Source organism: Acipenser ruthenus, unplaced genomic scaffold, assembly GCF_902713425.1.
Source record: "Acipenser ruthenus unplaced genomic scaffold, fAciRut3.2 maternal haplotype, whole genome shotgun sequence".
Classification (NCBI taxonomy): domain Eukaryota; kingdom Metazoa; phylum Chordata; class Actinopteri; order Acipenseriformes; family Acipenseridae; genus Acipenser; species Acipenser ruthenus.
The window spans coordinates 13885-78953 of NW_026708285.1; the positions used below are offsets into that span (position 1 = coordinate 13885).

The 65069-nt window shown below is 39.9% G+C and overlaps 3 protein-coding genes and 2 long non-coding RNA genes across 6 annotated transcripts in view; all 5 read right to left on the reverse strand.

The window, feature by feature from the left end:
- The window catches only part of LOC131730527 (type 1 phosphatidylinositol 4,5-bisphosphate 4-phosphatase-like), a gene marked incomplete at its 3' end in the record, with an annotated part of 16020 nt that extends 13878 nt beyond the window's left edge, over positions 1-2142 (reverse strand). The window contains exon 1 of the mRNA XM_059020605.1: positions 1826-2142. Within this exon, the coding sequence (XP_058876588.1) occupies positions 1826-1949 (124 nt within the window). The remainder of the gene's footprint in view (positions 1-1825) is intronic.
- A 22165-nt stretch (positions 2143-24307) lies between these two features.
- On the reverse strand, positions 24308-26984 carry LOC131730529 (uncharacterized). Its single transcript, XR_009324090.1, has 2 exons — positions 26328-26984; positions 24308-25983 (listed from the first exon to the last, which is right to left on the reverse strand). It is a non-coding gene; the product is annotated as an uncharacterized LOC131730529 (long non-coding RNA).
- Positions 26985-29055: 2071 nt separating this feature from the next.
- LOC131730530 (uncharacterized) lies at positions 29056-31676 on the reverse strand. Of its 2 annotated transcripts, XM_059020608.1 has the most exons (3): positions 31077-31676; positions 30232-30732; positions 29056-29691 (listed from the first exon to the last, which is right to left on the reverse strand). In XM_059020608.1, the coding sequence occupies exons 2-3, from the start codon at positions 30709-30711 to the stop codon at positions 29428-29430; spliced, it is 744 nt and encodes a 247-aa protein (XP_058876591.1). In that variant the 5' UTR covers positions 30712-30732; positions 31077-31676; the 3' UTR covers positions 29056-29427. The 2 variants fall into 2 exon arrangements, with proteins under 2 accessions (XP_058876591.1, XP_058876590.1); XM_059020607.1 differs by having other exon boundaries at positions 30232-31676.
- A 1690-nt stretch (positions 31677-33366) lies between these two features.
- On the reverse strand, positions 33367-40898 carry LOC131730528 (uncharacterized). The gene is made up of 4 exons (XM_059020606.1): positions 40842-40898; positions 39442-39489; positions 34981-35481; positions 33367-34440 (listed from the first exon to the last, which is right to left on the reverse strand). The coding sequence occupies exons 3-4, from the start codon at positions 35458-35460 to the stop codon at positions 34177-34179; spliced, it is 744 nt and encodes a 247-aa protein (XP_058876589.1). The 5' UTR covers positions 35461-35481; positions 39442-39489; positions 40842-40898; the 3' UTR covers positions 33367-34176.
- Positions 40899-51647: 10749 nt separating this feature from the next.
- On the reverse strand, positions 51648-54144 carry LOC131730531 (uncharacterized). Its single transcript, XR_009324091.1, has 2 exons — positions 53489-54144; positions 51648-52834 (listed from the first exon to the last, which is right to left on the reverse strand). It is a non-coding gene; the product is annotated as an uncharacterized LOC131730531 (long non-coding RNA).
- Between the last annotated feature and the right edge of the window lie 10925 nt (positions 54145-65069).

Here is a 65069-nt window from a genome sequence, read left to right on the forward strand (position 1 = left end):
TAAAACAGAGGTCAGAGAGCCATTGGCAAACTCAGACCACAACATGGTCTCATTTGAAGTGTTTTTTAAAACCCCAAAAGTAATGACTAAAGATAAGGTTTACAATTTTAGAAAAGCAAACTATGAAGGCATGAAACAGAGACTAACAGAAGTAGATTGGAGTAAAATAGAGAAAACATCCACAGAAAAAGGGTGGCTGTTTTTTTAAAAATGTAGTACTACAGGTGCAAAACAATTACATCCCAAAAGTAGACAAATCTAAATCTAAAACAAAACGGCCAAAAATGTGCACTATAAATATCATATGGGAGTTTATGTTGACTCAGAAATGTCTTCATCTAGACAATGTGGGGAAGCTATAAAAAAAAGGTCAACAAGATGCTTGGATATGTTGCGAGAAGTGTTGAATTTAAATCAAGGGAAGTAATGTTAAAACTTTACAATGCATTAGTAAGACCTCATCTAGAATATTATGTTCAGCTCTGGTCACCTCATTACAAAAAGGATATTGCTGCACTAGAAAGAGTGCAAAGAAGAGCAACCAGAATTATCCTGGGTTTAAAAGGAATGTCGTATGCAGACAGGCTAAAAGAATTGAATCTATTCAGTCTTGAACAAAGAAGACTACACGGTGATCTGATTCAAGCATTCAAAATCCTAAAAGGTACTGACAATGTCAACCCAGGGGGCTTTTTTTTTACCTAAAAAACGACCTAATTTGCATCTGCGCTGTACAGAGTGGTAGAAAAAAAGTAGCAATACAAGGCTCTCTTTTCCCTTTGTAGGTATTAGTTTATATTTAAAAAAAAAAAAAAAAAAAAACGTTTATTCATAACATGCAAGGTTATGGGTGCATCAGACAAACCAGAGGAAATACAAAAACAAAGCAGTTATGAATAACACTTTGAATTATAAATGGATCGATGTTTTGGAATTATTTTTTTCTTCACAACGTATATATACATTTTTACAAGTATTTGCAATTACAGCATCTGAGAAGGAAAATACGTATTTGATGTAGGACAGTTTTTAAGCAGCAAGTAAAATTAACATTTTAAAAACAAGATTCATACACACTCATAAGAATTTTATATAAATTAATGCTAGACTCGCATCAAGCTTGGGTTGAGTTTCTGTGTAACTATGCACTTTAATTCTAATAAAATGAAAGCCGTGTGTGTGTAGTTTGCGAGGCACAGCTACAGTAGCTGCTTTAAAACAGCGTTTTTTACGAGGCTTTGGCAATTAGGGCGCATACTCGAGTTCTGTGGAAACGAGGTATTGTTTTACTCAGAAGGAATTACTGTTCAGATATTTATGAATGGGGAAAATAAGAAACGTTTCCTTCTTTTTTTTGTTTGATGACGATGAAAATAGCTGCATTTCTAATGATGTTTAGTTGGACAGGTTCCTAATGTAACAACATAATAATAATAATCTAAAAATAAAGGTTTGGTTTTGGAATTCATTTTATTACTAAAACAAAAAAAAAAAAAAAAAAAAAAAAAAATCCCACTACATATTCATTGTTATTTTCTAAGTATTTAGAAAATGTGAAATATTTTCAAATAAAATAAGAATTTACATTACGTTTATTGACAGTATTGACAGCTATTGATGTGCCGCAGTACCTAATACAACTGATCAGGTGGGCCTGGCCCCAGTGAAAAAGTTTGGGAACCCCTGCTGTAAGCTGCTGTGCTGTAACCATTACCCTAGTTTTATCGTGGTTAGTTAACAACCCAGCATCAGCTACACGGTACCAATATAATATTTAGGCGCTATATAAATGCATGACACAACAACTATTATTATTATCACTCACTCTGCGGCTGGCAGGGCAGCCCGTACGCCGCCGCCGCTGGCCCGGGCAACACTGCGCCGCTTCCGCCGATAGCTAAGTCGCTTGGTTCGTAGGAGAGGAGCGGGGATTTCTCGCCGTCCGCCATGCCTGACACCGGGACCCGCCGCCGCGGCAATAATAATAAAATAAACAATAAAAATGATAGTGTTACAAGCGGCGGATCAGGAGACCGCAGGAGCAACCAGGAAACAACAAGCTAGCCTTGTCATGTGATTGTATGTGTCTGTCTGGGAGAGCTGGAGGCGTTCACGGCGATCATTCTGCGCAGATCCTGAACTTTGGGTGCGTTCTTATAGCGCAGATTTCCTCAGTTCTGCACTGATATGCGCAGTTCACATAATAGTCCACAATGTGTACAATTGGGCAGATCTGTGCAGAACGCACTCATTCTTACAAGAATATTGGCTAAACAAGGCAGAATCCGCGCAGAATGATCTCTGAACACAGGGAACGCCAACAGTGTACTTGCAAGACGGACGACACACGCCTCACACCCCAAGCCGCACAGGGGAGAAGTTTGCCCCGAACTTAGACTGGCAGGCAGGCAGCACTATTTTGCCCACGAAAGGGCTTTTGTGCACAAAATACATTACAACATGTATTTCGTCCCACAAAACGAAAAAACAAATGTATATAATATTGTCCACAAAAGGCAAAAGAGAGTTTTCATTTTGTGGACAAAATGAAATAAAATGTTTTCATTTTGTGCACAAAATACATTTTTTCTTAGATCATTTTGTGGACATAATGAACAGTCAAGTATACATTCTGTCTACGAAAAGCAAAATAAGTTTTCAGTTTTGTCCACAAAATAATTTAACATACAATTATCATTTTGTGGGACAAAATGTATATTTTGTGGGGCTAAAACTAATTTTGTGGGACGAAATACACATTGTGTAGCACAAAATGCAAATTCTGTGCACAAAACAACATTTTATGGGACGAAATACACATTCTGTGGGACAAAATGCTAATTCTGTGCATAAAATAGACATTCTGTGGAATGAAATACACATTTTGTAGCACACAGTGCTAATTATGTCCACAAAATACAATTTTGTGGGACGAAATGATAATTATGTGCACAAAATACTCATTATGTCGGATAAAATTCTGTGCCACAAATACAACGCGCAGTTTTCAGTTTGAATGTGGCAGCTTTTGCCCTTAGAAGGCATGTTTCCTTTGTGATGTAACTGAGGAGGCGGGTTTTCGCGGAGAGGTGTTTTATTATCTGCCTAATAGGCAGACCTGCCTGCCAGTCAAAGTTCAGGGCAAACTTCTCCCCTGTGCCCCCAAGCCCGGTACGCTTATAACTCCGCCTCTACACGGACGCAATTTCCAAGTCCTCACATTGATGCACTGATCCCGACCATGTGAAGTCGTTTTTTTTTGTTTACAGAATCTAGTTTTCTCTGTATTGTCAATGTCGTAACATGTAATACGCCCATTTTATTTATGTTTTTCAAATAATGAATACATCGACATTGCCGACATTGCGTTCTAAATAAACCATTTAATCATCATTACATTTATAAAGGCAGTATTAATGAATGCGCTTACGTTTCCATATAATATATACAAAAGCGGTAATCGTTAACTATTTGCGGTATGTAATGTATGTAAAAAAAAAAAAAAAAGACAATCTGCAAGCATTGTTGGGAATGGTCTTGATGTCAACGTATTTTAAAAATATTGCTTGATACTCTCTGATTAATATACTGCCCTCCGCTTCTTTGGAAACTGTTCAATTATCCGTTTGTTTCTATTGCAACAATACTGTTAGAACGGAACCCTATAAAAATGTACCACTGGATTTTGGAACAAGGTACGATGGTATCTGTGAAAGTCCAGTTGTATTGTATAATAAATGTATCCTACACCATCAATGTACAATTCCCTGTGTTACAATAATGCAGTACAACCATAATAATAATAGTATAGCTACACTATAGAACCGTGGTACATTTTTATAGGGGTGTAGCGTCACACAATCTACATTTACTTAATCGTATTAAAGTAAGAATTATGTGTGTCATTCTCATCTTATTTACAATGTAAAATTGACATGCTTACATGTCTGTATAGGTTAGCCTAGGTATATGCAATAAAATATAGGAAGCTGAAGTTCAGGTTGTCACTCATATTATTTGCATCCCAGTTTTTGTTCTGTCCTTTAAGCTCATATGCCAATTGATTTATCAAAGTTGAATGATGATCCCTTTGTTTAAGTCCCTTTGGTCATATCATGTTGACCTGCTTTGAAATACAAACTGAAATTAGAATTTCAATGTAGATGTAAAATAAAAATACAGGCCTGCGTAAACCATTGTGCAATCAGTTTATATATATATATATATATATATATATATATATATATATATATATATATATATATATATATATATATATATATATATATATTCTATAACTGTTAATTTGCAGTCTGTGTGGAGTTTGCATGTTCTCCCCCTGTTCGCCGGGTCTCCGGTTTCCTCCCACAGTCCAAAGACATGCTGCCCAGGTTGAAGGTCACTCTGAATTGCGTAGAGAGGGAGACACAAGAACAGCAAAGGATTAGATATAAACACTTTCCGCCGGGTCAGGCAGCATCCTCCGACTGCTGGGTGACATAAAAGTGAGAGAGAAAGAGCAAAGTTTAGACACATAACATACAACAAATCTGACTCTCGCTCCCGACGGGTCAGGCAGCATCCTCTGGCTGCTGGGTGTTTAATGGAGCAAGAGACAGGAAGGGGACGAACAGGACAAAAGGACAGATCCTTCGCAACTCAGTGCAGCATCCTCAGGCAGCAAAGCTGGCAGCTGGGCGGCGTGGAGAGCTTAGGAAAAGTGTCTCGGGTCCGTTTAGGAGAGACGAAAACAGAGAACCCCCCCCCCTTGGCCGGGGCCCGCTCGGCAGGTGGAGGCACGGCCTACTGTATAAGGGGGCTGAAATGGTTCTGGACCTGAAACGGAAGAGAGGAGATGGGACAGCAAGGTTGAGGCTTAGGCTTAGCGCATAAGCAGCAGAAGAATAGGATGTGGCCGGGGGTCCCCTCAGGCCGGCGAGGAACAGCCAGGCTGCAGTGGTTGAGACGAGAGGCCGACCCGGACAGCCGGGGGAGTGAGACTCACTTCCCCCCCTGAGGAAGCACTGTGCGGACAGTGCGATATAGAAAGGAGCAGAGGAGGGCAGGAGGAGGAACAAAAAACAAACAAGGAAGCGAAAATAGTGCTGGGTTAAAATAGAATGAGAGCGAGAGATAGACAGGAGGGGCAGCCAATAACATACATGGAGCAGCGCTGGCCATGCCCTAATAATCGACGTGGCGAGTGCTGCATTGTGATTGGCTGAAAAAGCTAAATGAGGCTGAACTGGGATCAGCTTCCGCCCGGGAAGAGAACTGCTGATGCTTACGGGGCAGAACGCTACGGAGGGAAGGTAAGACTAGCTAAAGAAAAGGACTTAGGATGAGAAAAAAGCAGCGCGAAGCGGGAGAGAGCCCTCTACGGCATCCCCTGAATTACGCCTTAAGGCTAACATTAAAAGCACCAGCTAAAAAATTATCAACAGCAATTTATGTCCATTTGTGAAACACACACACACACACACACACACACACACAAAATACAGCAATTTATCATGTAGTCACATAGAGGTGGTGATTAAAAGGGTCTCTTAGCAAGGTGCAGTTGTATTGAAGTGAAAGTGGTTGTCTATAGGTACAGTTAGTGGCTAAAAGTGGAACTGAAGACAAACCAACCCTAGCCCCAAACCCTAAATAGTGGGGCAGCAGTGTGGAGTATTGGTTAGGGCTCTGGACTCTTGACCGGAGGGTCGTGGGTTCAGTGCTGCTGTACCCTTGAGCAAGGTACTTTACCTCGATTGCTCCAGTAAAAACCCAACTGTATAAATGGGTAATTGTATGTAAACAATAATGTGATACCATGGATAAGGGCGTCTACTAATAAATAAATAATAACAATAATAAATAACAAGCTGTGATGCAAATAAAAATCCAACTACAGCCTCGTAATAAAGATTATAATCATTGAACACATCTGTGATGTTTGTTGGTATAGAAATGAATTAGTAGAAAGGGAGTGGATTTTATCTGTTCCTATTAAAATTGGACGATTTTTTTGATTACATACACAACATACACATAGGGGGTAGCAGTGGAGAGTAGAGGTTAGGGCTCTGGATTCTTGACCGGAGGGTTGTGGATTCAATCCCAGGTGGGGGACACTGCTGTTGTACCCTTGAGCAAGGTACTTTGCCTACATTGCTCCAGTAAAACCCCAACTGTATAACTGGGTAATTGTATGTAAAAAATAATGTGATATCTTGTAACAAGTGTAAGTCACCCTGGCTTAGGGCATCTGCTAAGAAAGAAATAATAATAATAATAACGAAGAACTTGATTACAATCTTTGCTCTTATGATTTATCATGTATATTAGGTTATAGTTTGTGGCATGGTGGTGTGGTGGTTAGCGCTGCTGCCTCACAGCTCCAGGGTCCCAGGTTTGATTCCCGTTTTAGGGGAGTTTGCATGTTCTCCCCGTGTTCGTGTTGGTTTTCACCAGGCACACTGGTTTCCCCACCTCAACCAAAAACATACTGGTCAGGTTGATTGGTCACTCTAAATTGCCCTCTGTGTGCATGCTTGTGTGAGTGTGAGAGTTGGACTGGTGTCCAATCCTGGGTGTAGTCCTGCCTTGCACCGTGTCTGCCGGGTTAAGCTCCAGCTCACCGTGACCCTGTATTGGATGAAGTGGTTATTGATGATGGATGGATGGTTAATATTTGTAATAATGCATTTACTGACATCCACATGTTCTCCGATTAATAAACATTTGGACTGAACGTGTTTAATTTTCCCACAGATAAATTGTCAAAATCCCACAACAAGTATAATATATACATTTAGTGGTCCACAATTCTGCTCCTCTAGAGTCGCAGTCAGTCCAGCAGGTTTTTGTAGCTGTCTGTAAATCTCCAACTGCTTAAGAGCAAATAAAAGGGTAAACTTGTCCAATTAAGCAAATTAATTCAAATCAGGTAATGAAGGCCTCAGGGGGATCAAAAAATGAAAACCTTCTTGGCCCAGAGTTCTGCACCCCTGACAAAGGAGATGTTAACACAGTCATTCATTCACAGTTGTCTGAAGAGTTTTTTTTTATTATTATTTAAAGCACTTATTTATCTGTTTTGATTGAAGTCCTGCTTTCCTGTCAAAAGTACTATGAAAACAAACAAGGGGATCAAAATTGCAAACAAAGAACTTTATTACAAATATATAATGCAGTTTGGATATTAAAAATTAAAATGCAGTTATTTTTGACAGATATGTTTTTTATGATATAGCAATAAATAATGAATGTAAACTAATTCCCCCATTTCATTTACACTGAATAAAGGGTATGAATAATTATGTAGCCTACTGTATTTGCAAGTGAGTATTCCTGAGCATTCTCTATAAACATTTAAATAAACATATGTAAACAATAAGTATTAATGACTTTATGCACAATATTTTACTTGAAATGCATATCGTTCACTAAATATATTAAACAACCTTCAACAATGTTACATGTAAAAACCATTAAATAACAAACCATCACACTGCACTGCACCCTTTAGATGGACATCCAAGTGCTTTTTTAAATGGTGGCGTTTATTGGGTTTATATTTGCTTGGCTGGCAAAATGGACAGTGGTACAAAGTGCAGCATTGGGTACACCGTTTCACCTCAGGCAACACTCCTCCTTTCACTGCTGTTATATGTAACTGAAATACAAAGAGCAAATTACAACATGATTAATAACTTACAATTAATATACATCAGTGTATCTACATTGAGATTGGATGAAAATAATGTGTAAAAAAAAAAGTTTTTATTGTATGTAAAAATAATGTGATATCTTGTAACAATTGTAAGTCGCCCTGGATAGGGCGTCTGCTAAGAAATAAATAATAATAAATGATCTGTAGCTAATGTGAAATTCAGAAAACATTGATGTATGTTGGTACAGTGAGGTATATTCAATGGCCTCTTACTCAAAGCATTTTTTGCACATTCTATTATCATCATTTTTTTTTTTTAGAGCTGTAAATGTTGACATAAAATGCAAGTTATGAAGTATGATTTCCTCATACACAACATCTATACGTATTAAGAATATGTGCTTTGACTTTATTTTATTCCTTTTAGAGTAAGTGTCAATAATAGCAAATTTGTGTAAAATGCTTTGAGTAGAGAGACCAGTGTTTCTGTAATTGATGCATTGTTAGGGTGTTTTACATTATATATATATATATATATATATATATATATATATATATATATATATATATTACAATGCAAAATGTAAGTTTTAACTTTTGTTTTCTGGGTACACAAGCCTGGTGTAACCTGAGCTGTTGCAGTCAGATAGATCAAGGCAGTACAAACTAGTTTATGCAGGGAATGCTGAGTGCTTGGCTAGATGAAAAACTGGTCCTGCAGCTTTTGGATTCTCCATTTCAGGCTACTAAGTTGTCACAATTATCTTTTCAAACACACTTAAAGTCTGAGCCTTGTTTACTCCTGATCATTTATAGTAGGAAAGTCAAGAGAAAATACAGATTTTTAGATACAGAAGTTTTATTTCCAGATATCAGAGTCCAGAGTCAGTTTGATTTTTTTTTTGGATTAATTTCAATCTATATTTTCTCTTGACTTCTCTACTGTCAACATAGATATACACATAAAATTATAACATAATGTAACCTCAATGATAAAAGGCCACTGTCTGCTGTAAGTCCAGAGTAATTTATAGGGGGAGAAATATATATATCTTCTTTACGCTGAAGATAGTTCTTAATGACTTTCGCTGTATGTTTGGGGTCGTTGTCATGCTGCAGAATAAATTTGGGGCCAATTAGATGCCTCCCTGATGGTATTGCATGATGGATAAGTATCTGCCTGTACTTCTCAGCATTGAGGAGACCATTAATTCTGACCAAATCCCCAACGCCATTTGCAGAAATGCAGCCCCAAACTTGCAAGGAACCTCCAGCATGCTTCACTGTTGCCTGCAGGCACTCATTCGTGTACCGCTCTCCAGCCCTTCGGCGAACAAACTGCCTTCTGCTACAGCCAAATATTTCAAATTTTGACTCATCAGTCCAGACCTGCTGCCATTTTTTCTGGACCCCAGTTCCTGTGTTTTCGTGCATAGTTGAGTCGCTTGGCCTTGTTTCCACGTCGGAGGTATGGCTTTTTGGCCGCAAGTCTTCCATGAAGGCCACTTCTGACCAGACTTCTCTGGACAGTAGATGGGTGTACCAGGATCCCACTGTTTTCTGCCAATTCTGAGCTGATGGCACTGCTGGACATCTTCCGATTGTGAAGGGAAGTAAGCATGATGTGTCTTTCATCTGCTGCAGTAAGTTTCCTTGGCCGACCACTGCGTCTACGGTCCTCAACGTTGCCCGTTTCTTTGTGCTTCTTCAAAAGAGCTTGGACAGCACATCTGGAAACCCCTGTCTGCCTTGAAATTTCTGCCTGGAAAAGACCTTGCTGATGCAGTATAACTACCTTGTGTCTTGTTGCTGTGCTCAGTCTTGCCATGGTGTATGACTTTTGACAGTGAACTGTCTTCAGCAAACCTCACCTTGTTAGCTGAGTTTGGCTGTTCCTCACCCAGTTTTATTCCTCCTACACAGCTGTTTCTGTTTCAGTTAATGATTGTGTTTCAACCTACATATTGAATTGATGATCATTAGCACCTGTTTGGTATAATTGTTTAATCATACACCTGACTATATGCCTACAAAATCCCTGACTTTGTGCAAGTGTACCTAGAAGAATTGATGCTGTTTTGAAGGCAAAGGGTGGTCACACCAAATATGGATTTGATTTAGATTTTTCTTCTGTTCACTCACTTTGCATTTAGTTAATTGATAAATATAATCTATTAACATGTCTATTTTTGAAAGCATTCTTACTTTACAGCATTTTTTCACACCTGCCTAAAACTTTTGCACAGTACTGTATATATATATACATATACATATATATATATATTAACCACAGATGACAAATGAATACACATATTAATTATAACTTTTATAAGTATTTGAAAATAAATCACATTAAAAAATATATGCGATTTAAGTAATTTCAGCGGACACTAACAAATGTTTCTAATGTATATAGATATCTATAACAAAAACATTGTCAATGTAAAAAAACAAAGTTAGAAAAACGCAACAGCTGTTTAAAGGGGTGACATCAGACACAAAAGCCCAAGTTAGGAGAAGCAATTAAGCCAATCTTGTCAAGCATCAAGCAAATAGGCACAATTGGAAAGGTGCTGGGGCCCAAGATTCACACAATTCTTGCTTCTAACTTGGCGCCTTTTTTTGATCGCTTCGCTCCACTTTATCGCTCCACTTGAAATGCACAGTGGCGCAGCGGGCTAAGGTCATGTGCTCTTCAAGAACATCATGTTGCAAGTTCAAACCACTTGAAATTCTCTTTGTATGACTTGAAGTGACTGAAACACACACTCACACACACTGAGACTGTGTGTGTTATAGTGTGTGTGTTTCTCAGTGTATGTGTGTGCCCCAGCACCTTTCCAATTGTGCCTATTTGCTTGATGCTTGACAAGACTGGCCTAACTGCTTCTCCTAACTTGGGCTTTTGTGTATGATATCACCCCTTTAAACGGCTGTTGTGTTTTTCTAACTTGTTTTTTTTTTTTACATTTTTGTTATAGATATCACTTCCTTTTTTACTTCATCAAATAATGAACAAAGCGAGGGAAAGATATTCGAGAATGTGTATGGTAAATAGACAGACAGACATTACAAGAGAATAATAAGTAGAGTAATATAAGAGAAATGAGAAAATATTTGAAAGTAAAATAATGGTAGAAGGGACTTTTGGACAGTATTGAAAGTGTAAACATTATATTCTTATAGTTGCATGAGAGGTGAAAACAATATGTCTATTTTGGTAGGTATTGATATATTGATATTTACGTAGGTACAATACTACAATGTTATAAATGGTTCAAAAGGTACATGTGCATGTCCGTGCTAAAGGGTAGTATACTAACACATTTTAATGCTGGAAAAAAAAACATTATTCTCCTTGATATAGTGGTCTTATGAACTTAGGCTAAGGCATTTGTAAAGCATTAGATTTCTTCATAAAAGGACATATTCATTTTGTTTGCATTTCTTGACCATGGTTTGACTTCAATAAGTGCATCATTTGCATGCACCATTTTCCAGTAGCTCCCACAGCAAGAACAGACACATAGTGTCCTAAAGTAGCATCCTGTCCTTGGTGTATGATAATGGAATCTAATTGGTAATTCCTGTTGTCCACAGTAATTGTGCTCTTCTGCACAGCAGTAAACTTAGCATTGTGTCATTTTGTAACGGTCCCGTCTGGTTTGGTTTCCCAAAGCATAAGTTGGACTGCAATCAGTCTCCCTGCTGATTGAATAAGTTCACGTTTCATGATTGGAGAAATGTTGCATTGCCTACATTTGCTACCAGGAATCATTGCCCATTTGTCATTTCTATAAATGAGTTCTTCCAAACACATGGAATCTGTACCAGCAGGTACATGTAGAGGATAAATATACAACACCTCTCGGTTTGATGAGCAGTAGTTATATGTAGTACATAGAATGCCATGACTTATTGTGACTGAAACCATGCAAGATACTTCAGGACAAATTTCAGACAATTTGGTGAGAAACTCTGCAACATGTTGCTGCTCACCTCTATTGAAAGGTTCTCCTAAGAAGTGACAAATATCCACAGTAGTTAGAGACGCAGTGGATGGCAAGTGATCCTATTTGTGAACAGAGCTCCTGATAGCCTCTTGTTGACTGTGTTTTAATGAATCCTTCAGAGGTTGAAAGTGAAGGCGGCACTGCAATGCTGCATTTGCATAGCATGAGGTGAAATTGGGGTTGCTCAAGCCTCTGAATGGATGTGTAAGTGCAATGTTCTCTTAGAAGACTGAGACTTTTGCTGTTCCTGAACATTAATGATGGCTCGGTGAATGGAATGCACACAATCTTTTCCCTTGTGCGTGTTAGTCTCCTTCAAGCTTGTCAACTTTGGACAATAAATCCCTCTGAGCCGATGGTACTCTTCAACTGCAGTTTGACATGCGTAGATGCAGGTGGGGTCAAAGTTGATAAGGTGGATACTGCTTAAGTAACTGTGGAAAGTGCAACAAAACTTTGTCCATAGGAGAAAATTGAGTTACCATGATCCATCCTAACTGTTTTTAGAGTCATCCCCTGGCATTTGTGAATGGTGATTGTATGAGCACCAATGACTGGGAACTGCTCTTGAACAATGTCGACTTTATACATGATTTCAAACTTTGAGCATACATGTTGAAAGGTATGGGTGACTCCATTGTTAAATGTGATGGTTATGGTTTTGAGCATACTTGTGTTTTCCAGATAGTAGGAAATTGATGAGACCAGTGGCAATGTCAATGTTCTTGCGAATTTGCTTAATACAAATGCAAATGTGATACATTTACTACCAAACTAAATACAAATATTATTATTATTATTATTTATTTCTTAGCAGACGCCCTTATCCAGGGCGACTTACAATCATAAGCAAATACATTTCAAGTGTTACAGTACAAGTAATAATACAATAAGAGCAAGATAAATACAAGACAAATACAATGACTTTGGTTCAAGCAAATACAAGTGTGACAAAATACAATTCAATAATACAGCAGATAACAGTGACAGTGATAGTTACATCAGGATATGATTAACTACAAAATACTACAGATTAAACACTAGGCAGATTACAGTACTCTGAAGTACAGGATTAAATGCAGTAAAATAGGGGGCAGATAAGAGCAAATAAAGCTCATTTAAGGAAAGGTGATAGTGTCCCAGGGGAAAAACAGAGGAGTTCTACAGGTGCTGTCTGAAGAGGTGAGTCTTAAGGAGGCACCGGAATGTGGTCAGGGACTGGGCGGTCCTGACATCTGTAGGAAGGTCATTCCACCACTGCGGAGCGAGGGTGGAGAAGGAGCGGGCTCTTGAGGCAGGGGAGCGTAGAGGAGGTAGAGCCAGCGGAGAGGTCGAGTGGGTGTGTAGGGAGAGATGAGGGTCTGGAGGTAGCTGGGTGCAGTCTGGTCAAGGCATCTGTAGGCTTGTACAAGAGTCTTGAACTGGATGCGAGCGGTGATTGGGAGCTAGTGGAGTGAGCGGAGTAGTGGAGTTGCGTGGGAGAAGCGAGGCAGAGAGAACACCAGGCGGGCAGCAGAGTTCTGGATGAGCTGGAGCGGACGGGTGGCGGACGCAGGGAGGCCAGCCAGGAGGGAGTTGCAGTAGTCTAGGCGGGAGAGTACCAAGGCCTGGACCAGGAGCTGGGTGGCGTAGTTGGTGAGGAAGGGTCGGATTCTTCGGATGTTGCTCAGGAAGAATCGACAAGTGCGTGCCAGAGTGGAGATGTGCTGGGAATAAGAGAGGCAGGGGTCCAGGGTGACTCCCGAGGTTCTTAGCAGAGGAAGAGGGAGAGAGTGTAGTAGATTCCAGAGGAACAGAGATAGAGAGAGATCAGAGGAGGGGGAGGAGGAGGGAAAGAAAAGGAGGTCAGATTTAGAGAGGTTGAGTTTAAGGTGATGCGAGTGCATCCAGGAGGAAATAGCAGACAGACAGGTAGAGATACGGGAGGAGATGGTGGAGTCAGAGGTGGGGAAGGAGAGGAAAATCTGAGCATCATCAGCATATAAATGGTATGAGAAACCATAGGATGCGATGAGGGGGCCCAGGGAGCGGGTGTAGAGAGAGAACAGGAGAGGACCCAAGACTGACCCTTGGGGGACTCCTGTTAAGAGAGGGTGAGGTGTGGAGGTTGCTCCATGCCAGGTTACCTGGTAAGTGCGGTTGGAGAGGTAAGAGGAGAACCAGGCCAGAGCAGTGCCAGAGATCCCCAGGTCAGCGAGAGATGATAGTAGAATGGAGTGATCAACAGTGTCAAAGGCAGCAGAGAGGTCGAGGAGAATTAGGACAGAGGAGAGACTTAAGTGAGTTGGGGCAGACTTAAGTGAGTTGGTGACAGACAGGAGGGCAGTTTCAGTGGAGTGAGCAGAGCGGAAGCCAGATTGGAGAGGGTCGAGCAGAGAGTGGTTGGACAGGAAAGCAGAGAGCTGGCGGCGTACAGTCCGCTCGAGGGTTTTGGAGAGGAAGGGTAGGAGGGAGACAGGACGGTAGCTCTGGAGGGAGGTGGGGTCGAGGGTAGGTTTTTGAGGAGGGGAGTGATAGAGGCTTTTTTGAAGGCAGAGGGAAAGAGACCAGAAAGTAGAGAGGTGTTGAGAAGGGAGGAGATGAAGGGAAGTAGAGCAGGAGCAGCTGTTTGAAAGAGGTGAGTGGGGAGGGGGTCCAGGGCACACGTGGTGGGTTTGTGACCCTGGAGCAGGGAGGAGAGGTCAGAGTCTGAGAGGGGCGAGAAGGTGGAGAAGGAGGGTGAGTTAGTAGGGGATGCAGTGGGTGTAGGGGTTGGAGCAGGAGGGGGTGAGGGGGAGGGAGAGGTGTTAAAGAGTTTGCGGATATCTGAGATTTTAGAAGAGAAGAAGGAGGCAAAGTCATCAGGGGAGATAGAGGAGGGAGGAGGAGGGGGGAGGGTTTAGGAGGGAGGAGAAGGTAGAGAATAGTTTACGTGGGTTGTTAGTGGAGGCTTGGATTACAGATTCGAAATAAGTACATTTAGCAGAGGAGAGAGGAGAGGAGAAGGAGGAGAGGAGAGTGCAGACTTCAAATACTTTCCCATACAACAAATGTTAATTTAAGGTGACATACAAGGAAAGCAGTTTATATAATAACAACATAAACACAGTAATCACATAGTTCATAATAATTAACAGGTGTGTACCAACTGAGCTTTAAATTACGAATTGAACCCTCAATTGAATGAATAAAATGTCTAATCAGAGCATTTGAATTATTTGTAGAAATGGCTGGCTGCACAGGCCTCAATTAATACTAATCTAGGACTACCTAATGTTAACTCAGGTAAAGTAGTTCAAGATTAGTGCTGATCAGGGTTTGTGAAAGCAGCCAAAAGAGTTAGATATTTCAAGTTATTTCTAACATTGCATTAAGTCACTAATTGTTAGTTTAACTGGGGGATCAATTTAATAATTGAGAACTCAGTTGGAACACAAACAGCAGACACAGTGGGCCAGCAGGACCAGGTTTGTGAAAAACTGACAAATGATGAGATATATGTATATGTTTATATATGTGTGCATTGCACAATTATTATTTTTACTTGTTTTGTTTGTTATGTTTAATAAACATGAAGTTCACAAAAGTCCTCTTTAGTTTGCATCTTTCAGGTTAATCAACTTTACCAGCAATACTGAAAAGTCTCTACTTTATTATGAGCATTATTATTGAAAAGTGTTTAAAATTGAAATATTTTTGAAGCTTTCCCATGATTTGAAATTCAAATGCAAATTCTTATATTTCAGAATATACAAATACCAAGTCAAATGCAAATAGTTCAGCAGATTGCATTTAAATTACTATTATTTATTTTATAGCAGACACCCTTATCCAGGGCAACTTACAATTGTCACAATTATATCACATTATGTTTACATGCAATTACCAATTTATCCAGTTGTTTATACTGAATCTAGGTAAATTACCTTGCTCAAGGGTACAACAGCAGTGTCCCTCACCCAGGATTGAACCCACAACCCTCCGGTCAAGAGTCCAGGTATAATGAGGTATAAACACTGCTGTTTAGGAATAGAGCACTTTTTTTTTTACTATACACACATTCCATTTACATACAAACGTTTCACATGTCTGTGGTTTTAGAGACAAGGCTGAAGTTGGCTTCTTATTCGCCAGCTTCTCATTCGCTCAGCTTCTTATTCGCTGGCTTTTAGTGCATAAATGTATTTGTCTATGTTGAAGAAGTAGCCTTGAATTTAACTGGTTAAATCACTTTTGGCCACCGATTTCTCTGCCGGTACCTGACAAGGGGCAACCCCTCTGCAAGCCCCACTTCTATTTAGCCCGGCCCAACGTGGTATATTGGGGCAGAACAGAGGGCAATCATGCCACATATGCCAATTGCACAGCTTCTTATTTGCTTTATGTATCTATGTTGAATAGTGTCTTGGGAAAATTACTCTTTACTGTCTGTACACTTTGATGGCTTTGCTAGGTCCGTAGGTCAAACAGAACTTTAGTTATAGAATAATGCGTGTTTTGCTTTTATAAGTATATTAAATAAAATATAGAAATAAAGTATAAAGATGTGTTTGTGGTTTCAGCTGACTAGACTTGTGGGAGCTTGCATATTCAGCTGATGTCACATCAGCTATGTAAGGACCAATCAGTATGTTTGTAAAGGACCAACGTCCCATAGCAACTGACTCAACAAACCAGTAACCAATAGAAGCAGTTGGTAAACAAAACTCAAGATAAACCACAAGTCTAGTCTGGCTGCCTACAGGTGTTGAAGCAGGATGCTTGCATGCGTTTAACTAGCAGATATGTGGCAAAAGTCACGTATGCTCAGAACAACTGTCTATATAAGGAGAAGATAGGAATAGATCTGGGAGCTTCTTTGCGATTGCTTGCGGAGCCTGCGTTGCTCTGTTGAAACTCCAGTCTGCAGACTTAATAAAAGCTTTTGTTTTACTCCACTTTGTCTGCAAGGCCTGAGTCTCTGTTATAGGGTCTGGAAACGAAACTTCCACCACAATTTGGCGACGAGGATGGGATACTGAACTCCGCCCGCTGATTGTCCTGGGAAACAGAGTCAACTGTCGACGGGACCTTAACAAATACTAAGGTCAGGACTACCGCGTTCCGGAAATGGACAGAGGCCGCTCTGGATCTGTCTGAGGGCACCGGCGAGGCGGATAAAGTATCCCGAACAAACTGAGAGACACAGAGACGGTAGGTTAGACTTATTGGATTAATACAATCAGATCTGTCGAGTGTTGGTTGAAAGCCTGTAAGCACTGATTAAACGCGTGGCCTAGCCATATTGTTGGCTATAGGCGAAGTATATAGTGTAGACCCTGGGACGCGTAAACCACTGATTAAAATAGTGTAGGCCAGGAGTCGTAAAGCACTGATTAAAGAAGACAGCTGTAAATACTGTTGGTAATAGGTGCAGTATATAGTGTAGGTTGAGAGCCGTAAAGCACTGATTAAAATAGGCGGACGCATGTTGATGTTGTCGCAACGCCTAAGATAAGACGTCACAAAAGAACTATTAATTGAGTAGAGGTAAATTGACTGATATCATTTATTTTATTTATTATTTTTTAAAAAAAGGCATTTGTCTGTACATTAGATTACATTACAATTCAACTCAGTGTATCAACATTTAGATTGCAATGCAATTCAACTTCTTTTTTTCCTCTCTGTTTGTCTGTCCATGTGCACATTTTGTTCATATTGAATGTGAATGTCAGAATTGTATTTTGAATGCATTTGCTGACTTCCTTTGCGCCGCGTATTAAGGCTTATAAGATCAGTAGAACAGACTGTCTTATGTCGAGTCTTTTCAAAATATCCCACTACAGTTTTGACGTCACGAACAGTTTGCAATTAGTTGTCACGCTGACTTGTCTGTTCTCGACTGTCCAAGGAGGGTGAGTATGTTTTAATTACCATCCCCAATATTTAGTGGATCCAGTCGCTAACAGTTGAGTTTGTACCTTGACAGAGCATTTAAAGAATCTTTGTGGGTGTTTGTTGGACCGGGACTTGAGGCATGACAGAGGGCAGGTTAAGTCCCAGTAGACAAATAGGTAAGGGAAAGTGTTTGCCGTCGTGGCAGTGTTGTACCGTATTTAGTGCGGATTGCGAGGTGTGATTGGGTGACCCGGGTCATGTTGTGTTAGTTATTTGTGTGTTGTTGTGTTGTATTGTTCTAATTCAAAAGTGTGTTCAGGAGAGTAACTTGAAGTCAATATAAACATATTGAGTTGTATAAGGAAGACATAATGTCATCTGAGATAGTGGATTATGTGTTAATCAAACATAGTAGATGGCAGAAGGGAATAATCTGCACAGTCTGTGCAGTTTACCCAGATACATGGGCGTCACATAAACAAGATTGTGGTTTAATGCAGCAGGAACCGATTGAAATTATCCAGTAGAAAAAGAAAAAATATAATAAAAAAGAAAGTTGCAACACCAGTAAGAGTGCGTGAGAAGCACAATGGGAAAAGGAAATGACAGTTTATGCATTAACGGTGTTAGAAAAGCAGTCATTAGGAGGATGTCTGCCAAAGATTAAATGCAAATATGCAACTAAAGATTATTGGACTAAGGTAGAGCAACAGGCTTTGTCACACGGATTAACTGAAACTGAACTCCTGACATTGACCATGGGAGCATGCGAAGCAGAATTCTAGCCAAATTACGGGGAGAGATCAGGGACAGTACCTACTCAAAAGACGATACAGTACGAGACCAAAGACAATACTTGAAAGCAACAATTAAACAAACTACTGAGGGGGCACGTATTGACTGGTCCGTAATAATGGGAGTCAAGCAGAAAGAGAATGAGTCAGTGCAGGATTATGGAGTACGCAAGTGGGAAGCATATCCTGATTATTAAGGAAGTGTTGACCCAAAAGAGTCAGATCAAGTGTTTGTATAGGTATTAATTAGTGGACTGGGTCCACATTTGCAGAAGGCAATTGAGCTGGGGGTAAACTAAACCCAGGGAACGCATTCGAAAGAGTAATGAATTGGGCAGTAGGAGTTGTAAACAGACAAAAGGAATATAAAAATGAAAATATGTGCTGTATGATTTGATGGAGCATGTCAGAACTGTGGTAAAATGGGACAAAAAAGGTCAGATTGCAAACAGGGGCAGAAGCCTAAATGTGACAATTATGGTAATCTCGGGCATAGGCGCAGTGATTGTTTCGTTATACGACCAAGTAAAAGAACTGGACAAACCACACAGTCAGCTAAAGTGAAAGCACACAGTCAAGGAACAGATCCTCTGTCTCTAGGCAACGAAAAGGCTGACAAGCTAGCTGAGGAAGCAGTGCGGTTTCCTGTTAACCACAAAACAGCAGCTGTGTCAGTAGATATATTTTGTCATACTTGCACAGATAGAAACAGAATGCATTGATGTAAAAAAAAAAAGGGGGGGGGGGGACAGGTTGGGTGCCGACGGTTCTATTAAGGATCCGGGCAAGAAACAGCAGTCTATTATAAACACACAAAATGGACACAAGGAGGGTAAAGAGATGTCAATGGCATGGTCCATACATAGTGCTGATGGTGACACTGAATACCCCGAAACTAATGGCATATCTCTTTCCACAGACGGCGGGAGCAGCAACGGACAGTAACATGATTTGTGTTTCAAGTATCATGTCATTCCAGAGTCGGAGAGGATTCCACACCTCTGGGCATGGAACGAGGAGTGTGCAGAGAGACAAGCTTTGGGGGCCCCCTGGAAGAACTGCACTTGAATCCTTAGACAACAACAGGGTAATGGATGGAAACAAAGACCACTTCCCTTCGAGAGTGACATAGAGGGAACGTGGCAACCTGTGCGTTTGATAAGCCAGAATAATACAATGACTCCAGCACAGTTTGAACAATGTTCTACTTGTGATATAACAGTGGGAGGGGTCCAGTATGAGTCAATATGCAACCGAACTGTAAGCAGTAACGCGTCATTGGAGGTGGACTGTCTCTGGACGACAAAAAACTATACCAAACAGTGACAACAGGAGCAAGCTAATGCAACAAGTCGAGAGCAAAAACAGCAGAATGTGGGGTTGCACCCATGATACTTATAATTGGACATGTGTTAATGTGACAGGGCAAAGGATAGCGCACAGTGTGTGTAACGGTACTTGGGAAAATACAGGGTATATGGGAGGTATGAAGCTACAGTTCCACTCCACTCAATGTCCCCCGTTGATGCCATTTCCCCCCAGACAGGTTGGTAGCTGTGGGGAGGGCAAAACCATTTGTGATGGGAGTAATCTGGTTGCAAACATTGGTAAGAATAAACATTGAAGATATCAAACGATGCTATTCAGAGATTGGCCATGGCTGAACAAATGACTGGTGAAACACTGGATATTACAACAAATGTCATGAGAGAGACGGTTGACGCAATAATTGAAGATATAAATTTGACAGATTGGAGAGAACAGATGTTACGTGGGTTAGCTAAGAACAGATACCCAGCGTATCCAGAGTTTCAGGATAATATGGTGATATGTACTGAACGATGTGATGAAGATATTTGTTTTATTTTAATAGTGCCACATACCACCAGTCGGGTCCACCACAGTACCGGGATAACAGTCAGTAGCCTAGGGGTAGTAATTGGAACACGGGTTATCGTCCCACAAATAACATGGGTTGATCAGCATGCCCAAAATGCCACCCTGTACTTCAAGGCCACTGAGTGTTTGAATTTGGTGATGCTATTCTGTGTGACCATGCTGGCAGCACTAACCTGTCAATGCAAATGATGGAAGCAACGGTACACCCAAAGTTAGGGTACAAAAGATGAACTCAGATGAGGAATGGAACATGGTGCGTAATCACCTCAAGCATGGGGGTGGGAAGTGTTTTCACCCACAGGGTGTTGTGACTGTGGGACACCTGAGCATGCACCCCACTCCACCTATTAACATCACAGGCATTATCGAAGACGCTGAAGAATGGATGAAGACAATTAATCATACAGGTATGCTGATGGCATTGGCACACATTAACAAGCAGTTTATGGACGTTCACTCAAGAGTAGTGATAGCTAGAGTGCAGGCGTCACTGGTGGGCAACAGTGGGCAACTGATATTAGCAGACGCCCGATCATGCGGGTGGGGTATCCTATGTGGATTAGCTGGAGAAAGTGCTGGAGTGGACTGGGCTGACTGGTGGAATGTAGGGGGACATGCTTCCTCGCTTATTTCATTATTGGTATTGCTTATTGCTATGTTATTATTCTGTTATTTGAAATATGTGCTTAAGAAACAAAAGAGATTACTTACAGGGCTAGCCAATGAAGTATTGTGTTCCCGCATACTGGGCTATCAACCACTGAAACAGGATGATACAACTCAAGTTTAGTGGTGTTAATAGCATTAATGCTTCTGATTACTTGTATTAAAAAGCTCTGTACCAAAGTCGTGGATAACGCCTTAACTATGCCTCTGCTCACCACTGAAGGTCAGTGTAATGATGGTGATGACACTGATCCTTTTAGTGAAATGGCTGATGATGTAATGTAATTTCCTGCTTTATGGTTGTAATTTAATTACAAAAGGAGGGAATGTCTTGGGAAAATGACTCTTTACTGTCTGTACACTTTGATGGCTTTGCTAGGTCCGTAGGACAAACAGAACTTTAGTTATAGAATAATGCGTGTTTTGCTTTTATAAGTATATTAAATAAAATATAGAAATAAAGTATAAAGATGTGTTTGTGGTTTCAGCTGACTAGACTTGTGGGAGCTTGTATATTCAGCTGATGTCGCATCAGCTATATAAGGACCAATCAGTATGTTTGTAAAGGACCAACGTCCCATAGCAACTGACTCAACAAACCAGTAACCAATAGAAGCAGTTGGTAAACAAAACTCAAGATAAACCACAAGTCTAGTCTGGCTGCCTACAGGTGTTGAAGCAGGATGCTTGCATGCGTTTAACTAGCAGATATGTGACAAAAGTCACGTACGCTCAGAACAACTGTCTATATAAGGAGAAGACAGAAATAGATCTGGGAGCTTCTTTGCGATTGCTTGCGGAGCCTGCGTTGCTCTGTTGAAACTCCAGACTGCAGACTTAATAAAAGTAAAATATACGCCTAAATAAAACACCCTGGTGAAATTGGTTTGATATTCGATATTCAAAAGTTACTTTGCGGTAAACACAGCCCCACTGTTGTTATTCATAACTCCTTCAGTATAGCTACGAAAATGACGATATTTGGCTCAGTGACAACGTACACCCTATTGAGTATATAACTATTACCCAAATGAGTACTAAATAACTATTTAACCCAAACTTGCAAACTCCTGATATTGGGCTCACTCACTTTGATTGAGCCAAATATCATGAGTTTGCGAGTTCAGGTATAATAGTTATGAATATTAATGAGAGGTGCAGTAGAATTCCCTGTAGGGAAACAATGGTCGACATTTTGATTCATAACTATTGGAAATATGCTACACCTTGACCTTTGTTTGAGCCAAATATCAGGAGTTTGCGAGTGCAGGTGTAATAGTTATGAATATTAATAACCGGTACAGTAGAATTCCCTGTAGGGAAAGAATTGACGGTCGTTTTGATTAACTGGGGGAGTCGTTTGTTGAGCGACACGCTGCGGCTTCCAAAATGACATACCTCAGCGACTTGCCTGTAGTATTCTTAATAAAGTTAAAACGCTGATGGAAGAACTTAATGTAACCCTGGTTCCCTGAAAGAGAAGACGACCACCAATGAACATTATGTATGAGATATGCCTGCCCATTGGGTAGGTATCACTGAACTCTCTATACCAGAGTTGCACTTGGTCCCACCCACCGAGGGAATAAAACAGAAGAACATAAGAAAGTTTATAAACGAGAGGAGGCCATTTGGCCCATCTTGCTCATATAGTTGTTAGTAGCTTATTGATCCCAGAATCTCATCAAGCAGGTTCTTGAAGGATCTCATGGTGTCAGCTTCAACAACATTACTGGGGAGTTGGTTCCAGACCCTCACAATTCTCTGTGTAAAAAAGTGCCTCTTATTTTCTGTTCTGAATGCCCCTTTTATCTAATCTCCATTTGTGACCCCTGGCCCTTGTTTCTTTTTTCATGTCGAAAAAGTCCCTTGGGTCGACATTGTGAATCAGATCACCGCATAGTCTTCTTTGTCCAAGACTGAATAGATTCAATTCTTTTAGCCTGTCTGCATACGACATCCCTTTTAAACCTGGGATAATTCTGGTTGCTCTTCTTTGCACTCTTTATAGAGCAGCAATATCCTTTTTGTAACGAGGTGACCAGAACTGAACACAATATTCAAGGTGAGGTCTTACTAATGCATTGTAAAGTTTTAACATTACTTCCCTTGATTTAAATTCAACACTTCTCACAATATATCTGAGCATCTTGTTGGCCTTTTTTATAGCTTCCCCACATTGTCTAGATGAAGACATTTCTGAGTCCACATAAACTCCTAGGTCTTTTTCATAGTTCCCTTCTTCAATTTCAGTATCTCCCATATGATATTTATAATTTTTTTTTGCCTGCATGCAATACTTTACGCTTTTCTCTATTAAATGTCATTTGCCATGTGTCTGCCCAGTTCTGAATACTGTCTAGATCATTTTGAATGACCTTTGCTGCTGCAACAGTGTTTGCCACTCCTCCTATTTTTATGTTGTCTACAAATTTAACAAGTTTGCTTACTATATCAGAATCTAAATCATTAATGTAGATTAGGAATAGCAGAGGACCTAATACTGATCCCTGTGGTACACCACTGGTTACCTCGCTCCATTTTGAGGTTTCTCCGCTAATCAGTACTTTCTGTTTTCTACATGTTAATCACTCCCTAATCCATGTGCATGCATTTCCTTGAATCCCTACTGCGTTCAGTTTGAGAATTAATCTTTTATGCGGGACTTTATCAAAAGCTTTCTGGAAATCTAAATAAACCATGTCATATGCTTTGCAATTATCCATTGTCAATGTTGCATCCTCCTGTATGTCTGTCTGTGTGTGTGTGTGTGTGTGTGTGTGTGTGTGTGTGTGTGGGTGGGTGGGTGTGTGTGGGTGGGTGGGTGGGGGGGTGGGTGGGTGTGTGTGTTGGTGTGTGTGTGTGTGTGGGTGGGTGGGTGGTATATGTGGGGGTGTGTGTGTGGGTTTTCATCCTTGCAGGTAATGAAGAATACAAGACTGATTCCTGAACAAAAAATAAAACACCTCAGAACTAGGTGAGTGTAAAAGCAATGACTATATCTTTATTTTTTGGCATTTTGTACGTGCTCATCAGACCTAATCACTTCTGATGTATGTTGTTTGCCTCCTTAAAGGCCTAATTTCAACATATTCTAGAGTGAACACATTTCAACACATTCAACTCTTCTCATTATTTTCTCAGTTACATGGCCATACCCACTTGGTACATTCTGTGGCCATGTTTTTTGCACCTAAGAATGACCTTGACTGACTGCCACATGATAGTGATAGATATGTCAAAATAATTAATATATTTGAGATTAAAAATAGCAACTAAACATGAATGTGATGCTCTATTAGTAGGCTATAACTTAAAACATTTTCATTCTAGTATATGTTGTAATTAGGCCTTAAGGGCAAAAGCAAATGGACATACCAACATTGTTGCTATTTATATATAGCCTTGACATCATATGTTTGTTCTTTTTTTAATGAGAAGCCACTTAATAATATGAGTCACATATATCACAACAACATTTATACTTGTGAAGAATAAAAATGGTAAAATGAAAAATACACACAATTATATTGCTTTTTTAATCTTGTCGTGTTTAGTTGAAGCTCAAGCATTGTATTTCTATTAACAATTGTGTTTTAATCATTCACGTCTATGTTAATAAACAGTTATACCAGAAAACAAAAACTGCGTTTTGAATATTTTAACTTTCCAGAGTTTATTATTAGCTGTTTTAATCGTGAATATGAGAAAAATGCAAGCTTTTGGAGCAGTGTGTGCCTGTCTCTTTTGATCCTATACATTATCAAAAGTCAAGACATATTTTTTGTTTACCACAAAGGTAAGGCCTTAGCATCATCCAGCTGAGTTTTAAGAGAGTCAATGTCTGCCTGTGTCAATGGAAAGGTTTTAAGCTCTTTAATCTGTTGAACATGTGTGGAGACAAACTGAATCAAATTACTGAAGGCTTGGAGAAATGCATCGGCAGCTGCAAGGAACTGCTGGATGTCTTCTGCTGTTGGGATGTTGATCTGGGTTTTCCCGTCAATCTTTTTCGTGAGTGAGTTTGCAACTTTGAAGGCTTGCTCAACGGCTAAAACATCAAATTGTGAAATATCAAACATCAAATCAGCACAGAAGAGGTATTTAATACCCTACCTTTCAGTTTCTAATGATGTAGTAGGCAGGCCACGAAAGTATATACACATGGTAAATGCTGCTTATTAACAATCACTTGGTAGCCATCAAAAAGTTGCCATTATCCAGAGGTTGCTAATAAGAGAAAAGCTATAGTATTAGATAGGATTGGTTCCTGAAAAACATTGTTAATAACTCCCTAATAACTGCTTAAAATACAGTGTTACCCTGTTGCTGCTGTATGTTCTAAAATCTGAATTGGTATTAAATATTACACAAACGGAATTCTTACAACTGATACTAGGTTACTACTACATTTAATAATAAATGAAGTGGATGCCTCAATTCTCTCTCTGCTGGCAGGAACTCAATTTTGGGGTTTTAGAGAAACTCCTAGAAATTATTCATTTCCATTGTATGTATGTAAACTTTTGACGATAACTGCTGTATATATTGTTAATAGAACATAAATAAAAAGTAGCAAAACATTACGTACATCAGATACTGGTCCAATGTATTTCTGAATAATTGATTCCATTGGTACTTCAAATCCTTCCAGTTGAATCATATCATCTTTGTGGTCTGTCATCCACTTTAGGAGCTTTTCACTGAGGCCTGTTTCATTTTTAATGATTGCGGTTAATGCCTTAATCACAGCACGCTTTCTCTGTACATCCTTGGATTGTTGTTTATCGGGAAGCAATTTGTTAAGAACAACATTTACACCCCACAAGATAGCACCGATAGCTAAATTTTTCACAACAAATCCTACTATTTTTGGTATACTTGTTGTGACGTATTGAAGCAAGGTTTTTAAGGTCTCGCTAACTTTGGAAAGCTCTGCAACTTCTGCTCGTGCTTCAGCTACTTCTGCTTTTATTTCCTCTTGTGCTTCTTCTGATAGGTCTTCAATGTCATCGTCAGCTCCATCAATGGCTTCTTCAACTCCCTCAAATATGTCTTCTATCTCCGCCATTTTGGACTGGTATGTCTTGATCTATAAATAAATGTTAGAACAATTATCCTTTACTGTAGACGTGTAATCAAGGGACGAACAAAGCCAACCATCTATAAACCAGAAATGTACATTTTTATATTTTGGTTGAAATTCAAGATATTCCTATGTGTAACAAGGGTGTACTTAGGCCTACATTTTCTTACACAATGTTAAGTGTTTTGGAATTTAATTTAACTGCATGTTTAGTTTATCTCTTTGATTTGCTTTGATTAGTGGATATTTTTGTTGGTGCACTGATGGTTCCCATGTACCCGCATGGACCTCGCATGAAACTACATTTCCCATCATCCTCCTGCTCACATATGTAACTGAGATGGATTTACCAGTGCCAGAGCTAGATGGTGCCCAAGAGCAGTCTTCCAAAGAAACTCCCTTTACATCCACAGCAGCCTCTCTTTGCCTCATCTCCGTCCTCTGAAGGCAGGGTCAACTCTCACTGAAAATGCATATTACTCCACCCACTGTACCGGCATTTCAAACTATAGTGCCTCTTTTTTTACAGTAAAGTTTAAGTTTAAGCTGTTAACGTTGGTGCCTGCAGTAGTAGTTAAACTACTAATAGTAGGCTAACAAACAATGACAATAAAATGAATAAATAAGTCTGGGGAAAACCCAAACCAGCTGGCCATTATTATTATGGGAGGCTGTGTGGTCCAGTGATTAAAGAAAAGGGCTTGTAACCAGGAGGTCCCCAGTTCAAATCCCACCTGAGCCACTGACTCATTGTTTGACCCTGAGCAAGTCACTTAACCTCCTTGTGCTCCGTCTTTCGGGTGGGATGTAATTGTAAGTGACTCTGCAGTTGATGCATAGTTCACACACCCTAGTCGCTGTAAGTCGCCTTGGATAAAGGCATCTACTAAATAAACAAATAATAATAATAATAACACCGTGTAACAATTTTTTTTTTTTTTTTGGTTCCTGGGTAGTAAGTGTTATTTCCGAATTGCTTATGCCTCAAAAGTATAGAACATGGTTATTATTCCCCACAAACTTTGCTTTTGTGACCAGGACAGTGATATTTTGAAATTTACCTATTTTCCAGAACATTCCAGATAGATTCAGTGCTGAGTAAACTTGGAGTAACTTCTAGAACTTTCTAGAACTTTCCAGTAACATAAATAGTAGTATAAATACAGGGGCCTTAAGCCCACCAGTTCAGTTTAGTTCCAGCTGCCTAAGTGGATACATATCTGCATTTTTCTGAGATGGCATCAAGGTCATAGGAGACTTCAAAATGGTGGCATTCCTGATGGGTCTTGTGGCAAAGTGCCCCGCCCCTGTGTGCATTTGTGTGATCTGTGTTTGTATGTATGCGTGCGTATGTTAATGTTGGTGTATAGATTGGTACACGGGATATAAACGGGTCTGTGTTTCACGTGTATTTAAAGTGTATAATTATATTTAGGCACGAGGATGGCACATCACTTCACGTGCAGATAAAATGTGTATAATGTGTGGCACGGGGTTGCACGTAATGAATTCACGTGCTGGGATTCAAGTGAGTAATTAATTAGTAATTGAATCCCAGCACAACAGTATATATAGATGCACGTTTTAGTCACTCGTGTTTGGGTGTTCGGAAGAGGAGAACGGGTGAGAGAGAGAGGAGTAAAAGTAGAGTTAAATACGATCGTAAATATAAGTGTTTGTTCTCACCGTGTCTGTTTGTCTGTCCGTGCACCGTTTGTTTAGTGTTAGTCCGTTTTGTATGTCTGTTTATTTTGGCGCAAGTGCCGTGTCCTGTTTTTTGTACTGTTGACAACCCTTTTATTTGTTAATAAACGCTGAGTGCAGCCATTGCACTCAGCTCATCACCAGCACCGTCTGTCTGTGTTTGAATTCCTTCCTGCTTCCGGTCTGACGCCACCCACTCTGGCCGTCTTTGTGACAGTCTCCAAGGCAGTTTTACCACGTTTCCCTGCTATCTTTGTCTTTGGGACAGCAGGGACACCAAGGCGCACTACCACAGGCGGGACTGGCCACAGCGGACCGAGTTCTCTGTGGGGAGGAACAACGTCAAGTGGGAGCCACTGGTGGACCCCCGGAAGGTGCTGATGCCACCACTGCACATCAAATTGGGCCTTATGAAACAATTTCTCAGATCTCTAGATAAGGAGTCGGCAGCCTTCGAGTACCTTCAAGACTTCTTACCTAAGCTGTCTGAGGCAAAGGTCAAAGCCGGTGTCTTCGTCGGACCACAGATAAAGAAGATCCTGGAGTGCAATGAATGTTTTCTACATGTTAATCACTCCCTAATCCATGTGCATGCATTTCCTTGAATCCCTACTGCGTTCAGTTTGAGAATTAATCTTTTATGCGGGACTTTATCAAAAGCTTTCTAGAAATCTAAATAAACCATATCATATGCTTTGCAATTATCCATTGTCAATGTTGCATCCTCCTGTGTGTCTGTCTGTGTGGGTGGGTGTGTGTGTGTGGGTGGGTGTGTGTGTGTTGGGTGGGTGGGTGGGTGGGTGTGTGTGTTGGTGTGTGTGTGTGTGTGGGTGGGTGGGTGGTGTATGTGGGTGTGTGTGTGGGTTTTCATCCTTGCAGGTAATGAAGAATACAAGACTGATTCCTGAACAAAAAATAAAACACCTCGGAACTAGGTGAGTGTAAAAGCAATGACTATATCTTTATTTTTTGGCATTTTGTACGTGCTCATCAGACCCAATCACTTCTGATGTATGTTGTTTGCCTCCTTAAAGGCCTAATTTCAACATATTCTAGAGTGAACACATTTCAACACATTCAACTCTTCTCATTATTTTCTCAGTTACATGGCCATACCCACTTGGTACATTCTGTGGCCATGTTTTTTGCACCTAAGAATGACCTTGACTGACTGCCACATGATAGTGATAGATATGTCAAAATAATTAATATATTTGAGATTAAAAATAGCAACTAAACATGAATGTGATGCTCTATTAGTAGGCTGTAACTTAAAACATTTTCATTCTAGTATATGTTGTAATTAGGCCTTAAGGGCAAAAGCAAATGGACATACCAACATTGTTGCTATTTATATATAGCCTTGACACCATATGTTTGTTCTTTTTTTAATGAGAAGCCACTTAATAATATGAGTCACATATATCACAACAACATTTATACTTGTGAAGAATAAAAATGGTAAAATTAAAAATACACACAATTATATTGCTTTTTTAATCTTGTCGTGTTTAGTTGAAGCTCAAGCATTGTATTTCTATTAACAATTGTGTTTTAATCATTCACGTCTATGTTAATAAACAGTTATACCAGAAAACAAAAACTGCGTTTTGAATATTTTAACTTTCCAGAGTTTATTATTAGCTGTTTTAATCGTGAATATGAGAAAAATGCAAGCTTTTGGAGCAGTGTGTGCCTGTCTCTTTTGATCCTATACATTATCAAAAGTCAAGACATATTTTTTGTTTACCACAAAGGTAAGGCCTTAGCATCATCCAGCTGAGTTTTAAGAGAGTCAATGTCTGCCTGTGTCAATGGAAAGGTTTTAAGCTCTTTAATCTGTTGAACATGTGTGGAGACAAACTGAATCAAATTACTGAAGGCTTGGAGAAATGCATCGGCAGCTGCAAGGAACTGCTGGATGTCTTCTGCTGTTGGGATGTTGATCTGGGTTTTCCCGTCAATCTTTTTCGTGAGTGAGTTTGCAACTTTGAAGGCTTGCTCAACGGCCTAAAACATCAAATTGTGAAATATCAAACATCAAATCAGCACAGAAGAGGTATTTAATACCCTACCTTTCAGTTTCTAATGATGTAGTAGGCAGGCCACGAAAGTATATACACATGGTAAATGCTGCTTATTAACAATCACTTGGTAGCCATCAAAAAGTTGCCATTATCCAGAGGTTGCTAATAAGAGAAAAGCTATAGTATTAGATAGGATTGGTTCCTGAAAAACATTGTTAATAACTCCCTAATAACTGCTTAAAATACAGTGTTACCCTGTTGCTGCTGTATGTTCTAAAATCTGAATTGGTATTAAATATTACACAAACGGAATTCTTACAACTGATACTAGGTTACTACTACATTTAATAATAAATGAAGTGGATGCCTCAATTCTCTCTCTGCTGGCAGGAACTCAATTTTGGGGTTTTAGAGAAACTCCTAGAAATTATTCATTTCCATTGTATGTATGTAAACTTTTGACGATAACTGCTGTATATATTGTTAATAGAACATAAATAAAAAGTAGCAAAACATTACGTACATCAGATACTGGTCCAATGTATTTCTGAATAATTGATTCCATTGGTACTTCAAATCCTTCCAGTTGAATCATATCATCTTTGTGGTCTGTCATCCACTTTAGGAGCTTTTCACTGAGGCCTGTTTCATTTTTAATGATTGCGGTTAATGCCTTAATCACAGCACGCTTACTCTGTACATCCAAGGATTGTTGTTTATCGGGAAGCAATTTGTTAAGAACAACATTTACACCCCACAAGATAGCACCGATAGCTAAATTTTTCACAACAAATCCTACTATTTTTGGTATACTTGTTGTGACGTATTGAAGCAAGGTTTTTAAGGTCTCGCTAACTTTGGAAAGCTCTGCAACTTCTGCTCGTGCTTCAGCTACTTCTGCTTTTATTTCCTCTTGTGCTTCTTCTGATAGGTCTTCAATGTCATCGTCAGCTCCATCAATGGCTTCTTCAACTCCCTCAAATATGTCTTCTATCTCCGCCATTTTGGACTGGTATGTCTTGATCTATAAATAAATGTTAGAACAATTATCCTTTACTGTAGACGTGTAATCAAGGGACGAACAAAGCCAACCATCTATAAACCAGAAATGTACATTTTTATATTTTGGTTGAAATTCAAGATATTCCTATGTGTAACAAGGGTGTACTTAGGCCTACATTTTCTTACACAATGTTAAGTGTTTTGGAATTTAATTTAACTGCATGTTTAGTTTATCTCTTTGATTTGCTTTGATTAGTGGATATTTTTGTTGGTGCACTGATGGTTCCCATGTACCCGCATGGACCTCGCATGAAACTACATTTCCCATCATCCTCCTGCTCACATATGTAACTGAGATGGATTTACCAGTGCCAGAGCTAGATGGTGCCCAAGAGCAGTCTTCCAAAGAAACTCCCTTTACATCCACAGCAGCCTCTCTTTGCCTCATCTCCGTCCTCTGAAGGCAGGGTCAACTCTCACTGAAAATGCATATTACTCCACCCACTGTACCGGCATTTCAAACTATAGTGCCTCTTTTTTTACAGTAAAGTTTAAGTTTAAGCTGTTAACGTTGGTGCCTGCAGTAGTAGTTAAACTACTAATAGTAGGCTAACAAACAATGACAATAAAATGAATAAATAAGTCTGGGGAAAACCCAAACCAGCTGGCCATTATTATTATGGGAGGCTGTGTGGTCCAGTGATTAAAGAAAAGGGCTTGTAACCAGGAGGTCCCCAGTTCAAATCCCACCTGAGCCACTGACTCATTGTTTGACCCTGAGCAAGTCACTTAACCTCCTTGTGCTCCGTCTTTCGGGTGGGATGTAATTGTAAGTGACTCTGCAGTTGATGCATAGTTCACACACCCTAGTCGCTGTAAGTCGCCTTGGATAAAGGCATCTACTAAATAAACAAATAATAATAATAATAACACCGTGTAACAATTTTTTTTTTTTTTTTGGTTCCTGGGTAGTAAGTGTTATTTCCGAATTGCTTATGCCTCAAAAGTATAGAACATGGTTATTATTCCCCACAAACTTTGCTTTTGTGACCAGGACAGTGATATTTTGAAATTTACCTATTTTCCAGAACATTCCAGATAGATTCAGTGCTGAGTAAACTTGGAGTAACTTCTAGAACTTTCTAGAACTTTCCAGTAACATAAATAGTAGTATAAATACAGGGGCCTTAAGCCCACCAGTTCAGTTTAGTTCCAGCTGCCTAAGTGGATACATATCTGCATTTTTCTGAGATGGCATCAAGGTCATAGGAGACTTCAAAATGGTGGCATTCCTGATGGGTCTTGTGGCAAAGTGCCCCCGCCCCTGTGTGCATTTGTGTGATCTGTGTTTGTATGTATGCGTGCGTATGTTAATGTTGGTGTATAGATTGGTACACGGGATATAAACGGGTCTGTGTTTCACGTGTATTTAAAGTGTATAATTATATTTAGGCACGAGGATGGCACATCACTTCACGTGCAGATAAAATGTGTATAATGTGTGGCACGGGGTTGCACGTAATGAATTCACGTGCTGGGATTCAAGTGAGTAATTAATTAGTAATTGAATCCCAGCACAACAGTATATATAGATGCACGTTTTAGTCACTCGTGTTTGGGTGTTCGGAAGAGGAGAACGGGTGAGAGAGAGAGGAGTAAAAGTAGAGTTAAATACGATCGTAAATATAAGTGTTTGTTCTCACCGTGTCTGTTTGTCTGTCCGTGCACCGTTTGTTTAGTGTTAGTCCGTTTTGTATGTCTGTTTATTTTGGCGCAAGTGCCGTGTCCTGTTTTTTGTACTGTTGACAACCCTTTTATTTGTTAATAAACGCTGAGTGCAGCCATTGCACTCAGCTCATCACCAGCACCGTCTGTCTGTGTTTGAATTCCTTCCTGCTTCCGGTCTGACGCCACCCCACTCTGGCCGTCTTTGTGACAGTCTCCAAGGCAGTTTTACCACGTTTCCCTGCTATCTTTGTCTTTGGGACAGCAGGGACACCAAGGCGCACTACCACAGCGGGACTGGCCACAGCGGACCGAGTTCTCTGTGGGGAGGAACAACGTCAAGTGGGAGCCACTGGTGGACCCCCGGAAGGTGCTGATGCCACCACTGCACATCAAATTGGGCCTTATGAAACAATTTCTCAGATCTCTAGATAAGGAGTCGGCAGCCTTCGAGTACCTTCAAGACTTCTTACCTAAGCTGTCTGAGGCAAAGGTCAAAGCCGGTGTCTTCGTCGGACCACAGATAAAGAAGATCCTGGAGTGCAATGAATGTTTTCTACATGTTAATCACTCCCTAATCCATGTGCATGCATTTCCTTGAATCCCTACTGCGTTCAGTTTGAGAATTAATCTTTTATGCGGGACTTTATCAAAAGCTTTCTAGAAATCTAAATAAACCATATCATATGCTTTGCAATTATCCATTGTCAATGTTGCATCCTCCTGTGTGTCTGTCTGTGTGGGTGGGTGTGTGTGTGTGGGTGGGTGTGTGTGTGTGGGTGGGTGGGTGGGTGGGTGTGTGTGTTGGTGTGTGTGTGTGTGTGGGTGGGTGGGTGGTGTATGTGGGTGTGTGTGTGGGTTTTCATCCTTGCAGGTAATGAAGAATACAAGACTGATTCCTGAACAAAAAATAAAACACCTCGGAACTAGGTGAGTGTAAAAGCAATGACTATATCTTTATTTTTTGGCATTTTGTACGTGCTCATCAGACCCAATCACTTCTGATGTATGTTGTTTGCCTCCTTAAAGGCCTAATTTCAACATATTCTAGAGTGAACACATTTCAACACATTCAACTCTTCTCATTATTTTCTCAGTTACATGGCCATACCCACTTGGTACATTCTGTGGCCATGTTTTTTGCACCTAAGAATGACCTTGACTGACTGCCACATGATAGTGATAGATATGTCAAAATAATTAATATATTTGAGATTAAAAATAGCAACTAAACATGAATGTGATGCTCTATTAGTAGGCTATAACTTAAAACATTTTCATTCTAGTATATGTTGTAATTAGGCCTTAAGGGCAAAAGCAAATGGACATACCAACATTGTTGCTATTTATATATAGCCTTGACACCATATGTTTGTTCTTTTTTTAATGAGAAGCCACTTAATAATATGAGTCACATATATCACAACAACATTTATACTTGTGAAGAATAAAAATGGTAAAATTAAAAATACACACAATTATATTGCTTTTTTAATCTTGTCGTGTTTAGTTGAAGCTCAAGCATTGTATTTCTATTAACAATTGTGTTTTAATCATTCACGTCTATGTTAATAAACAGTTATACCAGAAAACAAAAACTGCGTTTTGAATATTTTAACTTTCCAGAGTTTATTATTAGCTGTTTTAATCGTGAATATGAGAAAAATGCAAGCTTTTGGAGCAGTGTGTGCCTGTCTCTTTTGATCCTATACATTATCAAAAGTCAAAACATATTTTTTGTTTACCACAAAGGTAAGGCCTTAGCATCATCCAGCTGAGTTTTAAGAGAGTCAATGTCTGCCTGTGTCAATGGAAAGGTTTTAAGCTCTTTAATCTGTTGAACATGTGTGGAGACAAACTGAATCAAATTACTGAAGGCTTGGAGAAATGCATCGGCAGCTGCAAGGAACTGCTGGATGTCTTCTGCTGTTGGGATGTTGATCTGGGTTTTCCCGTCAATCTTTTTCGTGAGCGAGGTTGCAACTTTGAAGGCTTGCTCAACGGCCTAAAACATCAAATTGTGAAATATCAAACATCAAATCAGCACAGAAGAGGTATTTAATACCCTACCTTTCAGTTTCTAATGATGTAGTAGGCAGGCCACGAAAGTATATACACATGGTAAATGCTGCTTATTAACAATCACTTGGTAGCCATCAAAAAGTTGCCATTATCCAGAGGTTGCTAATAAGAGAAAAGCTATAGTATTAGATAGGATTGGTTCCTGAAAAACATTGTTAATAACTCCCTAATAACTGCTTAAAATACAGTGTTACCCTGTTGCTGCTGTATGTTCTAAAATCTGAATTGGTATTAAATATTACACAAACGGAATTCTTACAACTGATACTAGGTTACTACTACATTTAATAATAAATGAAGTGGATGCCTCAATTCTCTCTCTGCTGGCAGGAACTCAATTTTGGGGTTTTAGAGAAACTCCTAGAAATTATTCATTTCCATTGTATGTATGTAAACTTTTGACGATAACTGCTGTATATATTGTTAATAGAACATAAATAAAAAGTAGCAAAACATTACGTACATCAGATACTGGTCCAATGTATTTCTGAATAATTGATTCCATTGGTACTTCAAATCCTTCCAGTTGAATCATATCATCTTTGTGGTCTGTCATCCACTTTAGGAGCTTTTCACTGAGGCCTGTTTCATTTTTAATGATTGCGGTTAATGCCTTAATCACAGCACGCTTACTCTGTACATCCAAGGATTGTTGTTTATCGGGAAGCAATTTGTTAAGAACAACATTTACACCCCACAAGATAGCACCGATAGCTAAATTTTTCACAACAAATCCTACTATTTTTGGTATACTTGTTGTGACGTATTGAAGCAAGGTTTTTAAGGTCTCGCTAACTTTGGAAAGCTCTGCAACTTCTGCTCGTGCTTCAGCTACTTCTGCTTTTATTTCCTCTTGTGCTTCTTCTGATAGGTCTTCAATGTCATCGTCAGCTCCATCAATGGCTTCTTCAACTCCCTCAAATATGTCTTCTATCTCCGCCATTTTGGACTGGTATGTCTTGATCTATAAATAAATGTTAGAACAATTATCCTTTACTGTAGACGTGTAATCAAGGGACGAACAAAGCCAACCATCTATAAACCAGAAATGTACATTTTTATATTTTGGTTGAAATTCAAGATATTCCTATGTGTAACAAGGGTGTACTTAGGCCTACATTTTCTTACACAATGTTAAGTGTTTTGGAATTTAATTTAACTGCATGTTTAGTTTATCTCTTTGATTTGCTTTGATTAGTGGATATTTTTGTTGGTGCACTGATGGTTCCCATGTACCCGCATGGACCTCGCATGAAACTACATTTCCCATCATCCTCCTGCTCACATATGTAACTGAGATGGATTTACCAGTGCCAGAGCTAGATGGTGCCCAAGAGCAGTCTTCCAAAGAAACTCCCTTTACATCCACAGCAGCCTCTCTTTGCCTCATCTCCGTCCTCTGAAGGCAGGGTCAACTCTCACTGAAAATGCATATTACTCCACCCACTGTACCGGCATTTCAAACTATAGTGCCTCTTTTTTTACAGTAAAGTTTAAGTTTAAGCTGTTAACGTTGGTGCCTGCAGTAGTAGTTAAACTACTAATAGTAGGCTAACAAACAATGACAATAAAATGAATAAATAAGTCTGGGGAAAACCCAAACCAGCTGGCCATTATTATTATGGGAGGCTGTGTGGTCCAGTGATTAAAGAAAAGGGCTTGTAACCAGGAGGTCCCCAGTTCAAATCCCACCTGAGCCACTGACTCATTGTTTGACCCTGAGCAAGTCACTTAACCTCCTTGTGCTCCGTCTTTCGGGTGGGATGTAATTGTAAGTGACTCTGCAGTTGATGCATAGTTCACACACCCTAGTCGCTGTAAGTCGCCTTGGATAAAGGCATCTACTAAATAAACAAATAATAATAATAATAACACCGTGTAACAATTTTTTTTTTTTTTTTTGGTTCCTGGGTAGTAAGTGTTATTTCCGAATTGCTTATGCCTCAAAAGTATAGAACATGGTTATTATTCCCCACAAACTTTGCTTTTGTGACCAGGACAGTGATATTTTGAAATTTACCTATTTTCCAGAACATTCCAGATAGATTCAGTGCTGAGTAAACTTGGAGTAACTTCTAGAACTTTCTAGAACTTTCCAGTAACATAAATAGTAGTATAAATACAGGGGCCTTAAGCCCACCAGTTCAGTTTAGTTCCAGCTGCCTAAGTGGATACATATCTGCATTTTTCTGAGATGGCATCAAGGTCATAGGAGACTTCAAAATGGTGGCATTCCTGATGGGTCTTGTGGCAAAGTGCCCCGCCCCTGTGTGCATTTGTGTGATCTGTGTTTGTATGTATGCGTGCGTATGTTAATGTTGGTGTATAGATTGGTACACGGGATATAAACGGGTCTGTGTTTCACGTGTATTTAAAGTGTATAATTATATTTAGGCACGAGGATGGCACATCACTTCACGTGCAGATAAAATGTGTATAATGTGTGGCACGGGGTTGCACGTAATGAATTCACGTGCTGGGATTCAAGTGAGTAATTAATTAGTAATTGAATCCCAGCACAACAGTATATATAGATGCACGTTTTAGTCACTCGTGTTTGGGTGTTCGGAAGAGGAGAACGGGTGAGAGAGAGAGGAGTAAAAGTAGAGTTAAATACGATCGTAAATATAAGTGTTTGTTCTCACCGTGTCTGTTTGTCTGTCCGTGCACCGTTTGTTTAGTGTTAGTCCGTTTTGTATGTCTGTTTATTTTGGCGCAAGTGCCGTGTCCTGTTTTTTGTACTGTTGACAACCCTTTTATTTGTTAATAAACGCTGAGTGCAGCCATTGCACTCAGCTCATCACCAGCACCGTCTGTCTGTGTTTGAATTCCTTCCTGCTTCCGGTCTGACGCCACCCACTCTGGCCGTCTTTGTGACAGTCTCCAAGGCAGTTTTACCACGTTTCCCTGCTATCTTTGTCTTTGGGACAGCAGGGACACCAAGGCGCACTACCACAGGCGGGACTGGCCACAGCGGACCGAGTTCTCTGTGGGGAGGAACAACATCAAGTGGGAGCCACTGGTGGACCCCCGGAAGGTGCTGATGCCACCACTGCACATCAAATTGGGCCTTATGAAACAATTTGTCAGAGCTCTAGATAAGGAGTCGGCAGCCTTCGAGTACCTTCAAGACTTCATACCTAAGCTGTCTGAGGCAAAGGTCAAAGCCGGTGTCTTCGTCGGACCACAGATAAAGAAGATCCTGGAGTGCAATGAATTCCCCAAGAAGCTCACTAGTAAGGAGAAAGCGGCTTGGAACAGCTTTGTCGCAGTGGTTCGGGGCTTCCTGGGCAATCACAAGGCCGAAAACTATGTGGAGCTGGTTGAGACTCTGGTGAAGAACTACGGCACAATGGGCTGTAGGATGTCCCTCAAAGTCCATATCCTTGATGCTCATCTTGATAAATTCAAGGAGAACATGGGAGCGTACTCGGAGGAGCAAGGCGAACACTTCCAACAGGATATATTGGACTTTGAAAGCCACTACCAAAGACAGTATAACGAGAACATGATGGGAGACTACATTTGGGGTCTGATTCGTGAACGTGATTTACAGTATAATTGTAAATCTCGAAAAACTACTCACTTCTAAATCTTTTGTAGTCATTTTTGTTTACTTTAGTATAAATACATGTTAATTTGGATTCATATGTTGTTTTTTTCTGACTTTATGTGAACGAAAAGACACAAATTTGCCCGTTTTCTCATTGGTAATAGGTAAATTTCAAAATATCACTGTCCTGGTCACAAAAGCAAAGTTTGTGGGGAATAATAGCCATTTTCTATACTTTTGAGGCATAAGCAATATGGTGATATCTTGTAACAATTGTAAGTCGCCCTGGATAAGGGCGTCTGCTAAGAAATAAATAATAATAATAATAATAATAATAATAATAAATAATAATAACGTACACAGGGTGGGGGTCAGGGCTGTAGCTGACGTGATTACCTCCAATACCCTGCTATCAAAACAGTTGCAGGGTGTTTTTGTGCAGCGATATTGGTGCTGAAGTTGAAGTTTGTGAAATACCAGGTTCAACCCCAGCAATTATCATTATTATTGTAGGCTGTTCAGTGACTTTTGTGTGTGTTTGTCTTGTTCAGTTTCATTGCATGTATTGTACGGCCAGGGTGTGTTACTCTTGGGGTTGGGGTTTGTAAATAGTTGGGTTGGGGGAGTGAGAGAGTGAGGGGAGACCAGGCGGCAGAGTGTGTGGAAGTGCTTGGGATTCGCTGCATGAGAGAGAAACTACAGAACTGAACCTACATGTAGTTGGGTTATTTGTTGTTATTATTATTATTATTATTATTATTATTATTATTATTATCATTATTATTATTATTATTATTATTATTATTATTATTATTATTATTATTATTATCATCAATAGGACTTTAATAATAATCTCAAAGAACTCCTAACTGAGCTCTTGGTATATTTTTTGTCTTCAACAAACCTCCCGTTACTTCATAATTTCTGGTTGAATCATCATTCCCCACTAAAATGAATAAATGATGAATTCAAGTAAATAACAGTCCATGCATAATACTGCTATTGCTATTACGGTAAATATATGACAATGTTCTTTTATATTGATAGAAATCACATCTGTGGGAGATGTTTGTATTCTGCTGATGTTTGACGTAACATTTTAGGCTATTTACCTCATTTTCAGTGGGTCATTTTGATTGTTATTGCTAATGTGGTATTGTGACAAGGTACTTATTATAAGAACAGAGCAAACTCGCACAATCTAAAATCTGACCGACTTTCCGGCAAACAGATTCATTTAGTTAACATTCTCTACTGTATCTTTCCAATAATACAGCAGCTCCTGTTTAAATACTGTTTAAATCAAATCCATTTCACAAAGAATTCTCAATAAAAGCTATCTGTTTATTTAATGGTTATAAAAAAAAACACCTGTAGGTCTTCTTCGTTGAACTGGCTTTCCCTTACAAAAACTGCAGCCTATAAAGATAAAGTAAAAAAAAAAAAAGGTTTGACGACGTGTGCTACTTCTGTGTAATACGGTAGCTATTTTAAAATGACGTGGAAAGGAGGGGTACCAGACACCAGGAGCTGCGAAGCATGACTAAAGGAGGAGCCTGGCACTGAGTGAGTTAAAGAGAGCCCATGATGTGGCCATACCTCGCATGGAGTGCGCAGGCACCCTACCACTGAGACGAGGCACAGGCACACTGAGGTAGGAACATGCATGCACTGGAGCAAACGCACAAGAGCACAGTCACCAAACACTGGATGTGCAGCGCAAGGTAAAGTACACACCAAGGCTTAGGTGGGTTGCTCCAGCACTGAGTTTTGAGAGGAAGTGAGCTGATGCAAGGGCACTGAGGCACCAAGCATGGTAGCATGGAGCACCAACGCACATCCTTCATTTTGTTGCTATTATCATTAAATTAATTTAGATGGGATCCAAGGGCCAGGTTAACTATCACTGGGAACTTAAAAAGCGTGGGCATAACAACATGTCTTTGCATTTATTTACTTTTCTATGTGTGTTTTGTTACTGGCTTTGTGCTGGGGTGTAACGTGAGAGTATGCCAGTTACACAGGAACTACATTTCCCATCATCCTCCTGCACACTTATGTATTGGTGGAGATGATGAAAAATGTAGTTCTGAACATCTTCTAAAAATGACATGTGAAGCCATCTTGGAAAGAGCACAGTGGACTGTAGTTTAAAAGTGGTCAGGATGGTGTATACTTCTCACAATCTACAATTCGAAAGGTGATATAGACTAGAAGGAGACAGATATGATTGTCATGGCTGTAAAAACTCACGGTTCTTATTTGATCATTGTAGTTTATGTTGAAAACATTAATGTTATTGATTTCATTTTTTTCTTTCAAATCCCCTATTTATACAGGTGACGTTTTATCACTTTAAGATGCCACAAATCTGCTAAAAAGAAACACTCCAAGTAGGGAGTCTCTTCCTGAGACTGCAGCTTGACATCATTACATGACTGTGACGATGTAGGTTAGTTATATATGATTTTAAAATGCCAAATCAAATATGCAGTTGAATTCTTTTATTTGAAAATAACTACAAAAACTAAAACCAGAAGTTGACCTGGGAACTTTTGTATGCCTGGGAACTATTGTATCTTACAACAGAGTGAAAAACAAAAGGAACTCCATCACTGTTAATCCCCACAGCAAAGCACAACGAGACTCACGAACATTCCATAACTGATTGATAAATTAACAGTGTTTACAATGGGTTGAATTAAATAAAGAAAGGTGCTGCGGGAGGGGAATCCTATACATATAAAAAGATGACATGTAAAATAACTTACCTGGGAGGGAGAGAGGGGATCCTTTGTTCTGGGGTGGTATGTTGGCTGCAACCAAACCTGTAAAAGAAAGAAAAATAAAAAGACGGTTGGAAACTTTTCTTTGAGTTTGAAAGCGGTGCCTGCTTGTGTCTATTGTGCGGAATAGGAGCACATATTCCTTACGGTGAATAGGACCAGAAAACAGCGAGTTGAGAAAGATTAAGCTCATGGTTTATTTTGGGGTTAAAACAATGGTAAAGTTTTGCTAATTTTTTATTTCAAAATAAAATACTTACCGGATCTAGAGACAATGGGGTAGATATTGCGCCTGTTTTAAGAGTCGTAAACCTGTCGCAAGCTAGTCAGAAGTGTCAGGTGACGTTGTTACCTTTTCTTTCTTAATTACCAGTTAAAACAGCTTTTAGAGACCTGATAAATACACAGACCTCAAGGGCCAGAGCACAACAGACACAAACTAACATTTAATTTCTATTAAATGCTCTGGGTTAACCCCTAAACAATATTATTACCAACACACACAAATAACCAATAATCACTTCAGTGTTTGAAAAGAAAAAGATTTGCAGTTTATTTCACAACATACTGCAGGAGCTTAAGAGTGTGTGTCCTACCGGAAAGCAGGCCAGGCTGAAAGAGAGGGAAAAGTTGTTGATGTGGGTTCGGTCGACTGTCCTATATATTTATCTACATATATAGGTAAATATTTTACAATGGTCGCCCTATATATTTATCTACATATATAGGTAAATGTTTTACAATGGTCGTCCTATATATTTATCTACATATATAGGCTAATGTTTTACAATGGTCGTCCTATATATTTATCTACATATATAGGCGAATGTTTTTGACCTTCTGAGGGAGTGATGATCAGTCACTGTTTTATGTCTTTATTCTCTTGTTTGATCCTATGCAGCTAAACCCACTACTGCAATTCTAATGTACTACAGCACTCAGTTCTAAGTGCATTAAGTCTGCATAGCGCTAATGGGAGCCCAATCTATCCTATTATAAGGAAGCCCAGATACTCACCTGATTTGGTATTGGCACAGGGTTTGGTCGATCAGTTAGTTTAGAACAAGAGTTTTTGTTCAATATGCTCAATAAATAAATATAACAGAATAATATGCGTGCATATAACCTAGTTCAGACATGATAGCCCAGGAAAAAAAGCTGAAGAAAAGTTTGAAGCAGTTAGCCTGCAGTGACGCACATTATAACAAGCTTGCATTAATCTTCAGATAAACGAATCAACAAGTATTACACATTGTAAAGCTCTGATATTTTTATTTTTATCCTGGACATCAAAAGGACTCAGAATTACCAAATCAGTGAGTGAAGTCACATTTAATGCCATTGTCAAATATAGGTTTCATTGCTATCTAAATGATATTGGACTATTAAAAAAAGGTAATTTTAAAAAATGTTGAATGCCTTGCTAAATATGTCATCACACACCACTGAATAGTAGCCTATATTAAAAAAAAAAAATTGTTTACAGGTTTCTCTAACAAAACTGGAACTACTTACAGAAATATATTAGCCTGCTTTTCCACAAATATACATTGACATACGGTAAATCATGCCATAGGCATATTACTTGAGGGAGCTGTTTGTATAAAAAGTGATACAGCTGTCATAGCAATGAATTCAGAAACACGTCATCATAACTGTACAGTCTACTGTACAGGTACTGAAAGTGAGTTAATACAGAAAGTGGTTTCTATACCAAAAGAAACTGTAGCCTGCTTGTGAACAGGACATTAATACCATGTTTTTGTATCACTCAGAGTTTATTTGCTGCCTCCTTGTTCATTGCTTTTTCGAATATCGCATTCTATATTTCCCCTTCACTACTCGTCCCAGGTTGAGGCTGGCTATATAGGTCAGTCTATCCAAAAGACAACGGTCATTTATTCTGAAAAATGTTGCATATCTCACGGAATGCTTATCTCGCTAAAGTGTCGCAACAGAAATTCAAATGAATATATTGCTGGTCTCTTCATTTACATATCTTCTCTGAGTACAGAGGATTTTTTTGCCAACAGTAGCAACAAAAACGCTAATTGCGGTAGTTTGCCCTGCGACTGGCCTTTCTTAGTACATAGGCCCCAATGAGTTGGTGTTGGCTGAAGCTGTCGGGACAGCCATTCTAGAGAATGCGTGCGCAGATAACGCAACCTATTATAGTCGTGAACGCGACTTTGGACATAGTTTAACCCGTAGGAGGGGCTATGGGTTCAAAACCTATATATAGCTGAAAATAGCTCATTGGGAGAGAGAAGTTGGCCGCAAACAGTCATAAAATTTAGGAGTCGCAGTGTACCAATAAATCTCGAGTATAATTAAAGGTCACACTTTATTTTAAGGAGCACCTATTAACTATTAACACACAAGCAGTAAATATATTAATACACATTTGTTATGTCTGTTAATAGTTAGTTAACAGTTAGTAGATAATTTGTTACTTGATTTATAGTAACATTTCTAAAAGTTTATAAATTCATAAATTGAAGTAAATGTTTAGTAGCACCTATTAACTATTAATGAACAAGAAGTAAACAGATTAATAAAACATGATTTCATATTATTTTAATAGTTAGTTAATGTGTAGCAGACCATGTGTCAATTCATTTATTGTAAATTTTCTCACAGTTAATTAATTAATTACTAAATTAACGTAAATGTATGGGCTAAATATTGTGACAGCACCTATTAACTATTAATGAACAACATTATATATATATATATATATATATATATATATATATATATATATATATATATATATATAAAATGCTTACTTGTTCATTAATAGTTAATTAAATGTAGTAATTAATTCATTAACTGTGAGAAAAGTTACAATAAATGAATTGACACATGGTCTGCTACATATTAACTACTAGAACACGTTCATGAACATTTTAAGTTGTAAGTTCTAGATATAAATGGTAGATCTTACCCAAATTCACTTGTGCAGACAAGGGGTGTTCTGGTACCAGACCAAGAGAAAGCTGTAAGTTTCTTGAAAAGAGCTATTCTTTATATACACAATATATACACACACACCCCCCCACACACAACCACACACCCACACAGGCAAAATGAAACTTTGCTTCAGGGCAAGGTAGGTGAGTATTCTACCATAAATGACCATTAAATCATAAAGTTAAAAGCAACAACGGCCTTAAATCATCTTTGTCCTGCCCTGCTAAATTTTATTGATAATAAAACAAAAACTATTATCAGTGCCAAAAAAAGCACCTGTTTTGTGCACCAATGCAGGGGGTGTGGTTACATTTGAAACCTGGTGTGGATTCTTTTTTCTCAACTATTAAAATAAACTTTAACCGACTGTGACAGGCTGGCTGTAGGCATGACATCAGGCCAGAAAGAAACACAAAGGCCCTGTCCACACTACATAACCGATCTCGAGAACCGTACTCGAAACCGCTCTAATTAATCCAGCTCAAAGCCTCCACACTGAAGTACCGTTTCATGTTTAGTCAGGCTTAATGCGTCCACACACCATTAGAATAGTTCAGTTACAATTCCCAGCAGCGTAACAAACCGTGGAAATTAATACGATAGTATCCCACCATGCACTGTATTTTATTTTAAAATAATGTGTTATGCCCCATATTAACAGAGGTCCATATTGCATAAATGAAATATAACAAGTATTGTGGAAAAAGTAAATCCGAACACACACACACAAGTAGGGCTTGACGTTTTCAGGTTTTATTTTTAATCAGATGAAGTCCCTTTAAACAAATTCAGCTGATTTTGTTTTATAATAAAACTCAGACAAAGCTGTTAGTTACAAAACAATCTTTGTTTTTTTTTTTGTGTGGCAAGTGAAACTGAAGCGCTGTGGTGCTCAGTGTTTTATTGTAAAATAAAAGGTTTAAATAGAAAACATGACACGGCACCTGAGGCCCAAGTAAATAGACAAACAAAACGGGCTAACACTTAAATGAACAGTGGACAAACAGACAAACAAACACGGTGAGTCAAAACAAATAACAATTATTATTTTAGTTTATTTTAGTTTACTTTACTTTCTCTCCTCTCCACACCCGTTCTCCACTCACTGAACACACAACCCCAAGTGAGTGAAACGTGCATCTATATATACTGTTGTGCCGGGATTCAATTACTAATTAATTATTCTTATTTCTTATTTCTTAGCAGAAATAAGAATAATTAATTAGTAATTGAATCCCGGCACAACAGTATATATAGATGCACGTTTCACTCACTTGGGGTTGTGTGTTCAGTGAGTCACTTGAATCCCAGCACATGAACTAAATCTGTGCAACCCTGTGCTCACATATTATTAAATACTTTAAATGCACATGAAGTGAAGTGCAATCCCTGTGCCTAAATAAAATTATACATTTTAAACACTCGTGCTCATTACCCACATTATATCCCGTGTACCAACTACAATACACCAACATTAACACACTACATACAACATAAAACACAAAAATGCACACAGGGGCGGGGCACATTGCCACATCGACCCATTGTAGCAAAGTTTAACCTGTAGGGTAGGTGCCTTCAAATTTTGTCAGAGGCTTCTTTCTTCTCCTCATGAATAACAAAAAGTCTACAAGTTTGCAGTTTACTGTTAGCGGGTTGGTCAAAGTTTTGTTATAATCCAGACCTGAACATCTCACAGTTGAAAATAGGCTATAATGATTAGCTTACAAAAACAAACTAATGTTTTTGTACATTGTACACATTACATCTAAAATGACTCCAAACTAATAACAAAAGCTATTGCAGTGCGACGTCTGATTAAATAGGGTAGTGATTATTGAATCATTCCTTCAAATAAGAGGAGGCATGCTATACTGCGTTGTGCATACCGGTTAATAGACAGGCTTACACACACATTGGATACACTGGTGCTGCTGTACTCTGAAAAGCTACACAACATGTTAATCAATCAATCATTTTTTATTTGATATAGCGCCCTTCGCAATGAATTGCCACCGAGTGCTTTCACATTATTGGTCAGTGCATTAGAACACAGTACATCAGAATAACTATAGGGGCAGAGGAGAGAAAAACAAAATAAATCTCTGGGGTTCCAAGGCCTGGTGGGTTGCCTCCTTCCAGGCAGTAATTCAGGTGTAAGGCAGTAAGTCACTCTCATGTGTATTTTGAACAGTCCATTGCGTTGACTTCACCTAGCCTAACATCTTCTCCACACTTCCTCTGCGCATATGCACCTACAACAGTCAGAGTTTTCCTCTTAGATTCCAGAAGTCTCACCGAGGCAACCCTCTCGTCCACCTGCACAAACTCCAACTGTATATTCCCACATCTGCCCAGGGCTGCTCACAGGGGGCCTCTCTGGAGAAGGATAGAGTCCACCTTTGGTCGAGAAGTTTGGTTCCAGAGCCGATGCTGTGCATGGAGGTGAGACTGACTATATCTAGCCAGTACCTTTCCACCTCCTCCACCAACTCTGGCACCTCGGACTGTAGTAAGCAAGCAAAAGTTAAGCAAACAAATTGTGTTACAAAAACTGTATTTAGCAACTTGCCAAAGGCATATTATACAGCATCAATATTGCTGTTAAAGTTTCATTTTATTATCACAACAAGTATCAGCGTGATCTCTCACTGGGAGGGACAGCTGCTGAACTTTAATGAGACTGAACCTGTAAAGGGAAAAACGCTCAAAGCACTTACCTGCACAAGACAGTTCATGTCCAGGGAGTATAGAGGATAATTTGTGCCAAAATTAAAAAAAACAAACTTTAAAACGAGATAAATATATAAATATATATAATTATTTGTTTATTTAGCAGACGTCTTTATCCAAGACCACTTACAGAGACTAGGGTGTGTGAACTATGCAGCAGCTGCAGAGTCACTTACAATTACATCCCACCCGAAAGACGGAGCACAAGGAGGTTAAGTGACTTGGTCAGGGTAACACAATGAGTCAGTGGCTGAAGTGGGATTTGAACCAGGGACCTCCTGGTTACAAGCCCTTTTCTTTAACCACTGGACCACACAGCCTCCATATATATAGAAACTTCATTTTTACTTAATGTTTTTGGTTGGTGCAGACAATGAGAAAATCAATTATCTAAATATGCCTGCTTCTGGATTGTGCAGGGGGCTTGCGGTGAGTCGCAAAAACTAGAACAATCATCTGGAGTGTGACATCGCCTGTATACCTGGGCTCTTCCATGTTTTAACATGTTTTTATGTGTGTGTCAAATGAAAGACCATGGTAAAAAATCACACCCAAGTTGTGCGATGATGCTTTTGGGCTAACGGTGTGTCCAGCAACGTTTACATCAGAAAACATCAATTCATCACTGAGTTTTTTAGGCCTCAGGATTAAAACCTTTTTGTCTGAATTTAGCATAAATTATTGGGGGGCATCCAACTGTATAGTGGCACATACCCTTTTGGCCTACTAGAACATGCAGGTTGTTCCTCGGTCTCTATTTCTAGACCTCCAACAGGCTCTTCCATAGCAGATGGAGAATCCTCTTCCTGAGTAACAATAGTGTCATCACTGGGACTATCAGTGGGGTAAAAATCACTACCAGAGTCAGATGGAATCTTGGAGTGTGACTCAGGGTCACTGTCAGTTACCATCAGCACCCTAGTCACCTCTCTGAAGAATCTTTTGTGTGACAGCTTTAGGCAATAAACATCTAATGCATTTACTAGAGGAATGGAGTATCTGAGAAAATGGGTAATGTTTTTTATTAAGTGTTGGTAAATATATAACAAAATTATATCTATCTATCTGTAACTATATTTTGTAAAATGTTGTTTGGTGTGCTAGCCTAACTGGCAGTCACCTGACACAGAGGTGTGGGTTTAACCAGGGCAGGCTTTTATTTTTCACGGCAACACACAGTGTATTTGTAGCAATAAAAATAAACAAAAAACAATGTTTTTGAATTTGTAAAGGTCTTACTAATGCATTGTAAAGTTTTAACATTTATTCCCTTGATTTAAATTCAACACTTTTCACAATGTATCCGAGCATCTTGTTGGTCTTTTTTATAGCTTCCCTTACATTGTCTAGATGAAGACATTTCTGAGTCAACATAAACTCCTAGGTCTTTTTCATAGATTCCTTCTTCAATTTCATTACCTCCCATATGATATTTATAATGTACATTTTTATTGCCTGCGTGCAGTACCTTACGCTTTTCTTTATTAAATGTCATTTGCCATGTGTCTGCCCAGTTTTGAATGCTGTCTAGATCATTTTGAATAACCTTTGCTCCTGCAATAGTGTTTGCCACTCCTCCTATTTGTGTGTCATCTGCAAATTTAACAAGTTTGCTTACTATACCAGAATCTAAATCATTAATGTAGATTAGGAATAGCAGAGGACCTAATACTGATCTCTGTGGTACACCACTGGTTACCTCGCTCCATTTTGAGGTTTCTCCTCTAATCAGTACTTTCTGTTTTCTACAGGTTAACCACTCCCTAATCCATGTGCATGCATTTCCTTGAATCCCTACTGCGTTCAGTTTGAGAATTAATCTTTTATGCGGGACTTTGTCAAAAGCTTTCTGGAAATCTAAATAAACCATGTCGTATGCTTTGCAATTATCCATTGTCGATGTTGCATCCTTAAAAAAGTCAAGCAGGTTAGTTAGACACGATCTCCCTTTCCTGAAACCATGCTGACTGTATCCCATGATATTGTTACCATATAGGTAATTTTCCATTTTAGATCTTATTATAGTTTCCATAAGTTTACATATCAGTTCTTTTGTAGTTCTTTCAAAACAAGGCTGTATTAAAGTCTATGAACATTTTGTAGTTCAGCAACAGCAATATAAAGCTAAATACAGTTATAATTAAAATGTTTTCAAAATAATAACACAACAATTTACAAGTCCCCCAAATTGGGAGGAGACTACACAAGTAACAATGAAAACAAAAATAAGAGTTTAGACCAAGTGCAGGATACAATAAAAAAAAGAATGACTGCACTGGAATTATCAAATCCAATTTTATTTATAAAGTGCCTTTCATGGCAAGCCATCCAACGGCGCTTTTAACAAGACATTCGGAAGTACATTTAGTAGTAAAAAGGATTCACTGATATTTAAGTTTGTAATGCTGTAGGATATGATGGATTCCTCAGAGGAAGGGAGTCTCCCTCCAGGCCTAATCAGCCAGCTTTAGAACAGGTGCTGGCTTCTAATGAGCTCTGAGAGTGGATATTTGAATGAGCCCATGGGGAGAGAGGATAAACAGAGGGCGGTTGCAAGAAACTGTGGGAAACGAAGCTTTAACCTGGCCAGGCTATTGACCCTAATTAAAGGCACAGGTGGGTGAGACACCCACATTATGTAGCATGGGAGTTGCTACATTCTGTAGAACAGAAATATTCAAGATTGGTTCAAGAGGTTTGTGGCGGAGTGTCCCGCCTCTATGTATTATTATTTGTATTTTTGTTTGCGGCGCGGGTAAAAGCGCCGCGTCTTTTATTATTATATTTAAAAACCCAGTGAGGATGCATGGCTGATCAGCTACTGATTAACTAGCTGACAGTCATGCATCCTTACCAAACGCGTGCAGACTCTGGCCAAGGGATAATAAGATAATTAACTACTAGTTAATCCCTCGGCCAGAGTATATAAACCTGCAGCTCTCTGCACTCAGGGCTGAGTGTAGAGGAGAGTACGGGAGAGCGGAGAGAGAAAGCAACATTAAAAAAAACAATTGCTAAAACGTGCTGGATTACCCCACTTACTTGTTTGTTTGTTCATTCGTTTGGCCCTCGTGCCCTTTTGTTTTGTGTTTTGTTAAATCTTTTGTTTTGTTTATTAATAAATACGCTGAGTGCCGCAGCATTCAGCTTCACCCGCCCATCCACTGTTTTGGTGTCAGTTACTTCCTGGTCCGTGACGTCATCCACCTCACCACTGCGAGCCAGACTGCCACAAGGTTCAAGATGGTTGCTGACTTAGGGCTGACATAGGCCATATGGGCAGAATTACGTAGGACCTACATTGGCAGCCGATGTCGGGCCAACTTAAAAGTACAATGTAGGGCCGACATATAGCTGCTATCTGGGTAGACCTCGGAATGTAGAAAGAAAGCACAAGTTAAGCAAACAAATTGTGTTACAAAACCTGTATTTAGCAACTTGCCAAAGGCATATTATACAGCATCAATATTGCTGTTAAAGTTTCATTTTATTATCACAAGTATCAGCGTGATCCCTCACTGGGAGAGACAACTGCTGAACTTTAATGAGACTGAACTTGTAAAGGGAAAAACGCTCAAAGCACTTACCTGCACAAGATGGTTCATGTCTAGGGAGATAATTTGTGCCAAAATTAAAAAACAAACTTTAAAACGAGATTAATATAGGAATAAATAATAAATAAATAAAAATACAATTATATATGTAAGAACATAAGAAAGTCTACAAACGAGAGGAGGCCATTCAGCCCATCTTGCTCGACTGGTTGTTAGTAGCTTATTGATCCCAGAATCTCATCAAGCAGCTTCTTGAATGATCCCAGGGTGTCAGCTTCAACAACATTACTGGGAAGTTGGTTCCAGACCCTCACAATTCTCTGTGTAAAAAAGTGCCTCCTATTTTCTGTTCTGAATGCCCCTTTATCTAATCTCCATTTGTGACCCCTGGTCCTTGTTTCTTTTTTCAGGTCAAAGAAGTCCCCTGGGTCGACATTGTCTATACCTTTTAGGATTTTGAATGTTTGAATCAGATCGCCGCGTAGTCTTCTTTGTTGAAGACTGAATAGATTCAATTCTTTTAGCCTGTCTGCATACAACATGCCTTTTAAACGCGGGATAATTCTGGTTGCTCTTCTTTGCACTCTTTCTAGAGCAGCAATATCCTTTTTGTAACGAGGTGACCAGAACTGAACACAATATTCTAGGTGAGGTCTTACTTATGTATATATATATATTTTGACTTCATTTATACTTATTGTTTTTGGTTGGTGCAGACAATGAGAGAATGAGAGACAATGAGAGAATCGATGATCTTCTAAATGTGCCTGCTTCTGGATTGTGCAGGGGGCTTGCAGTGAGTCGAGAAAACTAGAACAATCGTCTGGAGTGTGACATCGCCTGTATACCTGGGCTCTTCCATGTTTTAACGTGTTTTTATGTGTGCGTCAAATGAAAGATCAGGTTCAAAAATCACACCCAAGTTGCACGATGATGCTTTTGGGCTAACGGTGTGTCCAGCAACGTTGATGTCAGAAAATGTCAATTTATCACTGAGTTTTTTAGGCCCCAGGATTAAAACCTCTGTTTAGTCTGAATTTAGCATAAATTATTTGGGGGGATCCAACTGTATAGTGGCACATACCCACTTGGCATACTAGAACATGCAGGTTGTTCCTCGGTCTCTATTTCTAGACCTTCAACAGGCTCTTCCATAGCAGATGGAGAATCCTCTTCCTGAGTAACAATAGTGTCATCACTGGGACTATCAGTGGGGTAAAAATCACTACCAGAGTCAGATGGAATCTTGGAGTGTGACTCAGGGTCACTGTCAGTTACCATCAGCACCCTAGTCACCTCTCTGAAGAATCTTTTGTGTGACAGCTTTAGGCAACAAACATCTAATGGATTTACTAGAGGAATGGAGTATATGAGAAAAATGGGTAATGTTTTTTAATAAGTGTTGGCAAATATATAACAAAATGATTTATATCTATCTCTCTCTCTCTACACACACATATATATATATTGTAAAAGGTTGTTTGGTGTGGAAGCCTAACTGGCAGTATAAGAGGCGACACTGACACAGAGGTGTGGGTTTAACCTGGGCAGGCTTTTATTTTTCACGGCAACACACAGTGTATTTGTAGCAATAAAAATAAACAAAAACCAAAATAACACCTGCCCACTTGGGCCCTCGCTCACTTCTTGATCCCTGTCTATCCTTGCAGAGGCTAAGCCCTGTGCAAATAAAAATGACTGCAGTGTGTAGTAAAAATAAAATAAAATACTGCAGTGTGTAGTAAAATTACTGCAGTACAAAAACCACCCTACTGGAGAACTAAACAAAAATAGTTCCAGTCTCAGATCTTCCTGGTTGGTACAGGTTCCTGCCACACCCTTTCAAAAGTGACCTCCACAAAGGTAAGTACAGGTTTTAAAGGTGCATTTATAATCCAAACCCAGGACTGGGCTGTAACTGTTACTTTGTTCCCTTCCAGGTGTTTCAGGTACGTTCTCCAGGTTTTACTTCCCTCCACACAAGAGGAAAGGTGTCCAGTCTGGCCCACACAAGGACATCAGGTACATAGAGGTCGTAATGATAGTTACACAGTCCTGTATTTCAAATAAATGAAGCGTCTGTTTCTTTTTCTTTCAAGGTTAGCAGGAGACCTCTGCTGGTGGAAGAAGGAATGGACACTAGCTGGACCAGCAGTATCCATGCTGGCGTTATACACCACGACTAAAAATGAAATTACACAGTCTGTGTCATGTGTTTCCTTTATCAGTGCTTGAGCACACAGTTCAAAAGTAAGCAGATAGGTCTCTAGGTAACTAATACTGCTGTTTGTAATCCACGCACAGGCAAATCCACACAGTGCTCTTTCACGTTGCCTACTGGTGCTGTGTGGCAAAGTGGTAATGACGTGCAGGTGAGTGCAGTGCAGAAGAATCACACAGACAGACGTTGGTACAGGTGCAAGGGTGTTTATTTATTTTTGTAAATGTCCAGAGCCTCAAGGCAAAACCTGTAAATGATAATAGTGCTGGAAGTGATACAGCGGCGTGTATCACTTCTAATTTATAATCCCGCGGGTTTGACCCGCAACCCCAAAGTCCCGTTCCGACACCCACACTAAACACGAACACAAAAGACAGTGCGTGATTCAAGTGCTAAAAGGTGCAAACACAAAGACAGTTGGTAGTGAAAGGTGAGTGGTGAAGTCCGGGTTTTTCGCTGGCCTGCGGCTGCAGCTCCGGATCGTGCTCAGTAATCCTCTGTGACAAATAACACACAAGACACACAGTGTTAATACACAGACACAGAACACTCACGGTTTCCTCACAGTACGGGCTCCTTCTCGGTTATTTAACTTAACCATATGCAAAGGAACAGATCACTCAAGCCATGCCCCCTATTTATACCCTTGCCCATGACCCCGAGGTTAACGAGCGCATCCGCTCCTCCAGTCCTCGGATGCCACGCCGCTTACCGTCTGGGTCACTGAGCTCGGGTGCCATGGCTCCGCCCCCTTCCGAACTGACCGACTTCCATCTACCCTACGGAATAAATTGTCGTGCCATTTCATTAAGGGTATTCTGTTCCTCGTATACCGTGCTCTCACAGGTCGAGAGGGAGATCTAACACTAAGACTCATTCGATCTCTGTCACATGCTGTAATTACAGTTGGTCTTAAAAATGCCTTGCACTGCAACTGCACTGCAAGTTGCAGTTATTTAAACCAGTCCGTCGGCAATTTGAAGCAAGATCATGCAGGCTAGAGAAGTGAGCGTTGCTTCCACACAGGTAAGTTTAACACTGTGCTAAATATACAACAAATCGAATCTCCGGCAAGAGGTCCACACACTACATTACTCTTAAACTTCCACCACAATCTTGCACACAGCTCAATTGTAATACGTTGTACTCACTGATCGCTGGGTTTGCTCGTACTCCACTCGCTGTTTTTAAAAACTCACTCCGCGGTTACTGCTCTGCACAATCCTGCTGCAATCTCCAATCTTTATTTAAATGTTCCTCCGGGTGAGTCTGCCCCGTCCTCAACCAGCCCCGACACCCACACTTGTATACTGTGTGGGTTTCTTAGCAGTGCTTACAAAGGTACCACGAAATGTTCCTGTAAGGGCAACTGAGAAAGCCAGCACCTCTGCTCACTTTTTTTCTTAAGTAACAAAAATTATTCTCTGCCAAACACGAACTACTTTAGATGTGTAATGGCTTTTGTATAGAATACTAACCTTAGGTTTAGGGTCTCGGTGTTGGGAGAGGATTATTAATTGTTTTATTAACAATAATATGGTGTCTACTTAAATCGCGGTAAATTTCCGTATTTTTCACGGGTATGTTGCGGAATAAAATTAGGATTTTGCGGACATTTCGCGGACCTGTTTAAACATTAAATAAACCTAAGCAGACAGTATTTCAGAACACTATAAAGCCTAAAAATTGTGGTACTTACTTCCTTAATAAAACAGAGTGCTGTCACTTGTTAAAGGCAAGCATGCAGCATCCCTCTGTAGTTGACTTGCCCATATATTGAGACTGCACGTTCTGCATCCACTGAATTGGTTGGAAGTTAAGGCAAAGCTTTGCCAAGTTATACAGATGTGGAAATCGATTAGAAACAGCCCAAAAACTCGGTTACACAAGGGCATCTGGCATACTTTAATAAAGGCAATGTATGAAGCACATTTGTTGTCATATTATTTGTCCAATCCAATATTTTATTTTATTAGTACCGAGTCAAAACATAGAGAACGAACGTGGCTATTCGGGTCTAAAATTCCAACTGTGAAAAAGTAAGCAGCAGGTTGAATCGAGGTGGCTGTGCTGGATCGTTTTAGTACTGATTTAACTTGCAGACAGGAATACTTTTTGTCTGCGCTGACTTTCCAGTTTGGTTTCTGAAAGCTGTTTATTTTACGTTCTGTTTAGCATCCTCTGTAGTAGCCTTTTGTTTAATGTGTGATTCTGAAGCTAAATAGCGATCGATCGTACTTTTTCCAAAGACACATTAAGATATGCAAAACAATTACCTCAGTCTGCATGTACAGTTTCTCTGGGAAATATCTTGCAATGGTCATCAGCCAAAATATACTTTGTCCCACCCCCTACTGCACAGTACAGATCACATAAAAGCAGTAAAGACGCACTGATAGGCTGATTAAAACATTTTCATTTAAATAGTAAACAAGAACGTTAACGGCTTTGGATAATTTTTTTGTGTAAATGTTATTTGTGGACGTTTTTTGTTTGTTTGTTTTTTGCGTAAGTGGAATGCACACATGACGGTGAAGGAATATAAAAGGGCTGTCTACAGAAGGAAGACACGTAGTTTGAGTCGCTTGCGTTGTGCAGTAGTTCATTTAAACAATGTTTTTTCCCTCTCCGTACTTGTTTGTATGCATTGGCCCCTAAGAGGTGAATTTTGCGGTAACCCATCAATATCACGATGTCCGCGAAATCGCGATTTGGGTAGAACCCTAATGATAACCAATCAGAATGCAATGTCCTGACAGGAACATTTGTTGGTACCTTTATAAGGACAGCGGGTTCCTTATATTCCCCATCCTTCCCGCTGCCAAGTCACCTGACTTTTTATTTCCTCTGGGATTCTGGGAAATTGAGTTCTCTTTTCCTACTGCATTGTTTACATGGACGATCGTCTGAGTTTTGTACTGAATGTCCCAGTTTTGTACATTAAGAACATAAGAACATAAAGTTTACAAACGAGAGGAGGCCATTCATCCCATCTTGCTCGTTTGGTTGTTAGTAGCTTATTGATCCCAGAATCTCATCAAGCAGCTTCTTGAAGGATCCCAGGGTGTCAGCTTCAACAACATTACTGGGGAGTTGGTTCCAGACCCTCACAATTCTCTGTGCAAAAAGTGCCTTCTATTTTCTGTTCTGAATGCCCCTTTATTTAATCTCCATTTGTGACCCCTGGTCCTTGTTTCTTTTTTAGGTCAAAAAAGTCCCCTGGGTCGACACTGTCTATACCTTTTAGGATTTTGAATGCTTGATGAAGACATTGTCTAGATGAAGACATATCTGAGTCAACATAAACTCCTAGGTTTTTTCATAGATTCCTTCTTCAATTCTCCCATATGATATTTATAATGCACATTTTTAATGCCTGCGTGCAGTACGTTACACATTTCTCTATTAAATGTAATTTGCCATGTGTCTGCCCAGCTCTGAATGCTGTCTAGATCATTTTGAATGACCTTTGCTGCTGCAACAGTGTTTGCCACTCCTCCTATTTTTGTGTCGTCTGCAAATTTGACGAGTTTGCTTACTATACCAGAATCTAAATCATTAATGTAGATTAGGAATAGCAGAGGACCTAATACTGATCCCTGTGGTACACCACTGGTTACCTCATTCCATTTTGAGGTTTCTCCTCTAATCAGTACTTTCTGTTTTCTAACCACTCCTTAATCCATGTGCATGTATTTCCTTGAATCCCTACTGCATTCAGTTTGAGGTAATTAATAAAAATATATATGATAATGTATTTGTTTACGCTTATATTTTTCTGCAAAATTTTGCATAACGGCAATTTAAGAAAACGAGATTGCTATATTTTTATTAGTATTATTTTTTTATGTGTTTTTACATCAAAGTAGTTTTGCAAGGTCAACAATTTGTTTACTTTTAAGCTTTTTTTTAACCCAAAAAATTAATTTGTTCCTTATTAGGAAACATAGAGGCAGGGAAATTTCACAACACGCGCATGTTTTCACTTGTATATGTTGTGTAATTTCCGGCTTCTATGTTGCTCAATAAAGAACAAGAGACCGAATTCTGTTCAACACTCTGCAAAACAAAATAGTTTGCCAGGGTGTGTTATTTCCTCAAGATATCATACCTTTAAACTCGCTCTGCATATATTTGAGACACAGCAAATGTGTTTCTGTGAGGATTCATACTGCTCAAACTGATAACAGTATATTAAATGTTAATGAGACTCAATTTATAACACTGGCTGTGTTTACATGCTGGTAAATAAGTCATACAGTAAGAACATAAGAACATTCCCAAATCTTCACCACGTGGGCATTTTATTTGATTACATTTTTGTATAGAACTAATTGAAATGACTGCAGTGAAAGAAAAAACAAACTAGTCCTTTTTACTCACAGTCTTTGAACCGGGAAAACAGGATTTTTAGGTGAAAATTCAGTAGAGCAAATTTCTGGTCTGTGTGGATCCGATTCCTGCGTAGCTTCAGCAGCACAGCACGAGTCTGGTCTGTGTGGAACCGATTTCCACGTAGCCTCAGCAGCACAGCGTGAGTCTGGTCTGTATGGATCCGATTCCCGTGTAGCTTCAGCAGCACAGCGCGAGTCTGGTCTGTGTGGATCCGTTTCCCGCACAGCTTCAGCATCACAGCGCGAGTCTGGTCTGTGTGGATCCGATTCCAGCGTAGCTTCAGCAGCACAGCGCGAGTCTGGTCTGTGTGGATCTGATTCCCACGTAGCTTCAGCAGCACAGCGCGAGTCTGGTCTGTATGGATCCGATTCCTGCGTAGCTTCAGCAGCACAGCGTTAGTCTGGTCTGTGTGGATCCGATTCCAGCGTAGCTTCAGCAGCACAGCGTGAGTCTGGTCTGTGTGGATCCGATTCCAGCGTAGCTTCAGCAGCACAGCGCGAGTCTGGTCTGTGTGGATCTGATTCCAGCGTAGCTTCAGCAGCACAGCGCGAGTCTGGTCTGTGTGGATCCGATTCCAGCGTAGCTTCAGCAGCACAGCGCGAGTCTGGTCTGTGTGGATCTGATTCCAGCGTAGCTTCAGCAGCACAGCGCGAGTCTGGTCTGTGTGGATCCGATTCCAGCGTAGCTTCAGCAGCACAGCGCGAGTCTGGTCTGTGTGGATCTGATTCCAGCGTAGCTTCAGCAGCACAGCGCAAGTCTGGTCTGTGTGGATCTGATTCCCGTGTAGCTTCAGCATCACAGCGCGAGTCTGGTCTGTGTGGATCCGATTCCCACGTCGCTTCAGCAGCACAGCGTGAGTCTGGTCTGTGTGGATCCGATTCCCGTGTAGCCTCAGCAGCACAGCGCGAGTCTGGTCTGTGTGGATGCGATTCCTGCGTAGCTTCAGCAGCACAGCGCGAGTCTGGTCTGTGTGGATCCGATTCCAGCGTAGCCTCAGCAGCACAGCGCGAGTCTGGTCTGTGTGGATCTGATTCCTGCGTAGCTTCAGCCGCACAACACAAGTCTGGTCTGTGTGGATCCGATTTCCACGTAGCCTCAGCAGCACAGCGTGAGTCTGGTCTGTATGGATCCGATTCCCGTGTAGCTTCAGCAGCACAGCGTGAGTCTGGTCTGTGTGGATCTGATTCCTGCGTAGCTTCAGCCGCACAACACAAGTCTGGTCTGTGTGGATCCGATTTCCACGTAGCCTCAGCAGCACAGCGTGAGTCTGGTCTGTATGGATCCGATTCCCGTGTAGCTTCAGCAGCACAGCGCGAGTCTGGTCTGTGTGGATCCGTTTCCCGCATAGCTTCAGCAGCACAGCGCGAGTCTGGTCTGTGTGGATCTGATTCCAGCGTAGCTTCAGCAGCACAGCGCAAGTCTGGTCTGTGTGGATCCGATTCCAGCGTAGCTTCAGCAGCACAGCGCGAGTCTGGTCTTGGTATACAAGTAGCAGAGGGTACAAACTGAATTAATCGCTGTTTTAGATTTAAAGACAGTTTCCCACCGAGCCAAATCGCAGCCTTTAGCTCTTCGTCTTTTTATTTATTTCTTTAATTATGCTGTGTCATTGAGTTGGTCTTGAATCTGGAATGCTAACAGAATGTACTCTACACAGCTTCACAGGTCGCCAACTCCCCTTCTCTAACTTTCCTTCCCTTTTTACGTTGCTTTTATTTTCAGCATGCATTTCAGCATAGTAGCACAAGGGGAACTGTAGTTCTTTCAAAACGAGGCTGTATTAAAGTCTATGAACATTTTGTAGTTCAGCAACAGCAAAATAAAATGAAATGCAGTTATAATTAAAATGTTTTCAAAATAATAACACAACAATTTACAAGTCCCCCAAATTGGGAGGAGACTACACAAGTAACAGTGAAAACAAAAATAAGAGTTTAGACCAAGTGCAGGATACAATAAAAAAAAGAATGACTGCACTGGAATTATCAAATCCAATTTTATTTATAAAGCACCTTTCATGGCATGCCATCCCAAGGTGCTTTTAACAAGAAAAAGGACATTCGGAAGTACATTTAGTAGTAAAAAGGATTCACTGATATTTAAGTTTGTAATGCTGTAGGATATGATGGATTCCTCAGAGAAAGGGAGTCTCCCTCCCGGCCTTACACCCACATTATGTAGCATGGGAAAAACATAGACCCTTTGGGCAGAATTACATACAATGGCTCTCAAAAGTATTCAACCCCTTTGGACTTTTCCACATTTTATTGTGTTTTATTGTGCAACCAATTGTCTTTAGAAGTCACATAATTAGTTGAATGGAGTCCACCTGTGTGCAATTAAAGTGTTTCACATGATTTCAGGTTAAATACACCTCTCTGGGAGGTCCCACAGATGGTTAGTACATTTCCTAACAAAAACTACATCATGAAGGCGGAGGAACATTCAAAGCAAATCCGGAATAAGGTTCTTCAAAAGCACCAATCAGGTGTAGGATATAAGAACATTTCTAAGGCATTGAATATCCCCCGGAGCACAGCAAAGTCCATTATTAAGAAATGGAGAGAATATGGCACAACTGTGAATCTGTCTAGAACAGGCCGTCCTCAAAAACTGAGTATCCGGGCGAGAAGGGCACTAGTCAGGGAGGCCACCAAGAGGCCTATGGCAACTCTAAAGGAGTTACAGTCTTCCATGGCTGAGCTAGGAGACACTGTGCATACAGCAACAATAGCCCGGGTGCTTCACAAAACTGGCATTTATGGGAGAGTGGCAAAAAGAAAGCCATTGTTGAAAAAAAACTCACATCAAATCTCGGGTGGAGTTTGCCAGAAGGCATGTGGGAGACTCTGAGACCAAATGGAAGAAGATTCTATGGTCTGATGAGACCAAAATGGAGCTTTTGGGCTTCAACGCTAAGCGCTATGTCTGGCGCAAGCCTAACACTGCACATCATCCTGAGAACACCATCCCTACCGTGAAGCATGGTGGTGACAGCATCATGCTATGGGGATGCTTCTCTGCGTCAGGACCTGGAAAGCTCGTGAAGATAGAAGGCAAAATGGATGCAGCAAAGTACAGAGAAATCCTGGAGGAAAACCTGCTGAAGTCTGCAAGAGACCTGGGACTTGGGAGAAGATTCATCTTCCAGCAGGACAATGACCCCAAACATACAGCCAAAGCCACACTGGAGTGGCTTAAAAACAAAAAGGTCAATGTCCTGGAGTGGCCCAGTCAAAGCAATTTTGTAAAGAAGAATGGGCAAAAATTGGAGTGTCCAGATGTGTAAAGCTGGAAAAGACTTATCCAAATAGACTCATGGCTGTAATTGCTGCCAAAGGTGCCTCTACCAAATATTGACTCAAGGGGGTAAATACTTATGCAATCAATTATTTTCTGTTTTGTATTTGTAATAATCTAGAACAATTTGTAGATTTTATTTTTCACTTTGACATTATGGACTTTTTTGTGTTGATCAGTGGCAAAAACTCCTAATTAAATCCATTTTGATTCCATGTTGTAATACAATAAAATGTGGAAAAGTCCAAGGGGGATGAATACTTTTGAGAGCCACTGTAGGTTTGGGCAGAATTACGTAGGCCCTATATTGGCACCCGATGTCGGGCCAACTTAACCGTACAATGTAGGGCCTACATAGGGCTGCCATATAGGTGCAGTGGTGCCCGCAGCCGTACGCACGTTACGCACTGTGCATACCATTGGATCTTAATATTTAAGTAATCTTGTGCGATCCGCAGACGGATATTGTATTTATGAAGCGTTCAGCTAATGCCTTACCTGGTTTGTTGAATACTGACAGGGGCGGAGTTGAGAGGAAGGGGAGTGTTGGTGTGTGGAGAGGAGATTAAAAAAAGAAAGCTGATCGATGAGAAGTGTGACGAACGATTATTTAGAATATATAGAGACAGTTATTTATTATTGTTTATTAATTTGGCATGGTCCGCGGCGGGAAGTGGTCTTTTTTATTTTAAGCTTTTCAAATAGTACAATATGAGCAAACGGAAGCAAGTGAGTTTATTTGATGCCTGCTTCAAAAAAGTGCTTTCTTCTGATGATCAGAGCAGGAAGGGTGAATCGGATCAAAATAACAATATTAGAACAAGTACCGAACCGTCTGTTTCAGGGACTTTCAGAAGTGAGATTTTCAGTACTGAAAAGATGGCAGGACCAGCATTCAGTGCAAGTACTAGTAGTATATCTGAGGTTGAAGATGTACAAGATATTGGCCTTGTCAGTGCAGATGCACTTAAAACGGCACCCGACGCAATAAAATTAAGTGCTTTACGAAACCGGTTTCAGCCAAAAAAGGGATGGACAGCACCATTCCGCTGTATTTTTGAAAATAAACGACGAGTCCCAGATGAATTCTTTGACGAGGCCTTATATCCAACATTGTGGTACAGTGAAGCAAAGGATGGTGTGTTTTGTGTTGCCTTATCATATTTTCATCTGGTACTACGATCACAGCCTCTTGGGACTGGAGCAACACAAAGAAAATCATTACAAAGCATCTTACAACACAAGCGCGTCTGAGTGCTCAAATACGTGCTGCTGAATGTTTACGTGTTTGTGATAACAAGCAACAGTCCATAATTTCATCTTTGAATAAAGCCCACCAGAACGCAGTAAGTCAGCTCTGAGAGCAATTGTAGATTTCAATCAGGGGTCACACCGACGAGCGCAGCAACTTCAGAGCTTTTTTCAGCTGTTTGAGGCGCTTGAAAACGTACCTGCGCAGCACCATGTCAGAGACGCGACTCACCAGACTAGCACTGATGAACATGCACCACGATGTGGCGATCGACAGTGAGAAAGTGTTGCGGGACTTTGATGCAACGGGAACTCGAAGAATTCCTCTGCTCTTTCAGGATTGACCAAGGTAAAAATACATTTATAGTTCTATTAATATTACAATGAAAAACATATTATTATTATTATTATTATTATTATTATTATTACACCGTGTAACAATTTTTTTTTTTTTGGTTCCTGGGTAGTAAGTGTTATTTCCTAATTGCTTATGCCTCAAAAGTATAGAAAATGACCACTCAAGCAATTGCTACTTCTGCATGGTGGACCCTTCCAAGCGGACCGAGTTTTCTGTGGGGAGGAACAACGTCAAGTGGGAGCAACTTCTAAATCTTTTGTAGTCATTTTTGTATTACTTTAGTATAAATACATGTTAATTTGGATTCATATGTTGTTTTTTTCTGACTTTATGTGAATGAAAAGACACAAATTCGCCCGTTTTCTCATTGGAAATAGGTAAATTTCAAAATATCACTGTCCCGGTCACAAAAGCAAAGTTTGTGGGGAATAATAGCCATTTTCTATACTTTTGAGGCATAAGCAATTAGAAAATAACACTTACTACCCAGGAACAAAAATTGTGTTACATAGTGTTATTATTATAATTGCACAATTTTTTGCTACAACATGCATGTTTAGTTAAATGGGATGAGTAAAAATTACATTAGTGATTGTAAAAGTAATTAGAAATGTATGATTTGTGGTTTCCCCTCTGGTTGAAGTATATATTTCAAATAGATTTATGTATACTTTTTATTGTTGTAGTATGCTATTTGTTTTACCGTTCAGTATTTTATGCGATGTCGGTGTGATTCAGTTTTGCGTACCATGTGAAATATTTCTGGGGGCGCCCCTGTATAGGTGCTATCTGGGTAGACCTCGGAACGTAGTAAGAAAGCAGAAGCAAACAAATTGCATTACAAAAACTGTATTTAGCAACTTGCCAAAGGCATATTATACAGCATCAATATTGCTGTTAAAGTTTCATTTTATTATCACAACAAGTATCAGCGTGATCTCTCACTGGGAGGGACAGCTGATGAACTTTAATGAGACTGAACCTGTAAAGGGAAAAACGCTCAAAGCACTTACCTGCACAAGATGGTTCATGTCCAGGGAGTATGGAGGATAATTTGTGCCAAAATGAATTAAATTTAAAATGAGATAACTATAGAAATAAATAATAAATAAATTAAAATAAAATTATATATATATATATATATATATATATATATATATATATATATATATATATATATATTGACTTCGTTTTTACTTATTGTTTTTGGTTGGTGCAGACAATGAGAGAATGAGAGACAATGAGAGAATCGATGATCTTCTAAATGTGCCTGTTTCTGGATTGTGCAGGGGGCTTGCAGTGAGTCGAGAAAACTAGAACAATCGTCTGGAGTGTGACATCGCCTGTATACCTGGGCTCTTCCATGTTTTAACGTGTTTTTATGTGTGTGTCAAATGAAAGATCAGGGTCAAAAATCACACCCAAGTTGTGTGATAATGCTTTTGGGCTAACGGTGTGTCCAGCAACGTTGATGTCAGAAAATGTCAATTTATCACTGAGTTTTTTAGGCCCCAGGATTAAAACCTCTGTTTAGTCTGAATTTAGCATAAATTATCGGGGGGCATCCAACTGTATAGTGGCACATACCCTCTTGGCCTACTAGAACATGCAGGTTGTTCCTCTGTCTATTTCTAGACCTCCACAAAGGTAAGTACAGGTTTTAAAGGTGCATTTATAATCCAAACCCAGGACTGGGCTGTAACTGTTACTTTGTTCCCTTCCAGGTGTTTCAAGTACGTTCTCCAGGTTTCACTTCCCTCCACACAAGAGGAAAGGTGTCCAGTCTGGCCCGCACAAGGACATCAGGTACATAGAGGTTGTAATGATAGTTACACAGTCCTGTATTTCAAATAAATGAAGCATCTGTTTCTTTTTCTTTCAAGGTTAGCAGGAGACCTCTGCTGGTGGAAGAAGGAATGGACACTAGCTGGACCAGCAGTATCCATGCTGGCGTTATACACCACGACTAAAAATGAAATTACACAGTCTGTGTCATGTGTTTCCTTTATCAGTGCTTGAGCACACAGTTCAAAAGTAAGCAGATAGGTCTCTAGGTAACTAATACTGCTGTTTGTAATCCACGCACAGGCAAATCCACAGAGTGCTCTTTCACGTTGGTCTTAAAAATGCCTTGCAGTTATTTAAACCAGTCCGTCTGCATTTTGAAGCAAGATCATACAGGCTAGAGGAGTGAGCGTTGCTTCCACACAGGTAAGTTTAACACAGTGCTAAATATACAACAAATCGAATCTCCGGCAAGGGGTCCACACACTACATTGCTCTTAAACTTCCACCACAATCTTGCACACAGCTCAGTTGTGATAATACGTTGTACTCACTGATCGCTGGGTTTGCTCGTACTCCACTCGCTGTTTTTAAAAACTCACTCCGCGGTTACTGCTCTGCACAATCCTGCTGCAATCTCCAAGCTTTATTTAAGAACTTAAGAAAGTTTACAAACAAGAGGAGGTCATTCAGCCCATCTTGCGCGTTTGGTTGTTAGCAGCTTATTGATCCCAGAATCTCATCAAGCAGCTTCTTGAAGGATCCCAGGGTGTTAGCTTCAACAACATTACTGGGGAGTTGGTTACATACCCTCACAATTCTCTGTGTAAAAAAGTGCCTCCTATTTTCTGTTCTGAATGCCCCTTTATCTGATCTCCATTTGTGACTCCTGGTCCTTGCAATCTTCTGGCTCCTGCTGCTGCACTTTTGCAACATGAGAGCTTCAACTCGCCGAATTGTGACATCTAAATACTACAGGCTCCTCTTCTAGACCTAGGCTCCTCTTCTAGACCAGGCTCCTCTTCTAGACCTTATATCATCACTAACTGTTCTAAAGCTAATGTTTTATACATAGTCAAGGATTTTAATCGCAATAACCAAATATATGCTACCCTGCTTCACTGAAGCCAATAGTTTCAATTCCAATCACAACCTCTAGATGGCAGCATAACACCACAAGCTCTATATAATTTAAGCTGATTTGCTATTGCTGCGAATCTTGCACACTCCAAACTTTCTATCAATTCCTGCAGTTTGTTGTCATTCCAAGGGATTCTCAGTACCCTCCTGAATTTTTCAAATCCAAACCTCTCCCCTCGAGGACCTCGTCATGAAGATAAGCTTATCAGCTTTCTGAGATGTTAAGAATCCACCGTCACATTAATTTCCAGCTTCCCTGCATCAGGCCATTCCTGCAACCTTCTTGTTCCCGGATTTGCACTTCCTCATTTGCCCCCAACTTCATCAAGGCACTTAATATAACTTTCAAAGTCCATTTCATTCAATTTGAGCTACCAGTCACATACAGAAACTATGTGCTACGATTATCAACATTTCAGTCAAGCGTCCTCCTACCCCACAATAGACAATACACTCTTAGACAGCTCCTGATCAAATCAATAGGTTTTGCAGCAGCCTCCGAG

Bases quoted from the DNA above. Each gene is read 5' to 3' on its own strand.
- LOC131730530 (XM_059020608.1), bottom strand. From the start codon at position 30,711: ATGGCGGAGATAGAAGACATATTTGAGGGAGTTGAAGAAGCCATTGAT. The intron at 29,692-30,231 runs GTACGTAATGTT...TTGATGTTTTAG, and splicing joins ACATTGGACCAGTATCTGAT to GCCGTTGAGCAAGCCTTCAA.
- LOC131730528 (XM_059020606.1), bottom strand. From the start codon at position 35,460: ATGGCGGAGATAGAAGACATATTTGAGGGAGTTGAAGAAGCCATTGAT. The intron at 34,441-34,980 runs GTACGTAATGTT...TTGATGTTTTAG, and splicing joins ACATTGGACCAGTATCTGAT to GCCGTTGAGCAAGCCTTCAA.